The sequence below is a fragment of the Podarcis gaigeae genome (assembly GCF_964106915.1).
Source record: "Podarcis gaigeae genome assembly, chromosome: 5".
Classification (NCBI taxonomy): domain Eukaryota; kingdom Metazoa; phylum Chordata; class Lepidosauria; order Squamata; family Lacertidae; genus Podarcis; species Podarcis gaigeae.
In genome coordinates, this window is record NC_139681.1 from 89,714,933 (window position 1) to 89,787,021 (window position 72,089).

Below are 72,089 nucleotides of genomic sequence, written 5' to 3' on the forward strand. Positions count from 1 at the left end.
AAACCTCAGGCCTAGGCCTTACCCCTCAACTGTTATAGGAAAGCCAGGACATCACCATGGCGGCCATTTTGGTCGCCACAATATTGTACTGTGATCTCTCCCCCCCCCCCCCCGGAAACCGCTTTTTTCTTGGCTGTAATCTTGCATGGCACCCCAAAATTTTTGGGTGACATGCTCTTTTTTATACTAAAAAAAAGTAAAAGAGAGAGGAAGATTGCTGCAAGGAAAGCAGACAATGGAGTGCCCGGAGAATAAAATGGTCTTCAAGTCCTATTTCAAGGTGAATTGAAACTGTTAAAGAACTGAGCTTGCTGCATCAAAAACAAGCATTTTGCAACACAGCTCAGTCTACTGAAAAGTGAATGGTACTATTGGTACTATATGGTACTATTGCTCAGCTTTCTTTTGATCTAGGAAGCCTGTGGTGGGCAAGGGGTGTGTCGTCTGTATGTTGACTGGGTGGGGATCGCAGATGATGGATGTTATGCAAAAATAGTCTGGCAAAGGCTTGGTCACTCACTGATTTTAAGCAGTGAAGGCACAAACAAACAGGTAGTGTCTGAACACAGAATCACAGAACACAGATTGTACTTATTTACTTAATAGACTTTATAAGGTAAAAGTAAAGAGATCCCTGACTGTTAGGTCCAGTCGCAGACAACTCTGGGGTTGCGGCACTCATCTCGCTTTATTGGCTGAGGGAGCCGGTGTACAGCTTCGGGTCATGTGGCCAGCATGACTAAGCCACTTCTGGTGAACAGAGCAGCACACAGAAACACCGTTTACCTTCCCGCCAGAGCGGTACCTATTTAACTACTTGCACTTGATGTGCTTTCGAACTGCTAGGTGGGCAGGAGCTGGGACAGAGCAATGGGAGCTCACCCCATTGCGGGGATTCAAACCACTGACCTTCTGATCGGCAAGCCCTAGTCTCTGTGGTTATAGACTCACATAATTATAGGGTTGGAAGGATCCCAAGGGCCATCTAGTCCAATTCCCTGCATTGCAGGAATCAGAGCTATCCCGCTTCTTAGTAGAATATGTAGTATTGACCAGGGTGAGATACCAGAAGCATGGCTCAAATATAGACAGGTGGCACTGAGGTCCTATGGCATTTGGGGTCTCATTAACTATCAGCTGCAGACGCATAAGCTTCCTCCTTGCTTGGAGGCCTCGGAGAATTATTATCTGAGCTCTGCTAGAGCGGACTGTAAAAGCCTTATTTATTTGCTTTGATTTATAGGCCAACGGGGGCTATTTCTGGAGCTTGGGACAGGTGACAGCAATTGCACATTAAAAGATAGGGCTCTGTTCCTGAAGGACTCACAAACTAAACTGAATAGGGCACAGGGGAAGGAAAGGCAGAAATTAAATTTTAAATGGTTGTATATCAGAGGCAGTCTGAACCCTGCTCAGTCATTCTCATTCCCTGTTATGAAGATCTCTGGATTAGAACCCTCACTTGGCCATTGTCTGATTTCTTAAGTGAACCCCTGTAGTTCCTCACACTGTTCAGAGACATTATTATTATTATTATTTATTAAATTTGTTAGTTGCGTTATCCAAGGCAAATCAAAGCAACCTGCAACCAAAGTCAAGAGAAAGGCAAGAGAGGTCAAGGGACAAGTGATGGCAGTTTCTGCTGCTTGTTGCTTTATTATTATTATTGGATGGAAGAGAAGAGCAGGGAAGAGTGGGACTTACATCAAAGTGCCATCCATTCAGGTATCGTGCATAAATGCTTCTTTGTTTTTGAGACATTTGCACGATATCGAAATGCCTCGGGGACTGGTTTATTTTATTTTTCTCTTTTAAACCGAAATACAATTTCCCAACTGGCAGGAAGCTGCTCAAATTTAATTATTTAAGAAGAAGAATAGCATCAATTAGATACCCTGGGCCATTGTTGTTGTTTTTAAACGAACACATGCAACCAGCATTTTATTTATTTATTTTCAGCAGAGCATAGCTTCTCCTACCCCACCTCCTATGACTTGAACTGGAACCCTTCCAGGGAACAGGCGAAAAGTATAAACACCATCTCTCGATTCTTCTGCGTTTACGGCCACCTATATGGTGATTCCTTAAAATATTACATGATCCAAGATTAATTAGGGGTGACAAATTTCCCTGGAAGGATACGGCAGCATTAAGGGAAGGTAAATGAGTCAAGTTAACAACCTGATAAAGGAGCTGTTATTGCTAAGAAGATGCGGTAAGAGCTCACATTGTGTAAAATCCAGAACCAAACCATCTACAGGGGTAAGCATTAAACATGAATGTGGCTGTTCCTCATTTCCAAATGATGTAAGTCAATGGTGGGAATGAATGGTGTTTTTCGTGTGTGTTTTTCAAAAAGCAAAGTACTGTGGTACCTCGGATTAAGTACTTAATTTGTTCCGGAGGTCCGTACTTAACCTGAAACTGTTCTTAACCTGAAGCATCACTTTAGCTAATGGGGCCTCCCGCTGCCGCTGCGCTGCCGGAGCACAATTTCTGTTCTCATCCTGAAGCAAAGTTCTTAACCCAAGGTACTATTTCTGGATTAGCGGAGTCTGTAACCTGAAGCGTATGTAACCCGAGGTACCACTGTAAAAGGCTTGAACCTGCCAGAGATTGATGGACACAGATTCTATTCTTTATGAGAACAGCTGAGAAGATGTAGGTTAAATGAGTTTGAGTCATCTACTTCAGGGAACAATCTTGCAATGCCTATATTTTTATTGAAAAGAGAAGCACTTGCATGTAGTTTTTAGAAGAAAAGAACCACGTACCCATCATCATTATTATTTCCTGTCCTTCACCCTAAAGTCCCTAACCGGTTTACAACAATTAAAACACAACAATAATATTAAAACACAAAATTGCACAATATTTTAAACAGTTTAAAACAACTTAAAAATTCGGAAATAAGGTGGGTCCTAAAAATGTAACTCAAGGGTCAAAATCCAGGGCCAAGAGGCATGTTTTCAGTGCTCTTTTGAAAGAGTAAAATGAAGGAGCTAAATACACCTCTGCGGGGAGGAGAGAATTCCACAGCTTAAGAGCTATCAGAGAAAATATTATCTCATGGTCCTCCACCCCAGAGCTTTTGTGGGTGGTGGAACAACTGAGAGGGCCCTCTCTGCTGATCTTAGCACCCTTCGTCTGTAGGGAAGGAAGCAGTTTTTCAAATACAGTGGTACCTTGGGTTACGTACTTAATTCGTTCTGGAGGTCTGTTCTTAACCTGAAACTTTCTTAACCTGAAGCACCACTTTAGCTAACGGGGCCTCCCACTGCCGCTGTGCCACCGGAGCACCATTTCTGTTCTCTTCCTGAAGCAAAGTTCTTAACCCGAGGTAATATTTCTGGATTAGTGGAGTCTGTAACCTGAAGCGTCTGTAACCTGAAGCGTATGCAACCCGAGGTACCACTGTATTCAGGGCCTGAGTCTTGTAGGGCTCGAAACACTACCATGAACGCCTTGAATTGGGTCCAAAAACGAACTGGCAACCAGTGTAGCTGTTTTAAAATGGGGGTTATATGAGAGCTGACGGGAACCCAAGCCAGCCATCTGGCTGCTGCATTTTGAACCAATTGAAGTTTCCAAGCTGTCTTCAAGAGCAGCCCCAAGCAGAACACATTACAGTAGTCCAATCCTGAAGCTACCAGAGCATCAGGAACAGCCTGGGAAATTTTGCGGCTTGAGACAAGACAGAAAATGGCACACACACACCACCACTGCTGCCACCCCCACCACCAAAGCCACCTCCTCCTTCTCCCTTCCTCACAATCACAGATATCTCCCCTTACCTACCACCATAGCAATGGCAGCTCTGCTTCCATCCCCCACTTGACCCCCCCCCCAGCCAGGCACATAATGTCCCTCACCCATTTCATAGACTATAGACATTCAGCAGAAAACTGCTTCAGGGGAAACACCTATTGGGAGACACATAACAACAACCAAAGCATGACAAAAAGAGACGAGAGGAATGTTCACATGGCATTCAACAGGCATGCCATTTTTGTGCCTGTGGTGTTGAGCTGTAGAAATTTCCCGTTTATTCAGAAAAGCTTGCTCACAAGTTATACTGAGCTGGTACAAGCGGACTCTGCAGGTGTAGAAGCGCTTGAATGAAAGATAGACTCATGTGTTGATTTGTGCATCTCCAGTGCACAGACTGCACACTCGTGGAAGGTTGCATTTGAATAACTGGACAAGTGTACAGCTCAGCTGTTTGTGAGAGCCTGGGTGTTTGTAAAGGTCTCAGGGAATTCCCAAGTTCATGATGCTCAGAGGAATCCAAATGAGGACAATCTTAGCAGCATCCCCATTTGACAGAGGAAGAGGAAGACGAACATTCGGAAAGGTTAAGCAAGGTGACAAAGAAATGCTGGAAGCCAACCAGACAGGAATGCCATGATTTTTAGTGCTCTTTCTTCTGGGTTAACACTGCCACCTCTTGCTAGGCAGAAGGGAGATTTATTGCACTCCTTCCCCTAGGCTCACTGAAGGCTACAATGCAGGACAGCCATTTGCCTTGGGTGATGCCCTGGTCAACAGGTGGAAGGTACCTGCCACTAATCAAGGTTCACAGAAGAGAAACAAAGGCACTGAACGCTTAACTGGAGAGTGACCACGGAGACACCTGCTGCCGGCCATGTTGAACAGATCCAGCCAGATGTGTCATCTTAATCTTGCCTGGGCTTTAAAGCTCCCCATTGAGAGCCTCTGTTTTTCACGCTGTTAGCTGCACCAGCTTGTCTTTAAAACGCCAGCTATATTTTTTCCCTTGCCATGCACACAGCCGGTGTGTTGTTTTACTGCAGGTCAAGAAGCCAAGAGACTGTGAATGGGAGAAGCAAAATTCCGCAAGCCGAATCGGAGCAAGCTGAATAGACATTATTCTCTGTGTTTTGTTTTGTTGACTGATTTGCATATGTGGATTCATTGCATGACGTCATGGTGACATCAAGTTGTGAGGTGACTTCCATATATGAATGGGGCCATTGGAGATAGAATGCTGCAGACAAGAGCTTTCATATCCCCACAAGTGCAATGCTTTTTCAGTCAATCCTGTGCACTAGTGTCCTGTGCACTAGTGTGCACATACTGTGCATTCAGTAACTAGTCATTGGGTGATGATAGAATCATGTGATGAGAAATCAAACAACACATGTGGAGATCAGAAGTTGCCTCCATGAATGTTTTTTCAGTGCTAAGAAAAGACTTCTTCATGGTACTGTCTAACCTCAGGTCTGGGGATGAAAGTGGACCAGACAGGGGCCACAAGTCAAACTCACATTCCCCACACCTGACATCATATATTAACTATATTAATCACTTTGGGACTGGTCTCCACATACAACCTGTCTACGGCAGCCTGTCACTAGCACCACAAGTTACCAGAAGGGAGAAGAGGATGGGAAAGGAGGTGGTGAGGTCAGTGTGGTGCAAACACACTGAAGGAGCCCATCCCATGCTCCTGCTGATGCATTTGCACTACACCAAACTCACTGCCACCTCTCCCCTCAGGCTCCTGGTAAGCTGAAGAGAAACCAGTGAGAGGAGGTTAGGTAAGCACTGCTATCCTTGATTGTATGTGGAGACAGGTCTTCAGCTGTTGCCTATGTTAATGAACTTCTGGTGCTCAGCACAGAGCTCTTCAGAGTACAGTCACACCTTGGATCCCGAACGCCTTGGTACTCAGACGTTTTGGCTCCCGAATGCCACAAACCCGGAAGTAGGTGTTCCAGTTCACACACGTTCTTTGGATTTCAAACATCTGACGGGGCTTCCGCGGCTTCTGATTGGCTGCAAGAGCTTCCTGCAGCCAATCAGAAGCCACACTTTGGTTTCCAAACATTCTGGAAGTTGAACGGACTTCCAGAACAGATTCTGTTCAACTTCCAAGGTACAACTGTGATGTCTAATTTTTGTGATGCAGTTCTCCAACCAACCAGTGTTTACATAAAGATATATATTAGGGGAAAGCATACATATAAATGAATACATGAATGAAATTTTAGGGAATGTTTCTTGCAAAAATGTGTACGTTAGTCAAAACTGCATAGGAAATTGTGCTTCTTAGGAGAAATTTACACTAAAGAATCAATGGATTTTCATGAGGATTTTGTTTCTGGACAAGGAATCATAAATGGCTGCAGAAACATGGAGAACTGGATTCAGGATTAGAAAAAGGAGAATCCGAGAGAAATGTGATTGACAGATCCTCCCATCACTACCTGGTGTCATGGACTGGCTGGGTGCAGAGGAGTGGTAGAAGGTACCAGCTGAGGGATCCCAAAAGGAACCCCCAAGGGAAAAAGGCTCAGTGACCAGGGATTGGTGGAGGGACAACAATGAGTAGAAAGGAGAAGCGGGAGCAGGTGGGGAGAAGGAGGTGTCGGTAACTGAAGAGGTAACATGGATTAGTGAGTAGGAAGGCAGAACAGAGGGCAGTCCTGAACCAAAGGCAGAAAAGGAGGCTGGAGAGCAGGGGCAGTGGTGGCAAGAGGTAGAGACAAGGCAGGCTTGTGAAGAAGCCAGGATGTCTCCCTGCTCCAACTGTGACCAACGTCCCTCCCTGCTGGCCTCCCAGGTATGAAGAGGGCAGAACAAAGACAGTCTCAGATTGCCTGTGAAGGATCCTAGGAAGGAGGAGATTTAGGGTACTGTAGGAAGGCCCACATGGGCCTCATAGGGACAAGATCTATTGGGAAGAGTTGGTGTACTCACTAGGCCTGGCCTCCTGAGCCAACCTTGTTCCCTTGAATAAAGAGTTAACTCCACTCACGCCTTGTGATTTATTGCTGACCTGCTCCAGCACCTGGAAGCTGCCCCTACCCCCATGCAGGTCGTTCTGAGTTCCATGAGGGAAGAAAGGTGGAATATAAGTATACATTTTTTCCAGGCTTTTAAACATTTCAAAACATGCGCAGATGTATTGATTGTTGTTATCTCCATTGTGCACACACCATTTTAGAACTTTTTGTAGGGATGAATGAATCTGTCAATGTTGGTTTCTCTCAGTATCTCCTTTTTTATCCTATCTTAAGTTTCATTCCCTACATTTCTGCATCAGTTTGCAGACTTCTCTTTCAAGAAGCCCTTGCAAAAGCATTTCTGTGTGCATTTCCTGAAATGATACCTATTTTTGTGTGCAATTTTGCCTAAGGTACACATTTTTGCAAGCAGGCGATAGTAAAGTTGACAAATATGCTGCCTTGTGTTAGACTAGGGGTAGGCAACCTAAGGCCCATGGGCCGGATGCGGCCCAATCGCCTTCTAAATCTGGCCCATGGACGGTCCGGGAATCAACATGTTTTTACATGAGTAGAATGTGTGCTTTTATTTAAAATGCATCTCTGGGTTATTTGTGGGGCATAGGAATTTGTTCATATTTTTTTCAAAATATAGTCCAGCCCACCACATGGTCTGAGGGACGGTGGACCGGCCCATGGCTGAAAAAGGTTGCTGACCCCTGTGTTAGACCAACATTTGATCCCTCCGCCCAGCCCTTAAGGTGCCAGCTTAAGTCGGGTAAACAAAGCACTGACCTTTGGAAAGAAGGTGTGAGGCTTTGACGGAGTCCTAGAGCTCTCCCACCACCTTCCTCAAGCCAGGTAAGTGCTTGCCCATCTTTGGGAAGGTGAAGAAGGACTCTAGGACCCTGTCAGAGCCCCTCGTGCCTCCTTCCCAAAGCTGGGCAACTGCTTACCATGTTTTGAGAATGCATGCTCCTGCACCACTTGCACTGCCCTAAACCCGCATGTAAGAGAACACAGAATAATAGTTTAAGTTCAAGTCTGGGAAATCCATGTTGGTTGACTGCGCCCTCAATGTGCAAGCTGTTGCACAATGTGCAGGAGATATGGACCCTGCCCTGGCAAGCTCACAACCTGAAATGGGATTCAGGAAATGGTGAAGGGATTCAGTAGAGTTGATAGTGGAGGAAGGTGGACAATGTGCTCATTTCAGTTACGCATTCTTAATTTTTAGGCACAGCAGGGGATAGGGGCTAAGTAGTAATGCCAATGGGACGCGGGTGGCACTGTGGGTAAAATCTCAGCGCCTACGACTTGCCGATCGCATGGTCGGCGGTTCGAATCCCCGCGGCGGGGTGAGCTCCCATCTTTCGGTCCCAGCTCCTGCCCACCTAGCAGTTCGAAAGCACTCCTAAGTGCAAGCAGATAAATAGGTACCGCTTTATAGCGGGAAGGTAAACGGCGTTTCCGTGTGCTGCGCTGGTGCTGGCTCACCAGAGCAGCTTCGTCACGCTAGCCACGTGACCCGGAAGTGTCTCCGGACAGCGCTGGCCCCCGGCCTCTTAAGTGAGATGGGCGCACAACCCTAGAGTCGGACACGACTGGCCCGTACGGGCAGGGGTACCTTTACCTTTAGTAATGCCAAAGGCATCAGAGAAAAGTTGAGGGTCTTTGCAGGAAAAGGTTGCAGGGGAACTGCCCTGTGTAGTTGGTTTATAGAGTACAGTGGATCTAAGGAGCGAGTGTATTTATTTGGAGAAGCTGATGCTCATTCATTCTCTAGACAGCTCTCAGAGGCTACTGGCCAAATCCTGCACTGATTTATAGACCTGGCCTCCTGATTTACAATCTAATCTGGCAGAGCAGCCCAGCTGTAAGGGTCTAGAGGAGACTGTATGACTGCTGCCATCCACATTACATTTAATAGCCATAGTCGATTAAACCCCACAATTGTCATTTGACCTCACACAGGTCTGTTTGCAGGGGATAAAATTAGGAGTTGTCTGCTCTGGAATTTACTGAACTGAAGAAGTAACTGACCCCCATTCCCTTCTCCTTTCTGGTTATATCCTTAGCGTCTCTGGTTTAAAGGATACAATGGCAGGAGACATAAAAGTCCGAGATCTGTGCCCAAGACCTTCGAGTACTTCTGCTAGCCAGAACAGACAATGGTGGTGTAGGGGAACAAATATTCTGACCCTGGTTTAAGATGACTATAGCATCTTCAGATGCTTGGTAGAACTTGCTTTTCTTCTGATTCCTTTGATTGGCAGCTTCCCCCACCCTACATTACAAATGGTGTAGTGGTTAAGAGCGGTAGTCTTGTAATCTGGTGAACCGGGTTCGTGTCTCCGCTCCTCCACATGCAGCTGCTGGGTGACCTTGGGCTAGTCACACTTCTCTGAAGTCTCTCAGCCTCACTCACCTCACAGAGTGTTTGTTGTAGGGGAGGAAGGGAAAGGAGAATGTTAGCCGCTTTGAGACTCCTGGAGGGGAGCAGCAAGAATACTTATCGCAAAATACTGGAAGACACAAGATTTACCCACTTTGGAAGAATGGCAGATGAAGGTGATAGACTACATGGAATTGGCGGAAATGACCGGCAGGATCCGAGATCAGGGAGAAGAGTTAGTGGAAGAAGACTGGAAGAAATTTAAAGACTATTTACAGAAACATTGCAAAATTAAGGAATTTTAGAATAATATTGGATTGGAACTAAGTGGTTTCTAGCTGTAATGGGTTAAAAGAGTATGAAAAAACGGGTTTATACAAGTAAAAATTTAAGATTGTACTAATTTAAAAATAAGATTTGGGTAGCGTAAAGAGGGAAATAAATTGTTAAATTAATAATTTGATTTGGAATACAAAAAAGGGAGGTATGAGAAGGTCCGAGAAACAAGTAAATGAAAAATAATGTGATGGAAAGATTGATTGTTTTTAACAATTTGTATTTTGTATTTTGTATTTTTTCTTTTTCTTTATTTTTTGTAATGTAAAAACCTTAATAAAATTTTTATATATAAAAAAAGAGACTCCTGGAGGGGAGTGAAAGGCGGGATATCAAATCCAAACTCTTCTTCTTCTTCTTCTTTCGAGACCTCCCTCACTTCAAAAGAAGCTTGAGCTCTTGGTGTGAGAAGGTGCATTTTGAGAAACACAAGACCCTGAGCAAACCTCCTTTGAGCATGCTGAGCTAATCAAGCCAGGGATTGGGTATTCTGACACACACAGTTGGGAATTGACATGGCCTCCCTCATTATCATGCTAGGAATTGATATAGCCCCATGATGACCATCCAGTTGGCCTAAGGATGCTGGAATAGATGGACCTTTGCACTGATCAGTCAGGACTGTTCTCACATCCTTATGCTTCAGTAAACCCCTCTAGGGCTGCCTCTCCCCATATGTACCAACCTGGACCCTGGGATCATCATCTGAGGCCCTTCTTCATGTGCTTCCTCCACGAGAGGTCTGGAAGGTGGCAACACAAGAACTGGTCTTTTTGTGATGGCTCCCCGTTTGTGGAATTCTCTCCCAAGGGGGGCTTTCAGGGTTTTCCCAGTAGTGATGTATGAAAGTGAGAGCTGGACCATAAAGAAGGCAGATCGCTGAAGAATTGATGCTTTTGAATTATGGTGCTGGAGAAGACTCTTGAGAGTCCCATGGACTGCAAGAAGATCAAACCGATCCATTCTTAAGGAAATCAGCCCTGAGTGCTCACTGGAAGGACAGATCGTGAAGCTGAGGCTCCAATACTTTGGCCACCTCATGAGAAGAGAAGACTCCCTGGAAAAGACCCTGATGTTGGGAAAGATGGAGGGCACAAGGAGAAGGGGACGACAGAGGACAAGATGGTTGGATAGTGTCTTTGAAGCTACAAACATGAGTCTGACCAAACGACTAAACGACTAAACAACAACAAACATGAGTTTGACCAAACTGATGGAGGCTGTGGAAGACAGGAGTGCCTGGCGTGCTCTGGTCCATGGGATCACGAAGAGTTGGACATGACTAAATGACTAAACAACAAACAATGGCCTTTTAATCTTTCTCTGTCTCTCTCTCTTTGTGTGTGTGTGTGTGTGTGTTTGTGTGTGTGTGTGTGTGTAGGAGGTGTTGTTTTGTTATTATGTTCTGTATTTTTGTGGTTTTATACTGCAAACTACCTCGTGATCCTCAGGTGAAGGGTGGTGCATAAATTTAATAAATAATATGAAAGAAGGTTCAAATCAGGTTGGGTGAATTTATGGTGCCTACCTCTCTTTCTGCTGTTGCAGGGGGCCTGGAGGTCAATGGGAGCTTTGCCTGAGTGCCAAGAGAAGTTTCCCAGCAATGCGACAGATTCAAGCCATTAAGGAGGCATTAAGCCCTTCTCTTAGCTCTCAGGTGACAAAGACTGGAGAAAAATGTGTTTTCTCTCTCCTGGTTTCAGTTTTATTCCCCTGGATCTCCGCTACAGGAGAAGGTCACGCACACAAATGTTATGCTGGCATTCCATAGCTGCAGACTTTCTAAAGCTGGTTTCCCCTCCAGTTTAGGGGCTCTTTAAATATTCCCTTCCCTTCATGGTGGCCATTTGTAGAATCTCTGCTCCTGCATGACAAAAGTGAAGGACTCTTGAATTCCAGAGGACGTCTGAGCCCATGAAAAGGTACAGAGAGATTTAAAAAGGAGGAAAACAAAAACAAAAATGCATGTAGGGTTTTCCCTCCCAGCCAGAGCTCATCGGAGCTCAGTTCCGGCACCTCTCAGGTGGGGGCCATTGCCGTTCTAAGATAGAAGTTCATGGTGAGTTCCAGGTACCTATTTTTCTAGAAAAAAATAGCACCAGGCCTATCTGGCATGAATGTAAAGCAGGAGAAATGGTCAGTTTTGGTGTCTTAGGGCCCCTCTGTTCCTTATACAGTAGTACCTCTGGTTAAGAACTTAATTCATTCTGGAGGTCTGTTCTTAGCCTGAAACTGTTCTTAACTGAGGTACCACTTTAGCTAATGGGGCCTCCAGCTGCCAATTTCTGTTCTCATCCTGAAGCAAAGTTCTTAACCTGAGGTACTATTTCTGGGTTAGCAGAATCTGTAACCCGAGGTACCACTGTACTGGGTTGGGAGCATAAGAGAGAGAAACTTTGTGCTCACCAAATAAAACTGCCACAGTGTGGCAGCTGCGAAAAAGGGAAACTCCAAGCTAGGGATCATTAGGAAAGGAATTGAAAATAAAACTGCCAACACCATAATGCTGTTACAGAAATCTGGGGCATGAGTGTGTTTGGAATACTGTGTACAGTTCAAGTCAACTCCCAAAAAGCTACAGAGTGGAAAAGGTTCAAGAAAAAAAGTCAGCCCGAATGATGAAGGTGATAAATGGGCATTGCCCAATGAGCAGTTCCCCTATTAGGAAAAATTGCAGCATTTGTAACTTTTTAGCTTAGAGCAAAGGCACCAACTTCTAGGGATCAAGGTTAATTACCCCCCATAAAATATTTGAGGGGGACGACCACACCAAAAGTGTATGGGCATTCAAATGGTGTGTGTGCACTATGTCTTGTGATCAATTATGCGGGGCGGAGCTTACCTGCTCCCCCAAATATTTTATTTAAGTTGGTACCACCCCCATTGTTCTGCCTGGACACTGAGGACCAGTGCCGAGGGCCTTCTGGCAGTTCCCTCACTGTGAGAAGCCAAGTTACAGGGAACCAGGCAGAGCGCCTTCTCGGTAGTGGCACCTGCCCTATGGAACACCCTCCCACCAGATGTCAAAGAGAAAAATAACTACCAAACTTTTAGAAGACATCTGAAGGCAGCCCTGTTTAGGGAAGCTTTTAATGTTTAATAGGTTATTGTATTTTAGTGTTTTGTTGAAGGCCGCCCACAATGTCTGGGGAAACCCAGCCAGATGGGGGAGGTATAAATAATAAATTATTATTATTATTATTATTATTATTATTATTATTATTATTACCCCTGGTTTAGAGAAAAGGCAAGGAAGAGGTGACATCTCAGAATGTTGGAAGCTTCAACTCAGATAGCAGAAAGTATGACACACCTAGTTTTTGGAGGAGGAAAACAAGAAAAAAAATATTCTGAATTTCAGAAGCCAGAACAACAAGTGGGATTGCTGCGCAGCGAAAGCAGCGATCCCTCTTGCTGTTCTGGCTTCTGGGATAGCTGCACAGCCTGCATTCGCTCCATAAGACGCACACATATTTCCCCTTACTTTTTCGGAGGGAAAAATTGAGTCTTATAGAGCAAAAAATACGGTAGTTATATATGCTATACTTTGAAACTCACTCCCAAAGTTGAGAGTGATGGCCGCCAACTAGGATGAATTAGAAGATTAGACAGATGCATGGAGGACAAGGCAATCCATGGCTGCTAGCCATGGTGACAATGTTCTATCTCCATTGTTGGAGGGTTCATGCCCCTGATTACCAGTTTCTGGAAATCTGAGGGTGCTGTTCTGCTCAGGTCCTGCTTGCATGGTTTCCACATGCATCTGGTCGGCCATTGTGGGAACAGGATGCCGGACTAGCTAGGTGGGCATTTGCCCTGATCCAGCAGCCTCATCCTATGTTCTTATGATTGGCAGTGTTGGCAGAAAGCAAGTCTTCGTTCAGAAGGTGAGATAACTCATAGCCGAGAGTAGATCAACCCACAGCATGAAACCACCTTGCCAGAAATAAGGGTCTCTGCACGTTGCCTCAAAGAGTCTAGTGGATATCACCAGGCAAGCTACTTTGAGAAATGCTTTCCACAGCCTCGGTGCCATTACTGAGAAGGCCTTGCTCTGTGAACCAGTCATGTGGACCTTGCTCAGGTCAGACATCCTGAGTGATGCTTCCAGAAGAGATATTAATAGTCAGGGAAGTTCAAGGGGGTTATAGATGTCAACTAAGAGATTGAAAACATAAAAAAAACGAAGATCATGGCAACTGGTCCCATCACCTCCTGGCAAATAGAAGGGGAAGAAATGGAGGCAGTGAGAGATTTTACTTTCTTGGGCCCCATGATCACTACAGATGGTGACAGCAGCCACGAAATTAAAAGACGCTTGCTTCTTGGGAGAAAAGCAATGACAAACCTAGACAGCATCTTAAAAAGTAGAGACATCACCTTGCCAACAAAGGCCCGTATAGTAAAAGCTATGGTTTTCCCAATAGTGATGAATGGAAGTGAAAGCTGGACCATAAAGAAGGCTGATCGCCGAAGAATTGATGCTTTTGAATTATGGTGCTGGAGGAGACTCTTGAGAGTCCCATGGACTGCAAGAAGATCAAACCTCTCCATTCTGAAGGAAATCAGCCCTGAGTGCTCACTGGAAGGACAGATCCTGAAGTTGAGGCTCCAATACTAGAACAGAAGACTCCCTGGAAAAGACCCTGATGTTGGGAAAGATGGAGGGCACAAGGAGAAGGGGACGACAGAGGACCAGATGGTTGGACATTGTTACCACAGTGCTACCACAGTGCTACCAGCATGAGTTTGACCAAACTGCGGGAGGTAGTGGAAGACAGAAGTGCCTGGCGTGCTCTGGTCCATGGGGTCACAAAGAGTCGGACACGACTGAACGACTAAACAACAACAACAACAAAGAGATTGATAGGATCATAGAATTGTAAAGTTGGACGGGACTACGAGGTTCATATTTTCCTGCAATGCAGGAATCTTTTGCCCAACGTGAGGCTTGAACCCACGACCCTGAATTTAAGATTCTCATGCTCTACCAACTGAGCCATCCTGGGAACAAATGACAAGGCTGACATGTTTTCTTTCTCTTGAAAAGCTCTTGAAGTGTGAGGATAAATGTAGTGCCCTAGAAAGAGAGAAAACATTTTAAGATACAGCAGGGACCTTCTTAAACTTTGTGTGGTTATTGAAACTGATACAAATGCCAGATTAATTAGAAAATCAATGGTGTTGTCTGGCTGATTGATGCTAGCTCCAAGGAGAAAGAGGGAGGAAAGGGGGACCGATTGTTCTCAAGACTAGATAACCGCCCCCCCCCCCCGCTGCCGTCATTGTACTGATGGATGTCAGAGTCTGCATAAAATGAGTCTGTTTTGACAAGCTGCAATACATGCACCATGTCTTTGCTGAACTAAAAAACCAGGTCTTTTGGGTCCAGTCAAGACAGGCAAACATTATGAGCTCGAGAAGAATGTCTTTGGGGAATGGTGTTCATTTCATAAAAGACCTGGACATCTGAGCTTAGAGGTACAATTGACAACCATTTCACGTTACAGTCTTACAATGATGCGTTTAGTGACATTTAAAATGAGCTTGGACCAGACAGCCTTTCATGACGGGGCCTTTTCATTGGTGGTTTCCTGCTTGTGGAATGCACTTTCTAGTGAGGTGGGACTGTCTCCATTGTTATTAATTTTTCCGGAGGAATTGAAACATTCCTGTTTACCCAGGTGTTTTCTGGCTGAAGAATACTGTTCTTGACAACCCAACAGACTGACAGACAGACAGATGATAGACATGTTATAAGAATTTTAAGGTCATATATAAAAAAATAAATGTTCATAACTATATATATAAACCACATGTCTGAAACCCCATAAAAAAGGTCCTGAACAAATTGACCTCAAATATTTCTCTGCAAGGTCAAGGTGGGAAACCTCCCCATTGTCTCTTTCCTCACAAATCCTGTCCTCACAAATCCTGTCTTAAGGACACATTCAAGATATGAACAGGGTCTGAGCCTGTGACCTAGATTCAGGAATTAAGTAGTTATAATAACAAAAGAGTGGCCAAAACCCAGATAATGCAATCAGGTAACTTGCCAGACAGGAGATAAACAACGCACTCAGATTTCTGTTGTAGACCACCTTTTCTGTGATGTAGGAATGATGTATCTGGGGGTGGTCTTGGGCTACACCCCTTCTGTGATGTATGTATGATGTTTCTGGGGGTGGTCTTGGACTTCAGGGTGGGCAATTTAAAAATATCTATATAAGAGCTTGCAAGCATGGCTCAGGGTCCTCCTCTCTTCTGTTAGTGGGGGAGCACCCTGTTGCAACAATTAATAAAGATCAGGCTTACTAGCTTCTTTGCTTCTCAATATTCTCTGGCTGGTCTCTGTTATTTTCTCCTACCGATAGGGAACCTACAAAAGGACTCTATATGGGCTCTTGGGAAAAGGAGCAGGTTGTTTTTTTTACTTATATCAGATAGATAGATAGATAGATAGATAGATAGATAGATCTTCCACACTCACAATGACTGGCATTTGGCTAGTTGTGTGTGTGTGTGTGTGTGTGTATGTATGTGTGTGTACAGCATATATATAAGTGCCATACTTTTGCTTTGTGATTTGCATGGGTCCATGTCATGGGGGGGGGGGCATATACAGGCAGCTTTCCTACCAAGCAATGGTTCTGTTCTCAATTTTTCTTGGCACCAACCATTTGCGAGCATCGACCTTCTCAGCGGGCCTCCAATAACATACAGTTGAAAACTGCAGACAAAAGGAATAATTCCCACACGGCATCGGTTCAATAAACGCTTTATAATTCCATAGCCAGCAACATTCAACACACCTACATGTTCCTGAATAATTAACCACCCTACAATTCTGCAGGAACCTGATCCTCTGAGATAGCCTTACCGATGTCCCTCGAATTCCCATCCCCCAGCCTTTCATTTTGATTTCTCTACAGAGCTACGGACACCATAACCCTTTTTCGGTGAGTGTTTATGAATTGCTGGTAACTGAACTGTCCCCTTCCTCCCCCCCCGGTCCCCCCCCCCCCCGATTTCCTTCTCCACACCCTTCTTACTCATGACAAACGATTGTGTCAGCAGAGGAACAATGCAGGTGACTAACCTCATAAAATGCAGTAAATGATTAATAAAAACTTCAAATAACAAAGGCTCCGTGGCAGCAGCTGCGGGTTGCCTGTCAGAACTGATTGCTCTATGTGGTTGGTCTGCCTTAAGGATGGCACCAGGGGCTCCTGGCGGGGAGAGGAGAGGAAAAGAAATTCCAAAAGAGGAATCAACAAATGAAACTGATCTGTAAAAAAATGTTACTTGGAAAAAGAGAGAGAGACACTGCACATACTTTGTAAACCAAGAAAATCTTTAATAAAAATACATTAAAAAAGAAGGAAAAACAAACAAACAAAGCAATTCATATCTCTCTCTCTCTCTCTCTCTCTCTCTCTCTCTCTCTCTCCCTCTCCCTCTCCCTCTCCCTCTCCCTCTCCCTCTGAAATATTACTAGGTAATAAAACTTCATTGTCATAAATGAGGTTTGCTCATTCCCTGCCAACCATCTTTACCTTCTGCAAAAGTGGTTCTTAGACTTCCTTTCCTCTCTTCGTATAGAAGACTTTGCATATTTTACATGACTCCCCTGGGACTCCAGTTCATTGCAGAATATTGCAGAGTGCGCTCTAGAATGCACGAGAGACACTGCGCCGGCATATTAGGCATCAAGGACCGGCGGCTGCAACAATTTTTCGCAACCTGTTCAGGAGGCCCACTTGCTTTTCCGTTTTTCTCCTGGCTGTTAGTCAAGCTTCCGTGGACGCCAAGCATGGCAAGTCCTCCTTGACCTCTTTTGAGAGCTCCGTTTAGGCCCCCACCCCAAAATGTACTTCTGCAAATGATGTTCCGTTGAGCATGCTGATACCTTCATCCTGGATAGCTCAGCTGGTTAGAGCGTGGGGCTGATAATGCCAAGGTTGCAGGTTCAATCCCTGTATGGGACAGCTGCATATTCCTGCATTGCAGGGGGTGGACTCGATGATCCTTGGGGTCCCTTTCGACTCTACAATTCTATTATTCCTCTTGTGCGTGGGTGATGCAATTCTGGCTGCATAGGCAACTGGCACACACAGCACGAACATTTGAGATAGAGGGAATGATGTCACCCTTCATGAGGACTAGCTGAATTAGAGGGCTGCAGAGAGTCTTGTGGCATCTTAAAGACTAAAAATGGACCATGGTGTGTGCTTCTGAGAGGTGTTACTGCAAAACTTCCCAAGGATTTTCATGCAATTGACTGGAGCAGTTGAGAAGACCAATTAATTGGGAGGGGGAAGTGAGAAGGGGCTCACAAATCCCCGCCTGAGGGGTGCATGAAAAACTCCCCCCCACACACACAACACAGTACATATTGCAGACTTGGTGGCAAACATTCTTAGCCACTACGCCAGCTTTTACTGCTTCCAACCTCATGTTCATAAAAACAAAATTTTGCAATTATGCGAGGTCTTCAGGGTAAGACTGGGATTTGCTGTTAATGACCCACTGTCTATCTACCCCGTACTTTGTCTGTAGGTAGTGGCAAGGTGGGGAGAGGAAGATATTCTGAGAAAGTGAATTAAAGTTCTTTCCACGGGGGTTCATAAAACCTACAGTAATGCAGAGCTTCCGTATTAGAAGTTAAAAACGGCAAACTCAGAAGCATCCCCAAGAAGACATTCACTGGCTGGAATTTTCTCTGTGCGGGCCATTAAAGGAGAAAGCCAGTATGGAGAAATGAAGTCAAGGCTGTAGTTTGATTCTAAGAGGTGTGTGTGTTAGCATTTGTATTGTATTTGTTAGAAAATGTATTTTACAAAGAATGAATTGTACTGAGGGAAAAAGAAAACCTATGTAATGGAACAGCTGCAAAATCTTGTGTCTCCAATTAAGGTCACAGAAACGCCCGATCATTCCCTTCTTAATTGGTTAACTCCCTTATTTAATTATTTTAATTGTGAGCATATGTGTGTGTGTGTGTCTTAGATAGGAGGGGAGGACTAAGAGTTGAAGGTTGGCTGGTTGTTTCGCTTAGTGTGGAATCCTCAAGCAGATGCTTGTCCGGAGAAGTTTGTGGGGGCAGACAAGCAATGGACTGATATGCACTGCCACGAAGGAGTTTTGGAAGCCAGAAGCACGAAGACCCTCTCTTGGGGTCAAGAGAGAGAAACACATCGCATTGGACTTGATATCCATGAATACTACTGATTGTTAATAGCTGCCATTCTGCAAGAGTCCTCTTCAAAGTCTTGTGTGTGGAGTCTACTTCATCACTAGCGCTTCGAGGGTGAAACTGCTGCACCACTCTGTATGACTCAGAAAAATAGCTAATGGGGGTGTGTGGCACCAAATAATGGGGTGAACTGAAGTTATTTCCTCCTCTCGAGTCAAAGTGCAATGTCAGTACCCTCAGCTTGTCAATACCAAGGCCCCCACATCATGCCACTCTGAAGGCGAATGTTGTAAAATTCAGGATGAATTCTTCACATACTGCATAGTTAAACTATGGAATTCAGGGAGAGACAGAATCTTGAATGGCTTTAAAGAGGGTTGGGCAAATTCTTTGAGAAAAAGACTGTCCATTGCAACTAGTTCATGGTGCCGATATGACCTCTGGCGATCATGAGTGGGAAATCTGCTAGTGCAGTCATGAACATGAACATGAAATTTATTACGGTCAGAGACCAGCTTGTGAAACACAAATGGAACAACAATCCCAATAACAAAACAAACATTTAAAACAATATACAACAATGGATTTTAAAAGTGATAGGCATATGAACACACAAAAACTTTAAGATGGACTACCTTAGAGAAATGACCAAGAGTCGCCCGTGGATCCAAGTTTGGGAATTCTCTTAACAAACTAGATTGAATCAGGGGATGGTCTGTGCCTACAGATCTGTGCGCAGAATCTGGTGACAATCCGGGTCATCTTGTGGACTTTGCCTAACAGAAGAAGATCGAATTTTTGTTTTACCGGGAGGTCAGCAAGCCTCACCAGCAGGGGGTCAATGGTTTCTCTACGTGCCTCATCGTAAAAGGGACATCTAAAAAATATGTGTTCAGGGCTTTCCCCAATGGGCAGGCACAAATTCTCTGGTCATATGGGACTTTAAAAAAAACAAAAACTTCTTTTTATTCATTTTCTATAACCAAACAACAGCAAAGAAAGAAAAAGAAAAATAGCCAACACATTCCAAAAAAAGAAAGAAAAAAAAGAAAAGAAAACATCAACCAAATCAAAACACCTAAACCAACCAAAAAACAAACATTAATTAACAATAAATAACGTTTGACTTCCCTCCATCTCGGTTTTGGGTTATGTGAATATTAAATCCATTCTGCAGTTTTTCATTTTTTAGCGTAAACACATCGCAAGGGTTATATTAAACCTACTGTGATTTTTATATCTCTAGAATTTGTTTCCATATATGTTATGAATTTAGACCAATTGTCGATAAACCTTGAACCTTTTTGCTGTCTAATGTTCTGCGTCATTTTTGCCAGATCCATATACTCAAATAATTTAATTTGCCAATCTTTAACGGTCGGGGTATTTGGGGTTTTCCAATTTTGTGCTAACAGAATCCTGGCAGCTACAGTTGCATATTGAAACATTATATAATCTTCTTTCTTAATCTCCTCTCCGATCATTCCCAGAAGGAAGGCTTCAGGCTTTTTTACAAAGGTGTATTTAAGTATTTTCTTTAGTTCATTGTAGATGGAATCCCAATTTTTTTTAACTTCTGCACATTTCTACCACATGTGGTAGAAGCTTCCCTCTTTAGATTTACACTTCCAACACCTTTTGTCGCCAGTCTTATACATTTTTTGCAATTTCACAGAGGTGATGTACCAACGATACATCATCTTTTCCATATTTTCTCTGAGGGCAGTACAGGCTGTTAAATTTCATTCCTTTAGTCCACAACTTCGTCCATTTTTCAAAATCCAAATTATATCCAATGTCTATTGCCCATTTTACCATAACCTCCTTAACTTCTTCGTCCTTGGTGTCCCACTCTAATAGCTGATTATACATTTTAGATAGCACATATGGGACTTTTTTAAAGGATCCTTCCAAGACTGGTGAGGGCAGAGCCGAGCTTCTGGCAAGTGCAGTCATATCTTGCTTGCGGGTTTTCTTTAGGCATCAGGTAGGTCAGTGCAAGAGCAAGATACTGGACAAGGCAGGTCTTTGGATCTGGATCTTCTTTTTTGGAGCCTGGATCATCTTCCTGAAGTCAGGATCTTCTTAGATTCTTATGTAGACCAGTTTGGGCTTGCTAGAAATACTGCAGCATAGAGTGATACTGTCCAGAACCCCCAATGTTCCATTCAGTCCCCAGCCTCCCCCCCTGTGTTCCCATGGCCGCTGAGCATGCTCAGTCAATAGTGGGACATTTTTGCCACTTGGGGTTCTTTAAACTGAGCTGATACCTTCCCTCTTGTGGGTGTATGTGTGATACTATTTTGACTTCCTAAACAACAACATTCACATCCTGAATGCAGGAAACAGAGAAGTGATAGATAGCAGTTAAGCTAATTCTCAAGCTCCAGAAAACATATAGCATACTTTTTTTGTACTATAGTATACATTCTATGTCCTAAATTCTACATTATCCCTTTTCAGTGTTATGCCCTGAACCTGGGGCAGGGGAGAGACAGAAGACAGCAATTTAAAATAAGTGAATAAATTGCTCATGAGCTTCTAACTGGTGTGATTTTAAAATGATGGCCGCATAAAAGAAGATTATTTCCTTTGCTCCACCCCACCCCAAGCAAACAACTCTCTGCCTGGAGATCATTTTATTCCTTATTATTTTAATTATAGCTCTTTTGTAGTATAGAAATTATTGTAAGAGAGTGGAGGTAATTTTTCCCCAAGCAGAGGCTAGGACTTGCTCATGATTGCCCCGATTAAACATCCAAAGACTTCTCACGCATAGGCAGGGACCTGCTGGTGCTTCAGAGAGCCGCCATCTTTTCCTTCCTGGTAGGTGACCTTAACCAGTAGCAGACAGCCTGGCTTGGCATTCCTGATCTCCTGACCTCTGGCCAGTCACATCACTGCTGCTTACCAGGAGGGAGAGGAGGTGGTGAGGTTGGCATAATGCAGATGCCCCAGTAGAAGGGGCTACTGCCAGCACATTTGCATTCCAGTGGTATAGTTCGCAGGGGTCAGCAAACTTTTTCAGCAGGGGGCCGGTCCACTCTCCCTCAGACTTTCCGGGGGGGGGGGGGCGCAGACTATATTTTGAAGAAAAAAAATGAACAAATTCCTATGCCCTACAAATAACCCAGGGATGCATTTTGAATAAAAGCACACATTCTACTCATGTAAAAACATGCTGATTCCCGGACCTTCCATGGGCCGGATTTAGAAGGCAATTGGGCTGGATTTATAAGGCAATTGGGCCGGATCCAGCCCCCAGGCTTTAGTTTGCCTATAGTGCCTTAGCTTGAAATAGTAGTTTGGGGTCAGGGAGGGCATCAAAGACTGTTCCTGCAGCAAGGTCCCTGCAGGGCCCCTGTCTTTAGTCCTAGAGCCACCCATTGAGCAGGAAAAGGGAGATTTTTACCCACTACTTGCTCCAAAGCTAAGCGTTGAGGAACAATGAAAGCAACAGGTGCTTCAGTTGCAAGAGAATGATGTGCAAGTTCTGTTATGCACAATGGAACTTCAAGGAAAACCCAAGATAAGTCACGCTGAACAAGGATATCAGAACACTCTTCACCTTTGCTGAAGAGATTGGTGCGTAGGTTGGCAAACTTGTTGGAACAATTTCGCAACACCTGGGCAGGCCCTTCTTACTGATTGTGGACTTGTGAGCTCTGGCCCTTACACCTAGACCAGACATATTCCTGCCAACCCTTCACCTTGCAAGAACTCCTGGCCCAGAACTGGCTCTTTCGTGCTGCTGAGCTGGTGCTGTTAATCAGCTTTGATAAAGTGTGGCTTCCTTACATATGAGTAAGTGCACCTGCTGCCATCTTTTGGGCAGGAGCCTCTGCCACCAAGGAAACAACAGCAACATGAACAACTGGAAGTCAGATGAGGTTTTTCAGCTTTTTTTTTTTAATTAACCAAAAAATCTTACGATGTGGGCAGCCATATGCCCAGGTTTTCCTGGACATTTTAGCAGCTTTTCAGAAATTCCGCCATGATACAGGAATACTGGACATATGGCAGCCCTACGTTGTAATGGTGTTATCAAAACAATAAGAACTGGTCCCCCTTTTTCCTGAGTGCCATGTCATTTCAGATTATAAACCTGAGGGCAGGAACAGTTCTATAAACTGTTCTGGAAGCCTTTTTGGTGAAATTGTGGGATATAAATACTTTAAATAAATCCATGTTGATTTTTTAAATGAAATAGTTGATTAAATGAATAAAATACTTATGAATACACTTTCATCACAAACCAGAGCAGGATTCAGGAAACAGATTCACCATCTCCAAGGCTGAATGTGTGTTTGTGTGTGTGTGTATAACACCAGATTTATGCAAGTTGCAGAACTGAGTTTTTCTTGGCACAGAATTTGAATTAGGCTGACGCAGAATTTTTAATTCTAATAAATAATACAATTTAACATATTTATTTGCTTGCTTGGCAAAGGCTGCCACCAGGCCTGGCTAAAAGGCAGGTGATTAATCCGCGGGGAACGTGTAATTGGCTAACAGCTCCTAACACGAACAGTTGCTTCACCAGTCCTTAATCAGCTTGATGACAAATGGGTACACTTGTTAGAGGCCAAAGCATGACCACCACCTAATTTTCTGCTGTGAATAACGAGGCCTCTTGCAAGACGGCAAGGCTTGCGGTCCCAGCGCCCGTGTATATCATGAGCTCACACGCCAGAACAAAATGGGCTGTCAAGCTGATTTTCTCCTTCATCGGTACTTGTTTAAATTTCCCCTTTTATAATTTGCAACATTATCAGGGGCAAATTACCAGTATTGATAACCCATTAGGAAATGAAATAAAAAGACAGCCTTATTGACATCTCAATGAAGACCTGCTCGATCCGCTTTCGGTTCTTGCTGATTAGGCTCAGAGCATCCATTAAGGGCCAAACCCTGGAAGCGACGTGGGCTTTCAAAATGTTGTTCTAATCAGCAGGTGTTGCAATCTTTTTACTACATTGTGCCACCACTGGGCTTCACTGGAGTGAGGCGTCTGAGCTCTGTTGATGAGGCAAGTCTGTTTCGGAGAGGTGGAACTCCTACGGTATGTCATCGTCACATTGCAAAAATGATCGGTGGCGAGAAAAGCCATGCTGAGCAAGACCAATGTCCCATGGAGCTTAATAGTTCCTCTTGCTGACCGCCGTCAGCCAGAGTTCCATGTTTTGCAAGCAGAGAATGATGCTTCAGGAAACTAATCTTCCCAAGCCTGCCTGAGCCCAGAACTCAAAACATCTAAATATGGGCATCATTCCATTCGCATGACTGTCTTCGCCTTTGACTCCAAAGCAGTAAAACTGCCAGCACATTTGCAAAGCTAAGCAGGGTCCGGTATGGTTTCAGATTGAATGGGGGACTGCGTGTTGAGATTCTTGCATTGCAAGAGGTTGGACTAGATGACCCTTGGAGTCCCTTCCAACTCTACAGTTCTCTGATTCTATTATATGAAGAGCCTTGTTAGGGCAAACCCAAGGACTAGATGTGGTTCATCAGATGCTTCTAGGAATGATCCAAGCCAGGCATGGGGATCCTGAGCTTCCTCATTTCCCACCCAGGCTGCTTTGACAAGTGGATTGGGTTGACCGCCTGTCAATCACCTAGTGTTCTTGTTGTTGTTGCTGTTGTTATAATGAGTTATTGGCACTTTTTTACAGTAATAACTTTCATAACTTTCATAATATTTATTATTATTATTATTATTATTATTATTATTATTAGCCACCCATCTGGCTGGGTTTCCCCAGCGACTCTGGGCAGCTCCCAACAGAATATTAAAAGCATGATAAAACATCAAACATTAAAAACTTCCCCAAACAGGGTTGCAGTCAGATGTCTTCTAAAAGTCAGATAGTTATTTATTTTGTTGACATCTGATGGGAGGGCATTCCACAGGGTGGGTGCCACTACCAAGAAGGCCCTCTGCCTTGTTCCCTGTAACCTCACTTCTCGCAGTGACTTAACAACAATAAAAAAGCATCAATTAAAAGCCACAAAGAACAAAACAGAGAAAAATCTAAAACTCATCCATATTTTTAAATGTCAGTTCTGAAACACCCCATCCCTTGACCGAGGCCACAGATAATTAAAAGCCAAAGGACTGGAAGAAAAGAAATGTTTTTGCCTGGCACCCAAAGATAAGTAATGATGGTGTAGACTGAGCTCCTCCCTGGTGAGAGCATTTTTGTATTTTTGTGCTATGAACCACCCTGAGATCTTTGGATGAAGCATGGTATACAAATTTATTAAACACATAAATAAAGCAGGGGGCCACCACTGAAAAGGCTCACCCTTGTGTTGCCGCCCTCGGAACCACTATGATGTCAGGTGACCTGACTTCAAAGGAAAGAAAGGTTTGCTTGGAACTTCTGAGAACAGCCAATCAGCAAACCTCCATTGTAGCAGGGCAGGGCTCCTCTCAAGACCTCCCATCCCAGTGCGTGCTGAAGGCAATCCCAGTGTGCGCCACATTTCGAAGGCCCCCAAAGACTGCCCCTGCTTGCCAAGGAACAACTGGAAGCATTCTTTAAGGACCCTGATTGTGCCTTTGTCTTTACCCTTTCCACGCATGCTACCACACAAAGTGGCAGGCATGGGGCAGCTGCACAAGGCTTGGGGAAAGCAACCTTGTAGGTCAACGTGGACTCCTGCCAAGCCCAAACAGACCTCCTTACTGCTGCTATAGTCCCCCACTACAACAGAAGGGGCGCAGCCAATGTAGTGCCTTCCAGGTGTTTTTTGACTCCCAGCTTCTACCAGCCTGGCCAATGGTGAGCAGGAATGGAAGCTGTAGCCCTGCAGCCTCTGGGCAACTTTCCTATCCCTGGTGCAGGCCTCCTGGCAAACAGCAGGGAAGCTTTTTGTCATTTGGAGGAGACTGCCGCCACCTTCTCCTCCTCTGATATACATGGGCAGCAAGGCTAGAACCCACGTACCTACGGGACCACCTCTCCTGGTGTGCCCCGTGGAGGACATGAAGGTCCACAAATGACAACACATTGGAGGTCCCAAGTCGCAAGGTGGTTATATTGGTTGCAACTAGGGCCATGGCCTTTTCAGTACTTGCCCCAACTTAGTGGAACGCTCTGTCACAAGAGACTAGGGCCCTGCGGCATCTTTCCGCAGGGCCTGCAAGACAGCTGTTCTGCCTGGCCTTTGGTTTGGACTCAGTCTGACCCTTATGTTTCCCTCCCCTTATGGTTTTGATGAGGCTGCATTTTAAATTGCATTTTAACCTGTATTTTAAATTGGTTCCCCCCCCATTATGTTTTTACTGTAATTGTTAGCCACCCTGAGCCCAGCTCTGGACGGGGAGGGTGGAGTACAGTGGTACCTCGGGTTACAGATGCTTCAGGTTACAGACGCTTCAGGTTACAGACTCTTCTAACCCAAAAATAGTACCTTGGGTTAAGAATTTTGCTTCAGGATGAGAATAGAAATTGGCAGCGGGAGGCCCCATTAGCTAAAGTGGTACCTCAGGTTAAGAACAGTTTCAGGTTAAGAATGGACCTCCAGAACGAATTAAGTTCTTAACCCGAGGTACCACTGTCTAAATAAAATGTAGTAGTAGTAGTAGTACAATTTTGTGGTAGGCTTGTCACTTTGTCACTTTGAAAATATGTCCTAGTCTACCCTAACATCATCTTCCTAGAAAAGATGATAAAACAATTTTTTACCATTGGAGATATTCTTTCCCGAGAGAAGTAAAGTAGGTGAGGGATCTTCCCAAAGAAGGAGGGATTGTAGTGGAGATGGAAAGAAGGAGAGAGAGAGAGAGAGAGAGAGAGAGAGAGAGAGAGAGAAAGAGAAAGAGAGGGAGGGAGGGAGAGGGAGAAGAAACTCCTGTAATTCAGATCTACTTTTTAGGAATGCAGTGGGACTTGGCAGAAAACACCATCTGTCAGTGGCAGAAAGTGTAAATTTTAATCTTATTAGGAATTCTCAGCTTAGGTGAGGCAATAAAAGCCTCAGCCGTTGCCAGTCTGCTGTGTCTATCTGTATACAAAGGAGGGGATTGATTTTTGCTAAGTACATGACTCCCAGAGCATGTGGCGCTGCTTGCACTATTAAAATAAAACCAGGCAAATCGGCAACAGCCAACAGGAACCCTCACTGCACTTATGTGTCTCTGGAGAGCCGCAAAATGCTGTCTCAGAGATCTTTCTTCTTCCACCTTGCAATGGAAACAAAGTACCCGACAATAAGATTAACACACTCCTTTTTAAAAACAAAAACAACAAAAAGCCTAGCTTCTTAGCAAGCGTTTTCGATGCCCATCACCTAATATCAATTAGTCACTGCTAAGGTTGCCAGCTGCCAGGAATGCTACCTGCTTGTTCAGTATTTGAGCCTCAGGTGTGGCATCAGGTATTTTGTTGGCTAAACAACATTGTTGGAGACAAGAGGAGTTGTTAAAAAAAATATCATTTCCTATTAGCCTAGGGTGGCCATTTGACATCCTATTTGTTTGGACTCATTCCAGAAGAAGTCCAGGGTGGCAAACAATTTAAAAAGAAAAACAAATTAAAGTATTCCAAAAGGAATTACAGTTTTTTTAAAAATGTAAAAACAGTTACGGTTAAAAACGTTATTCCATCCAGTGATCCCTGAAGAAGTAATGTCTGGGGTGAGGACCAGTTTTAGAAACTGTGATATGAAAGCTAGGAGCTAAAGGGCACCTTTAAACCTAGATTGTGGGCGCTACAACGGAATGTCTAGGTGCTTTTTTTTGTAAGAATAATACAAAGCTGAAAACGAATGGACTGCAGCTAAAATCTTATATTCATTTTTCATATGGTCTAGTCCTCATCTGAAGACTGCAAAAAACAAAGCCATACTTCCCCTGCCTGCTCCCCTGATACAGTGGTACCTCTGATTATGAAATTAATTCGTTCTGGAGGTCCGTTCTTAACCTGAAACTGTTATTGACCTGAGGTACTACTTTAGCTAATGGAGCCTCCTGCTGCCACTGCACCGCCGCTGCACTATTTCTGTTCTCATCGTGAGGTAAAGTTCTTAACCTGAGGTACTACTTCCCAGTTAAAGGTAAAGGGACCTCTGACCGTTAGGTCCAGTTGGGGACGACTCTGCGGTTGCAGCGTTCATCTTGCTTTACTGGCTGAGGGAGCCGGCGTACAGCTTCCGGGTCATGTGGCCAGCATGACTAAGCTGCTTCTGGCCAACCACAGCAGCGCACAGAAACGCTGTTTACCTTCCCGCCGGAGTGGTACCTATTTATCTACTTGCACTTTGATGTGCTTTCGAACTGCTAGGTTGGCAGGAGCAGGGACCGAGCAACGGGAGCTCACTCCGCCACGGGGATTTGAACTGCCGACCTTCTGATTGGCAAGCCCTAGGCTATGTGTTTAGACCACAACGCCACCCGCGTCCCACTTCCCGGTTAGTGGAGTGTATATCTCGAAGTGTTTGTAACCCAAGGTGTTTGTAACCCGAGGTACCACTGTATTCTTATGAAGGTCCCTTCTCCAGTTCTCAGAGAGTAGCTGGAAGTGGGAGGGCAGGAAAAGGTCCTCCTTTTCTCCCAGCAGTGGCAGTTTTGATCTGAAATCTTAGGCGCAGTACTACTCCCAGAGCTCAGAAACTTCTCGCACGAAAGAAATTCCCTGTCACAAAAGGCGCCCAGAACAAGGGGAGTTTCGAACACTGGTAAGGAGTTATATTTCTATATGCATTTATTTCGTTTCTGCTCCGCCCCTCCTCCCAAATGAGCACAGGGTGTCATAGAGCATAATAAAAATACAATCACTGTAACAAATGAAAACACTGAAAACAACTGTACAAAAACAATTGTCAGCTTAAAAACTGTTAAATATCACAACAGGCATGGAATATGGTAGGAGTGGGGAACCTCAGGCCAGGGGGCGAAATGTGGCCCTCTGGGCCTTTCTATCTGGCCCTTGGAACTCTCCCCAGGCCGCAACCCCTCACTGGCGCTGCCTTGGCCTTTGGGTGTTTTTGCCTGACTGGAAAGTGTCCTTGCACTCGGACTCTTGCTTGGCTGAATGGAGGATAGAGAGGGGTCGGCGACTGTGTCTGTAGAGGACATCTAAAGGCAGCCCCGTTTAGGGAAGTTTTAATGTTTGATGCTTTATCGTGTTTTTAATATTCTGTTGGGAGCTGCCCAGAGTGGCTGGGGAAACCCAGCCAGATGGGCAGGGTATAATTTATTATTATTATTATTATTATTATTATTATTATTATTATTATTGAAACTAGCCTTGTACATGGAATGTCTGGGGCATTCTTGGTAAATAAAATAGTGACTGGAATCCTGTTCCTCAGAGTGTTTGTGATGGAATGAATGAAAGCCGAACCAACATTGGCCTGGACAAACCAGTGGTCAGACTCATCATCTGCGTCATATGTTCAACCAATTCCACTGTCTGCCACCATTGCAATCATACCATTCATCTAAATGTCCAATCCAAATCTCATCATCATCTAAATGTGTGTGTGTTTTAATACTGTGTGTGCAATGAATTTCAGTACTTGGTCAAATTTTGATCTCATGACTTGCAACGAGCAAAATGTTGCTGGCTCCGGCGATGCAAAATGGCCACAGATGAGGCCAATTGCCCTTTGCTGCTATGAAACAGCCTGACCTCTATCACACCTGGCACTCACTCTTTCCTGTGATTCATTTGTGTTATTCCTACAGGCTTTTCATATTATTATAAAACAGACCTGGTTAATTTATAACCGTGTGCTTTGGCAGTGATATGACCCCTAGACATATTTTCTTGCAAAGTTCAGTTGGAGTTGATAAGAACAAAGAAGGACTTGTCACGCCCTGCACTATTCACTCCTAGGCTGTTACAGGCAGAATTAACAGGAACAGATTGTATTGAATTTCCAAGGACTAATTATATCTCCTATTTTTTGTGTCCTCCTTTGCTGTGGTGTCTCGAGGTTGTTGGGTTGCTGTTGTTTTTAGTAACAAATAAAAAACTTTAATCAAACAGGAAGCGTGGTTCCAATACCACATGGCCCAAACTGTTTATTTCCTCATGTAATTAATTTTCCCTGCATAATTTATTTCTTGGATTTCTTACTTGCCCTTCACCGTAAAGTCAGAAGCTAAGTTATGACAATATAAAAATACAAGATTAAAATCAGTTAAAATAATTTACAAGCAGAACAGGCCTATGCTTCCAAAATTATGTTGGCAATTAAGAAACTGCCTTTCCATAACAGAATAATAGAACTATAGAGCTGGAAGGGACCCTGAGGGTCATCTAGTCCAACCCCCTGCGATGCAAGGATCACAACTTGAACAGACATACTTCATTGATCTCTGGTTTTATTTTTTTGGCATTCTATTTTACAGTACAGATTTATTTATGAGTGTTGTAAACCACTTTAATTTATTGTTAATAATAATAACAATATAAATATTTTTATAAACAAATATATCAGGTTTCATAAGAACATTAGGTGATGGATCAGGCCAATGACCCATCTCGTCCAGGCTCCTGTTCTCACAGTGGCTGACCACTGAAGACACACATCTGTGGGAAGCCTGCAAACTGGACATGAGTGCAATAGCACTCTGTTAAAGTCGAGGGTACAGATACAGTGGTACCTCTGATTACGAACTTAATTCGTTCCGGAGGGCCGTTCTTAACCTGAAACCACTCTTAACCTGAGGTACCACTTTAGCTAATGGAGCCTAGCTTTGTCACTGCGCCACCGCCGTGTGATTTCTGTTCTCATCCTGAGGTAAAGTTCTTAACCCAAGGTACTACTTCCGGGTTAGCAGAGTCTGTAACCTGAAGTGTTTGTAACCCAAGGTACCACTTCTTCAATAACTACATACAATCATACCTCTTGCTGCATTCGGTTCAGGTTACATCTTTTCAGGTTGCATCCCGCAGTGACCCAGAAGTACCAGAAAGGGTTACTTCTGGGTTTTGCCACTCGCGGATGCGCAGACGTGCAAAATGACGTCATGCGCATGTGCAGAAGCAGTGAATCGCAACCCATGTTTACGCAGATGTGCAGACGTGGGTTGCGTTCCTTTCAGGCTGTGAATAGGGCTCCAGAATGGATCCTGTTCACAACCAGAGGTACCACTGTACCCTTCAACTGTCATGATTAAATCATGGCATACCATTTTGTGGTACTGTCAGGGATTGGACTGAGGAGCAATAGTGGGAGCCACGCACCACTTTTTTCTTAACCTTCCCAAGGGCAGGAGGACAGAATTGATTTAGAACAGTGGTTTGCAGAGGGGCATAGGCCAGAGGGGGAAAGCTGGGAGATACTGGGTGAGGAACAGCTAGAAGAGGAAACACCAGGAGAGAGACAGCTTGCAGATTCAGTGTCCTTGGACAACATTTCTGACCCACCTTCGCCCAAGACTAGATGGAATTGGAAAGTGATAGAACAGTAAGCGCAAGTACAACAAGCTCAGATTACCCGATGTAGGAGCAGTGGCGTAGCGTGGGGGGTGCAGGGGGGGGGGCCCGGCCGCACCGGGCGCAACATCTGGGGTTAGGGTTAGGGGGCGCAAATCCATGGGTTAGGGGGCACAAATTACTTGCCTTGCCCTGGGTGCTGACAACCCATGCTACGCCACTGTGTAGGAGTGATGTAGATTAATGGGGATGGAGGAGGTAAACCTTTACTGGGAGTAACACCATTTTTTAGAGAGATATGCATTCCTTTGTCTCTTGCTGTGATTATTAAAGAGCTTATCTGGTAAGAACGCTCCTTCCGTTTGATCTGTTTATTTACTGCCACCTGGAGAGGGATCCGATTTCCCCAAAGCCTGACAGAGACTGTGCTCTCACGTTCAGGGTGTGATCTTGCATGGGATTGCAGTGTCTAAAGCCATGCATTTTGGGGGTGCTGTGATCTCACACAGTTCACATGACTCATGCAGGAGAACATCCTGGAAGATGTGCATCCCGGTTTTCTGCGGTAACTTGTTGGAGGGTATTATTATCTTATTATATTTACACCCTACCTTTCCTCCAGGAAAGATGGCATACATGGTTCTGCCCCTCTCCGTCTCATTCTCCTAACAACCTTTTGTGGTGGGTTAGGCTGAAAGAAGAGACAGCTTCATGGCTGAGAACCTTGATCTCCTAGCTTCTAGTCCAGTGTTCTAACCAGTATACCATACTGGCTCATGTCACAAAAGCTATACAATGAAAATGCCACATGCACCTCTGCAAGGAGGGAATTCCACAGCTTAGCGCTTAGCGACTGCCACAGAGAAAGTCGTCTCTTGGACCACCACATCATCTCCCCAAACTTCAGAGGGTGGTGGAACTTCCAAGAGCTTAACACTCAAGAAGGTCTGCAGGGAAGGAGATTTGTCTTTTAGATATTTGAGGTGTAAGTCACTTAGGTTTTTGAGCACTCAGTTGATGGGTGACAACGTGCCTACTAGGCTTTTGTTAAAACAGACGAATGTTTCCAGAAGGGGATTTGGGGCATTTGTTAAAAAATAAATGGTTTCAAACATCACAGTCAATTTGCAAGCAGTACAGATTTATGCTCTTTTGGGGGGCTTCCTCAAATTTCCCCAGACATTTTTTTTTCCTGAGGAAAAACACTCAAATTCACTTTGAATTTTGCCTTAGGCAGGACACTGAGGGCAAGCCTGATATCAAACTCTTCATTAGATACCAATTTCTGGGATGCTGAACCAGACAGTTGCCTTTGTGCCTTGGAGCCCAGAGCTGGTCTGCTCCTAAGAGTTGTTGACAACCCATTCCATTTGCGACAGTAATGAGCAAAGAAGTTGAAACTCATCTCAGCAGGGGGTTCCACAGACAGTCAGCTGGCCTTGGGGTCATCTGAAGTGCAATGTCAGTACCGCTTGCATATACTAGTAGCCAGCCATGCTTTTTTCCCATTCTTTCCTAATACCCCAGGCTTCGATTGCTACTCAGTGGTAGGAATGGCAAAGACAGCTCTGCAACCCTGACCTTGTAGGCCGACCGCAATGACTCAGTGGCACGCTGCTGCTAAAGAGATTTCTTTTCCTTGGGAAATCATGAGCCACTGAATAATTTCCATTCCTATTATTATTCTAAGGCCTACGGCAAGATGACTGTGGTTACAAGTGGAGCAAGGATTGCATGCCACTCCCTTGAATGTTGAACTCTCTTCTGTGCTTGGAGTTAACAGTCTGAAAAAGAAAAATGTACAGAGCCAAATATAGCCCAGAAATTCTCCTACCCATCACAAGAATCTGTCTAAGGTATTAAATCTTCGCTGGTTTCATAAGCGATAAAGTGAAACGAAAACATTCCAGGCATATTCTCTCTTTAAGAGAGAGAGAACACGTCCTGTTGGGAACAGCAACAGAAAGAAGAGCAAGAGGAAAGTTTAGGGGAAATGGGTTGGTTTTTCCACACCTATCAGGGTGGTGTAAAAATATGAGCCATAAGATTTCCAGAGTAGACAAGATTCAGAAATAGCATCTGGAATGTTTTTCTCAACTGAGCTTCAGGTGGTTCAGACTTTGGGTTTTGATATACACAAGATACCAGAAATTTGGATGCCTTTCTTGGAGTTTGTCTGAAGAAACACGGATGACGGCATTTGTAGTCCGACAACATTTGAAGAGTCACCTGTTACCAGTCTCTAGTGTAAACACAACAGAGTCATTGATGCTGCGAGAGAGGGTTCATCCCCGCTTCCATTTGTTGCATAATTCCTAGTCATGGGTTCTTTTTTTGTCCCACAAATGTCAGTTGGGTTTTCTGCATATTGACTTTTGGCAGCAGGACAACCCCCCCCCCCCAAATCTCTTGAATCCATGACTAGAAATCACGGGGCAAGTGTGGATGAGGCCAAGATAGGAAAGCTGGGCTTTTTCCTACAATTCACAGAAGCAAACCAAGATTGCTCCCAGTTGTATATTCTGTGAAGAAGAGTTTTGATTTGATATCCCACTTCATCACTACCCGAAGGAGTCTCAAAGCGACTAACATTCTCCTTTCCCTTCAACAAACACTCTGTGAGGTGAGTGGGGCTGAGAGACTTCAGAGAAGTGTGACTGGCCCAAGGTCACCCAGCAGCTGCATGTGGAGGAGAGGGGAAGTGAACCCGGTTCACCAGATTACAAGTCTACCACTCTTAACCACTACACCACACTGGCTCCCACTGTGGGGAGCCACTACTGGTTCTACCTCCCTGTGGGTATTTTTCTAGATAGCCTATGTTTCTGGCAACTGGAAGGCCATAGGTACTCCCTCCCTGTCACATCTTCTGTTTATTCATCTCTATTTGGCTTCTTTTCTACAGAATTCTGTTCTGCCTAGAATTCACAATGTTCATAATTTGAAAACTCATCTTTTCACCCATGTGGCGCTGTGGTCTAAACCACAGAGCCTAGGGTTTGCTGATCAGAAGGTCGGTGGTTCAAATCCCCGCAATGGGGTGAGCTCCCGTTGCTCGGTCCCTGCTCCTGCCAACCTAGCAGTTCGAAAGCATGTCAAAGTGCAAGTAGATAAATAGGTACCACTCTGGCTGGAAGGTAAATGGCGTTTCCATGCGCTGGTCTGGTTCAACAGAAGCAGCTTAGTCATGCTGGCCACATGACCCTGAAGCTGTCTGCAGACAAACGCTGGCTCCCTCGGCCTATAGAGCAAGATGAGTGCGCAACCCCAGAGTCGTCTGCGACTGGACCTAACGGTCAGGGGTACCTTTACTTTTTTTCTATCTTGGTTAAAATTCCTTCCTTTTTCCTGCTTTTCCAGACTGCAATACCACAGGCATAATAATAATAATAATAATAATAATAATAATAATAATGGCACAGCACTGAAATGTAGGCGCTATTTAGATCAATAATAATCTACATTATCATAGTTGTCATCTTTTAGCACTGAAGCCATATTCCCTGCCTGCAATGTCTGGCTGTTACTATAATGCTGTCCATTCTTTCCCACAATGGCTCTGCCCACAAGTGTAGACTCTGCAAAAAACTAAAATAAAAATAAAAATGGCAACATATGGTGAGTCCTTCTAGAGTTCCCTTGCTGGTTTTGTGATGTTTAGAAATAGTCATTGGCAGTGGTTTTTCAAGAGAGTACTTGATGGTTGCTTTCTTCTTCTTTTCAGACAGTGTCAGTAGTCTGTAAACTCTCCTTCCAACAGACTAGATATTAATTTTGGCACTTAAAATTGGACAGACTGGAGAAACGGGTCTATTCACAAATCACAACCTCTATGATTTATGAATGGTAGCTTGTTCGTAGTAGTTTCATAGGCAAAGTGTCTGCTTCCCATGACCACTGAGATACCTCAAAACCTGTTCTGGTAGAGGCTTTTAAAACCAATTACTGTTAATACGTTCAGTGGCCGAATCAACATTTTTAGTGACCTGAATAAGAGTTGTCAATTCCTGGCTAGCTTAGGAACTTCTAACTCACCTGCCCTTCACCCCAGCAGGTGACTGTGTAAACAACAGCAGGGACATCTTCTCTGTCTATTGGGAGTCATAGTTCCATAGAGAACATGAGTCTATGAAATAACCCTAATTAATCTTCAAAGGGCGTGTGGTTTAAACATCTGGGAAATCCTTGTTGGGGAAGAAGGCAAGGACTGTTAGCTCCAATTAACAATCCTGGAAGAATGACTATGACCAGTGCTATTTTTCTAGAAAGAGAGGTGCCATAACTCACCATGAACGCCTCTTTTGTTCTCTTAGAATGACAATGGTCCCCACCTGAGAGGTGCTGGAACTGAATTCCGGTGAGTTCCAGCTGAAAAAAGTCCTGACTATAATTTATATAATAATATAATCATAATTTATTATTTATACCCTGCCCATCTGCCTGAGTTTCCCCAGCCCCTCCGGGCGGCTTCCAACCGAATGTGAAAAACAATACATTAAAAACTTCCCTAAACAGGGCTGCCTTCAGTTGTCTTTTAAAAGTAAAATAGTTGTTTATTTCCTTGACATCTGCTGGGAGGGTGTTCCACAGGGTGGGCGCCACTACTGAGAAGGCCCTCTGCCTGGTTTCCTGTATCCTCACTTCTCGCAGTGAGGGAACCGCCAGAAGGCCCTCAATGCTGGAACTCAGTGTCCAGGCTGGATGATGGGGGTGGAGACGCTCCTTCAGGTATACAGGACCAAGGGCTTTCAAGGTCAGCACCAACACTTTGAATTGTGCTCGGAAACATACTGGGAGCCAATGAAGATCTTTCAGGACCAGTGTTATATGGTATCCACAGCCACTCCCAATCACCAGTCTAGCTGCTGCATTCTGGATTAGTTGTAGTTTCCGAGTCACCTTCAAAGGTAGCCCCACATAGAGCGCATTGCAGTAGTCCAAGCAGGAGATAACTTAGGCATAACCACTACATTTTTGAATGCAAGAAATTCTGGTATAGCTGAGATTAGGAGCCTAGGATAAAAGTCATAGAATGTACTTGCTTCTTCATTCCCTTTATGTCAAAACCTGCTTCCTATAAAACATCTCAACACAACTTAACAATAAAAAAACAACAGCAGTAAAAACACAGATGAAACAATTTCTTCTATAAAAACAGTGGAAAATCTAATACAGACTGGATTTCTTCCATTATAAAAGGATGGTCTTCAACAGCAACCAAAATTACAATAAGGATGGCACCTGCCTGATATGCAACAGGAAGGAGTTCCTAAGGGTAGATGCTGCCACATTAAAAGCCTGATTCCTACGTCATACAAAATAGACCTCCCAATTGGATGGTATCTTTAGAAGGCCCCCTACTGGAGAGAGTCAGTGCCAGCATTGCCATATGCCCTCTTTTTCCAGGACATGTCCTCGTTTTCATGGGTAGAGTTGTCATAGCAATCCATAGTTAGAACTTAGCAAATGTGCCCTCTTTTTTCCTCTTCAAGATATGCCAACCCCAGGGCCAGATTCAGGTTTGATGAGGTCCTCAGCTACTGAAGGTAATGGGCCTTTTATATGTCCAGCTGTCCTTTGTCAGCAACAAATTGTCACTGTTTTTTGTGTTGAATATATGCTATTTGGTAATTTATGGACCTAACATATCTAAAGCCATTTGCACACAACAAAATATGTATTTTATCAAAGTAATTGATATAGAAATGAGCAAACCAGTGATATTTTAGAGCAGGCTAGCAGGCGGGGGCCATTACTTACATCATAGGAGCCTACACAGCACAAAACACTGTTGCTGTATGTAGGTTTTATTGCATTTGTTTTTTTTATTTTATATTTTGGAAATGTACATCTAGGTTTTTTCCCTTTAATTTTTTTGGGGGCCGCTAAGAGAGTGGGGCCCTAAGCTATAGCTATAACTAGTAAATTGGCAGCCCATGCAATTCTTTCAGCAACAGCTGATGGTGATAGTTTGCGCCAATGTGTGTAATGACCCCTGCACTGTTCACTAGCTCCAGTTTCCAGGCCAACATCACAGCAGCTCCCATCCAGAAGACAACTTCTGCATTGCCAAACCATAGCAGGATAGAAACTGCACTGCAACTTGCCCATTCGGACAATGTAAGTCAGTTCATTGTTCTTTATCTATTTTGGGGTGTAGGTGAACGAATTCTTCTTGTGCATTGCTGCTAATGGGATCTTCCTTCCTGGAGCAATTAGCAGTATGAGTATGCATATGAGATATAGTTTTCATTTAGGCTACCGTATTTTTCGCTCTATAACACGCACCTGACCATAACACGCACATTGTTTTTAGAGGAGGAAAACAAGGGAAAAAACATTCTGAATGAAACAGTGGATGTATCATTTTTGGGCTTCATGCTGTGGCCACAGACATGTGATCTGATGGTGAATTTGGGGTGACCCAATGCAAAGATCCTGAGAATCCCTGTGGATCCATGCTCTGTAACCACGTTTTTGCACCATTGCAGCCCCAGGCAACAGTGGGTGCGTGATTTTTTTGGTGCAGGCTGTAGCCATGGACATGCTATGTGATCTGATGTTGAATTTGGGGTGACCCAATGCAAAGATCCTGAGAATCCCTGTGGATCTATGCTTTTTAACCACGTTTTTGCACCATTGCAGCCCCAGGCAACAGTGGGTGCGTGATTTTGGGGGGGCAGGCTGTAGCCATGGACATGCTATGTGATCTGATGGTGAATTTGGGGTGACCCAATGCAAGGATCCTGAGAATCCCTGTGGATCCATGCTTTTTAACCACATTTTTGCACCATTGCAGCCCCAGGCAACAGTGGGTGCGTGATTTTTTTGGTGCAGGCTGTAGCCATGGCAGGGGCGCCGACTTATAAAAAATATTGGGGGGGCCCATACTGGGGTCCTGCCCCGGGAAGTTTTATAAGATCCGCTCCCGGCCCGTTGCTGCTGCTGCCCCCCGCCTTGTGGCCCCCTCGCCAGCTGAGGGAGGGAGAGAGACCGAGAAGGAGAGAGGTGCGTGGTGGGCAAGGCAAGTGCCCGCCGCGCCTCGCCTCCCACCGCCCCTCGTGCCGGCCGCCCCCTCCCCTCCCTTCCCCGCGCGCGCGCGCTCGCTCGCCCTCCTCACCCCAGCTCTTGGCCGTTCGCCCCAGGACCTCGCCGCTGTTGGGGTTGTAGATGAACCTCCGCCACTCGGCCATAGACTGGCTGAAGGGCTTCTCCTCCTCCTTGGCCATAGCGCGCGCGAGAGAGAGACAGAGAGAGGCTGGAAAGAGAGAGGCAGCTCGGCGGTTCGCGGGCGGCGGTTTTTCCTCTGCCGAAACAACAGCGGCTCCTCAGAACCGCTAAGTAACTCTCCCTCAGGCGTCCGGCGGGAGAGCAGAAGAGAGGAAAAGGAAAGAGGGGCTGGGCCAGTCGCACGCACCGAGCAAAACTACTCGCGCCGCCTCTTTTACTACCGTAATAATTATTTGTTTTAACTCATTACTGAATGTATTTTAAAAGGTAACTATCATCAAACAAGGAAAATAAAAAATACCAACATAATTTTGTGATTTTACAAAGCATAATATAACTACCGTATTTTTCGCTCTATAACACGCACCTGACCATAACACGCACATCATTTTTAGAGGAGGAAAACAAGGGAAAAAAACATTCTGAATGAAACAGTGGATGTATCATTTTTGTGCTTCATGCTGTGGCCACAGACATGTGATCTGATGGTGAATTTGGGGTGACCCAATGCAAAAATCCTGAGGATCCATGTGGATCCATGTTTTGTAACCACGTTTTTGCACCATTGCAGCCCCAGGCAACAGTGGGTGCGTGATTTTGGGGGGGCAGGCTGTAGCCATGGACATGCTATGTGCTCTGATGGTGAATTTGGGCTGACCCAATGCAAAGATTCTGAGGATCCATGTGGATCCATGCTTTTTAACCACATTTTTGCACCATTGCAGCCCCAGGCAACAGTGGGTGTGTGATTTTGGGGGGGCAGGCTGTAGCCATGGACATGCTATGTGATCTGATGGTGAATTTGGGGTGACCCAATGCAAAGATCCGGAGGATCTATGCTTTGTAACCACATTTTAAGTGGGGAGGGAAGGAAAAACACAGAAGGGACAAGGAGCAGGAGAGGGGTGTGCAGAGAAGCAGCTGGCTAAGAATGCAGGAGAGGGGTAGGGAGGAAAGGAAGGCAAAAGTTTTCCCCCACCCAAGCCAGCCAGCCATCTCTCTCTCTCTCTCTCTCTCTCTCTCTCTCTCTCTCTCTCCCTCCCTCCCTCCCTCGCTCCCTCCCCCCCTCTCTCTCCCTCTCCCCCAGCAGCACCGGAGCTTGCCTGGAGGGGAGGGGCTTTCCCTGCTCTTTGTTCCGTTTCAGCAAACACAGCAAGGAAACAGAGGAGGGTGGGCAGTAAGACCCTGAGGCAGAATGCAGGAAAGCAGCCGCTTCCTCTTTTCAAGTTTCGCTTCTCCGTGCAGCGTGCAGCCCCGCGATTTGATTTTTGCTTGATTTTTCGGCTCCAGGGACCACACATTTGCTCTATAACACGCACAGACATTTCCCCTTCCTTTTTAGGAGAAAAAATCTGCGTGTTATAGAGCGAAATTTACGGTATTTTATTTCCTTGCATGACATGGTTCCTATCCTGATCTCTCCCCACCCCACAACTGCTCTTTGCAAAGTGAGAACAAAATATAATGAATGCACACACACACACACACACATATATATACACACATTTAACATTTCGTCTAGTTTGGTCCTTTGGCAATTGGCTGCTGTTTTTGATGGAATGTTGCATGACAAAAGAAAAGGTATTTTAAAAAAGACTGTCAAAATTTAAAGTTTATTTACTGCCTCTCTGCAATTTCTGGTTTTTCAATGTGTCAGTACTCAGGTCTGGTCAAAACTATAATTTTGCTCTAGTACACACACACACACACACACACACACAAACACTGAATACACGTATCCCCCCCTTAACAATGGCCTGTGTAGATAACTTTTTGTTCGCATACTTTCTTGATTATTTCATTGCATAAATGCGCCCTCTCTTCCAGCCTCCTCCCTCTGCTTTGTTGATTCAGGGAACATGGACTTAACCTTGACTTTGGGGTCAATGCTTTCTGCAAAGTGTACAGTCAGCAGAGAATACGGGAGAAAATCAATGTGGAACATATTACCGAATATGATGCTCAGACGTTACTGCTTGGAAGTCATGCCTGGAGATGGAAGCAACAGAGGATATTTTAAAAGGAGAGCATGTCAAAGGAGCTCTTTCATTTGGTGTACTTGCTTCTTATTCTTCATCAGTTTTTGACCGCAGCCTCTCCTCTCTCTTTTGTGAAGAGGTTTCTTTTATGTTTCAGCCTTCAACTCGCTGGGAGGCTAAGTGGAGTCATGGCTGTCTCCCTCAGCTTCACTGGGGCTGGGTAGCTGGCAATGGAATTAATAGGCTAGTTTGTTATTTTGAGCATGTATAAACCAGTTGCTCAACAACTTCTCCAAGTGGTGTACAAGTCCTATTCTTTACAAAGCATGAATAAAATAAAAAAGAATTATTATTAATATTGATTTGTATGCTGCCCTTCATCCCTAAACCTCAGGGTGGTTCACAACTTAAAATAAGCAAACCAATTAAAAACAAATATACATAAAGCCATAATTAGAAATAAAGATAAAATCAAGATACAGCCTTACCCACTTTGGAAGAATGCCTGGACTTCGTTGAGATGGCAAATTTAACATGTTTAATTAGAGAAAAACCATGACTGACATTTATTAAGAACTGGAAATTTGTTATGTACTTTTTGCGTGGAAGAGAAAATGAACTTGTAATAGCTGGATTTGAAGATTGAAAAAACAGTGGTTTATAGTAGATAGAATGGCTGGGTCCTAAGGAGTGAATACTATATTTAGCTGCAGGACAGAGAGCCAGAAGTCCTCTTATTCTTCTTTATTTTTCTCTAATCTTTTCTCTCTCTTTCTCTTCTCTTGCTTTCGCTCTCCTTTTCTTGTCTTTTTCTCCTTTCTGCCTTTCTTCTTATTTAGATTAAATAGCAGTTTAACACCCGTATATTATAAAAATATACTTTTGTAATGGGTATGGGTTTTGGGGGGTAAATCTCTGAATAAGTATCAATAATTTTGTAAACTGAGGGAGAGAGAGAGAGATAGATAGATAAATAAATAAATAAATAAATAAATAAATAAATAAATAAATAAATAAATATCAATTAAACCATCTAAGACAAATCTAAGGTCCCATCTGCACCATACATTTGTGGCCATGCGGAAAGACCTTTAGAACATCATAACGCTCTTGGGTACCACATGGATAACCCCAAGACTAGCTAGTTCAGCTGCACAATGCTAGGCTACTGAGTCCTTTGTCTGTTTCAGCAAGTGCAGGTGATATAATAGTGCAGAGGATAGAAAATGCACTATTAAGTGGGGCTGAGATCGTCTTACCCACCCCACCCCACCCTGCAAAACAAGTCGGTTTGCATGCAGATTTTGCATTCTGTACAGAATATCCCTGGCCAAACCTGACTTCCAGCTTTTCCACGGAGCTATCAGAAGCCTGAATACTCCCATTTCGCTCTGTATGCAAAATCTGTCCACACAGTCCGAGTTCTGAATACTCCCTGTCCTACTTTCCACATACACCCTACAAATGACCAACAATGCTATGCTAAAAATACACCTCAATTTCAAACGAGCTGCAGGATACTGTCTGAACAAGCTACAGTTGCTATAGGTTGTCAGCTTGATCTGCCTGAACATGGGCAAAAGTTTTCCCCTGGGCATGCCAGTACAGTGTGGGAAAACCACATGTAACCTTTGCAGGCATCATTCCACGAATGTGCTGTGCATGCATTTGTGCCTGTTTTGCCATGTGTACATGCAGCGGCCAACGACTATAAGGCACAGAGACCTTCTTGTTTACTGACGAAGGTCACAGAAATTATGTACTCCATTCTCCCCAAAGAAGGGCTCTGTGGATGAGCAACATAGACTAGAACACGGTTTCCCAAACTTTGGTCTCCAGCTGTTTTTATAATAATAATAATAATAATTTATTATTTATACCCCACCCATCTGGCTGAGTTTCCCCAGCCACTCTGGGCGGCTCCCAATCAAGTGTTAAAAACAATACAGCATTAAGTATTAAAAACTTCCCTGAACAGGGCTGCCTTTAGATGTCTTTTGAAGATAGGATAGCTGCTTATTTCCTTCACATCTGAAGGCAGGGTGTTCCACAGGGTGGGCACCACTACCAAGATGGCCCTCTGTCTGGTTCCCTGTAACCTCACTTCTTGCAATGAGGGAACCACCAGAAGGCCCTCGGCGCTGGACCTCAGTGTCTGGGCTGAACGATGGGGGAGAAGACGCTCCTTCAGGTATACAGGACCGAGGTCGTCTAGGGCTTTAAAGGTCAACACCAGCACTTTGAATTGTGCTCGGAAACGTACTACGGACTACGACTCCCATCATTCCTAGCTAGCAGGGCCAGTGGTCAGGGATGAATCCTACAAGGCAATGCTGTTTAAACAACATTTGATTCGGCTCAGTTGGTTAGAGCATGGTGCTGATAATGCCAAGGCTACAAGTTCGATCCCCGTATGGGACAGCTGCATATTCCTTCATTGCAGGGGGGTTGGACTAGATGATCCTTAGGGTCCCTTCCAACTCTAAAATTCTAAGATTCCAAGATTCAAGATGCTTTGCTCCCGGAGGAAGTTCAGTTGTAGCAAAGGACACAGAAAGGATGGCAAAGAGCCCGCACAGTGCAATTGCCCTGTCGAACAGCAGCAAACGTTCATTCAGATCTGTAACTCAGGCCTTCCTGCTTTCCCTGTGTAATTAGGTTGTTTCCATGGTAATGATCTAATTATGGTCTTCTTGGCTTTGTGTAATCACATTTGCTGTGTTTTGGCATTTGATGATTCCGCTCCCCCCCCCCCCCAACACCTTTCCTTATTTCTGAACCAAAGCACTTGGCAACTCCATTCCCTTTCTCTTAAGCTGAATAATGACTTTTCGAGAAGAAAACCTTGCTGACTTTTTCTTCTTCTTTTGCTTCTGCTAAAAAAAAGGAAGAAAAAGAAGGATAAGGAGTGCGAAGAGGCAGGGAAGCACCATGTTTCCTTCGCCCTGCTAAAAGAGTTTTCAGCAATTGTTCCATGGACTGGAACTGGCACACGCAGCTTGCGAACCGCCAAGCCAAGCTCAGCCCATTCTCTCTGCATGGTGGTTTTGCTAGGGGCCAGGCTTGCCTGAGATGCTTTGCTGCCTGAGGTGAAAAACAAACATGTATAGAAGTCCCCCATCCATCCCTGCACTAGGACTACCTGTTGGGCATTAGATCTCTCAGATAGGCTGTGTTGCTGATTTTCCTACCCTGGGGATGGGAAACCCTTCACTTCTGGGCAACCACCAGAGGTTCAGGCACCAGAGTTAATGTAGTAAATTTTACTACTACTACTACTACTACTACTAATGATAATAATTTTATTATTTGTACCGTACCCATCTGCCTGGGTTGCCCCAGCCACTCGGGGCAGCTTCCAACAAAAACATAATAAAACATTAAACATTTAAAACTTTCCTATACAGGGCTGCCTTTAGATGTCTTCTAAAGGTTGTATAGTTACTCATCTCATTGGCATCTGATGGGAGGGCATTACACAGGGCGGGCACCACTACCGAGAAGGCCCTCTGCCTGGCTCCCTGTAACCTCACCTCTCACTAAGAGGGAACCACCAGAAGGCCCTCAGAGCTGGACCTCAGTGTCTGGGCTGAACGATGGGGGTGAAGATGCTCCTTCAGGTAGGCACCCACTCCATCCAGGCAACCAAAAGGCGATATTATGGTTCAAGGGCAAATTCCAGCCAGGCAAAAACATTTATGATGTGGAGCACGGCCTGTGAGGGGTATGGCTTGGAAGAGGAGAGTGGCCTTGAGCAAATTCTGAGGGACAGGTAGCGATGGGGGGGAGGGCTACAATTGGACCCTGGGCCTCAGATTCACTGCCATATTCCTTGTGCCAGATCTCATGAGTCTTCACACTTCCTTGAGCTGGTCAATCCAGTGGCATAGCACCCCTCCCCCTGCATTGAAATCTACTTGGACTCCCAAGAGACTGCGATCCACTCACAGCAGGGGGTTACAGGGTTACAGGGTCCTGAGTTGAGGGAGATTCTGCTTCTCTCCTTCCAGTCACCCTCCACTTGTTTGATCACCTGCCTCCTTCCTCTCCCTGCCTGCCTGCCTGCATGCATCCTACAGCAGCTCAGGGGTGCAGGGCTGTCAAAACGAAGGGAGAAGGGGGAAGGCCACCAGCAAAGCGGCGCAACTCCACCCCTTCCCCGACGGATCGGCGTAGGTGGAAATCAGGGGCAGGCGGCATGCTGAATGTCACCCCCCTCGGTAATGACACCCGGGGCGGCCTGCCCCCACCGCTCCCACCTTGCTTCACCTCTGGGTCAACCATTCTGATTGTTCAAAGAAAAGAAGACATGTGTTCTATCTAACCTTGACAGTAGGAAACCTGTAAGGAGGGAGGAGATGAAAAACCAGCTACCTTTTACCCTGCTAAGCCATGTAGAGTCAGAGTTGTCTTCTGTCAAGGCACCCTAGAAGCGACAGAGATGTTTGTGGGAAGCTATTTGATAAGAGTTACTATGGCAATAGGAAATCTCCAGGGAGGGGGAAATCAATTAAGTGATAAAATGGCAACAAGCCAAGAACAAAAAGCCAAATTCCTCTTTTGGGCTACACAGGAAGTTCTGAGCCCAGAAAAACAAAGGCTGATACTTTCCCCCGTCCCAGACAGAAATGTTATCTCTCAAACAACACAGGCTGCCAGGGATTTAACTTGGGGTCTTCTGCATTCAAGACAGGTCATAGAATCATAGAATCATAGAATCATAGAGTTGGAAGAGACCACAAGGGCCATCGAGTCCAACCCCCTGCCAAGCAGGAAACACCATCAGAGCACTCCTGACATATGGTTGTCAAGCCTCTGCTTAAAGACCTCCAAAGAAGGAGACTCCACCACACTCCTTGGCAGCAAATTCCACAGGTGTTCTACCACTGAGAAATGGTCCTTCCCCATTGGGAAAGAGTACTGCTCTTCCAACTTCCTCATTCAGCTTCATGTATGTACTTCTCAAGGAAGAGAAAAAGAGCAACCTTCTCCACTCCATGACTAAGGTGGCAGTGAGAGAGGGCACCTAGAGATTTCGTGGATGCCAGGGAAAGACTTCAAGAGTGCCATTGAAAGCAAGTTGGAAAGAATCATCTGCTGCTGTTCATCTTCAGCATCTGATAATCGCAGGGATATTGCCTCTAAATCTGGAAATTGCATCTATTGTCATGGCTACTGATTGATACATCCTCCATGAAATGAAGGCTGCTTGGATCTCAGCCTGTCACTCATTGTTGCAGCAAGATAATTGCACCATAAAAGGGTCCACTTGAACAACAGTGAACCAGTTATCAGGTAGCTTTGGAACTACAGCCAAAATTAAGATGACTGTGATTGTGTACAATCCATATTTCCAACAACAGCGTTAGGCATACTCAGATGCTTCAGCCAAGCTGGTTCCAGCAAGAAACGTCAGAGAAGGCACATGGCACAGGTCTCCCATTTACACTGTGTGCTGCTAAGTGGCAGAGGCTGAGGCAAGGGCTTGCGCAAAGATCGCTTTCAATTTGGAGGTGCACAAATTAAAACTAACACAAGGCAGCATTAGCTTGTGGGCTGAAGATGCCCCTTGTTCATCAGATAACATTAACAGGACAATCGATACAGCCAGATAAGTCTATGCCTTCAGGAATCCAGGAAAACAAAAGGCTACATCAATGTGGTCTACACAGTTTTCTCTGACAACTCATAAAGGCCTCATGCGATGGAAACCTATGAATGTCCATTGGTCACGATCCAAAACTGTGTGCATGTATTAGGGGGAGTATAACTTGAGAGGTTAATGTGCATAACAACCACCCATTGTGCATATTGACCAAGGAGAATGTGCACCCAATCCAGGAGCGTCTCCACCTCCATCGTTCTGCCCGGACACAGAGGTCCAGCACCGAGGGCCTTTTGGCGGTTCCCTCGCTGCAAGATGCCAAGTTACAGGGAACCAGGCAGAGGGCCTTCTCGGTAATGGCACCCGCCCTGTGGAACGCCCTCCCACCAGATGTCAAAGAGAAAAATAACTACCAAACTTTTAGAAGACATCCCTGTTTAGGGAAGCTTTTAACGTTTAATAGGTTATTGTATTTTAGTGTTTTGTTGGAAGCCACCCAGAGTGGCTGGGGAAACCCAGCCAGATGGGCCAGATATAAATAATAAATTGTTGTTGTTGTTGTTGTTGTTGTTGTTGTTGTTGTTGTTGTTGTCATAAAGAGGAAATTGTGAACATTTCCCGGTCAGTATGCAGTATCACTAACAGCTCATGAAGAATGTGCATGTAATGACTGAATTCTGTACATTCTCGGGCCATTAAGCATAATCAACAGGTCTTGAGGAATGTGCATATATCAACTAAATGTTGTATATTCTCAGTCAATCATTATGCATAATCCCCAGCAGGCCTCAGGGAATTTACACGCTGCCACACTCCAGGCAAATAGGCACATTCTCCAGGCAGTATGCAAAATCTCCAAGAAACTTGTCTTTCTTCCACTACATTTTGTTCAGAAGTCTGCAGTCTGCACCCCCACCTCCACATGTGCTGTTTCTAGCCCACTGCCAAATCTTACATGGACCACAGTGTACCTTTCCCACTGACCAGCAGGTCCAAAGAAAGAAAATTGGGGGTCTGGATAAAAATCACCTTTTCCTGTAGTCCAGACCCCTGACTTTTCACCTTTCTTAGCGATTTACACACCCCTGACTATTGATGTGTCATCATTCTCCAAGTATTTGGATCCTTACATATCCAAATGGAACAATCTGTACATATATGCAGGCTGAAGGGGAATCTAAAGTTTTGCAGAAGTACATATAAAAAAATCCTTGTAGAAAAAAAATATAAGGGAGGCGGAGAGACCCCGAAACAGCCTGATGAGGGCTAAGCCTGATCAGTGGTCATGCGGGCTGACTAATGGAGAGCACGGACAGTGCTTTTTTCCTAGAAAAATAGGTGTCGGTACTCACCATGGAGTTGTTATAGTACGTGCCACACTTTCTAACAACAAAAAAGAGGGGTGCTGCTACTGCGTACCCTTGAGTACCCCCAGGGAGAAAAATAACACTGGGCATGTGGGAGTACAGAAGACAATGGGGAAGGTCAAAGCGGCGAGACTTTTATCTGCACAAAGATGGAAAGATTCATCATTACCTATGATGGAGGAACGGTTTTTAAATTTACAGTGGTACCTTGGTTCTCAGACATCTTGATACTCAAAAAACCTGGAACCCAACACTGCAAACCTGGAAGCTAGTGTTTTACCATTAGATGGTAAAATTCCTGTTAAATTGCTGTTTTAGGTTGTTTTTTTAAAAAAAGGTCTGGAATGGATTAATCCATTTTGCAAAACTTTCTATGAGAAAGCACGCCTTGGTTTTAGAACACTTTGGTTTTGGAACAGAGAACCAAGGCACCACTGTACTGGACTTAGCTGAGATGGCAAAGTTGACATATCTAATCAGAGAAAAAACATTGTCGGTATTACTAAGGATTGGAAACTCCTTATAGGCTTTTTGCATAAAAAAAGAAAATGAACTTAAGATATCTGGGTTTGAGGACTGCAGAAAATATTGGTTTATAGAAAGCGGAGTTGTTGAATGGTATCGTGGAGTGGATGTTTTGAATACTCTTGACAGACAAAGAATCTGTTCTCTTTTTTCCTTTTTTCTTCCTTTGTCTTCTTTTCTTTTTTCTTTTCCTTCCTTTGGTTTGTGGTTTTATCTCTGATGTAAAAAAATGGATATTTGATACTAACCTTTGTACATTTTCTTTCAGGCCTTAATAAAAAAATTATTGGAAGAAAAAGAAAGCAGTGAGGAAGGTGAATGGAGTATTCTAGGAGAGGGTACGGCTGGATGGAAAGTTGAAACGAAGTACTCCGCACCGGAACATTCTGCCTTCAGGTGCCCCGTGCAGCTGCCCTTTTCCTGAGGCAGCATATGTCGAAGAATCTCTGGGGAAATGGACTTCATACTAGAAGTAGCCCAAACATGAATAAGAATCCACAGACTTCTGTGGCCGTGAGGGTCATCATGTCTCCTGTATGACAGGTCTGGAAAAGACTGTCACCAGAAACGAACTGTTGGGAAATCCTTTAGTGTGTCTGTGTGCTTAAAGTGCTCAGGCAACGAATATCATTATCACTAATGCCTTACCATCAGCCCGAGACTGGAAGTGAGATCAATTTCATAATAAATCAATCCCAATTTCCAATGTGCAACAGCTTTATCTGCCGGGGCTGACTTGCCAAGGACAGTGAGATGCCAAGGTCAAATCGAAAAAGACAGATCACATTTTCAGCTTTCTCTTAAAACATTTCTTTAGCTATCCTGAGGCACAGGCCCCAGCGGACACTTCACAGTTTATTTACCCAGTCTGTAGACGTTCTCCTGAGGGAGGTTTTTATCTGTCAGTGGGTCTGCCACAGTAGGAAGAGCCTATTTAGTACTCTGCATGCATGGACTGAAGCAATTGTTTAACTTGGGTCAAGAGTTTGCCCTGTGCAATCCGGCCTTTCCCAACCTGGTGCCCTTGGAATGTTATTGGGCTCCTGCTTCCATCAACCGAGGCCACACAACCACTTCTCAGGAATGCTGGGAATTGTAGTCTGAAACATCTGGAGCAGCATGGCCCAACATGGGGTCCGGACGCCACATGTGGTCCTTCCCAAAACCTAGTGCCTTACTTGTCTGGCTTTAGGAAGGTAGCATGAAGGCTGGGGCCACCCCCTCAAATTTTGGCCTTGCAGTCCCCAACTGAACTATTCCACATGTGACAACACATTTTGTGGCTCACAGGTTCTGTGTTGAAGTACTCTTGTAGCCCACTTGGAATGAAAAGTTGGACTGATTTGGAGGAACCAGTGTGTTGAGGAAGCCTGATCTAGTATAGAAATAAAGAACATACCCTCCAACATTTCTCTGATGAAAGTAGGGACGTCCTACAGTGGTACCTCGGGTTACATACGCTTCAGGTTACATAAGCTTCAGGTTACAGACTCTGCTAACCCAGAAATAGTACCTCGGGTTAAGAACTTTGCTTCAGGATGAGAACAGAAATCGTGTGGCGGTGGTGCAGCCGCAGGGAGGCCCCATTAGCTAAAGTGGTGCTTCAGGTTAAGAATAGTTTCAGGTTAAGAATGGACCTCCGGAACGAATTAAGTATTTAACCCAAGGTACCACTGTATTCCATAATGACAATTTTGCTATTTAGACCCCACACATCTTACTGTTTTCGGAGAGCCAGTGTGGTGTAGTGGTTAAGAGCAGTAGACTCATAATCTGGTGAACCGGGTTCGCTTCCCTGCGCCTCCACATGCAGCTGCTGGGATGACTATTAGTATACTAATACTAATAGTACTAATAATAATTCATTTTATATCCCATCCTTACTCCTGAAGGAGTGCAGGGTAGCAAACACGTCAATAATAAAACATTTTGCAAAAACTTTTAAAAACAGTCTAACAACAGTCCAAAAAACAGTTATCTTGGCTGTGATTCCTGCAGGCCTTTTCCCACCCACCTAGGAGGGAAGGGCCTGACTGACTCCAGCTACAAAAGCTGAGGCTGTAGAAGAGGACAGAGACCATCTTGGCTGCTGTTGATGCAGACCCAGGTCATGTAGCCTGAGTTTCCCACCATTGGCAGGATTGCAAGCAAAGGTAGTAGGTACCGTCTGTGTTTATGATATGTGTGTGAGTGTATTCTCCTCTTGCTAATTATTCTGTATGAAATGTGCATTTTATATTTGACTTCCCTTAATAATGTTTTCTTTTGAAATATTTAATGTGACTTTTTTTGTTAAGTTTGCTATGTTAAATGCGCATTCTGTAGCTGACCTACATCCTTTGTAACATTTCATTTTGAAATCTTTAAGATAACATTTTAGTTTCCTGTTAATTAGCTGGCTTTGAATATATATGTTATATTTGACTTTCTTCTGTCATGTTTTTCTTCTGGATTGCTTTATGGTTTAATGCAGGTTGCAAATAGCTTTGAGATTTCCCCCATCCTAAAAATATAAAGCCTGTGATTTCCCCCCCCCCCAAAAAAAATAATGTTTCGGGGTACTCTCATTTTCCTACTTATATTGAAATACTGCCCCTCAATGAAGCCAAACTCAGATTCACAAAATTTTTAAGGGGTATATGTATCCCTGTGTACCCCCAGAAAAAAACCCCACTGTTATAAAGCGGTATAGAAATGAAAAGAAAATGAATAATATGGAACTACAAACTTCTGATGCTTGTAGACTGTCAACCCAGGTCAACCCAGGTAGGACACTGAATCCTCCCGGACAGGAAGAAGTATCAAAGACTTCCTGTTCTGGTTGAGCCTCACAGTCTTCCTCAGCTCTATGTAATCTTAGAAGATGAGCAATTAAATAGGCCTGAGATGGTATGTTTGGTTTTGTTGGCATCATCAGAGATTTACAACCTCTTCTGGACAATGACAGTTCTCTTTCTCAAGCTCTAGGAGGAAGACCTTTCATTGCCTACAGACAGCCACCCAATCTTAAATGACACCTCACCCACAATAATACAGCAACCAGACTTAACATGGACACTGGGACCAGAGCCTGCAATAAACCCAGATGCCAACTTTGCTTCCACATACACCCAGACAACACCATCACTGGACCCAACAACATCAAACATACCATCTCAGGCCTATTTAATTGCTCATTTCCTCAGCTCTGGTATCCTTCATTATTTGTTGGTCCTGTCTCCTGGTTTGACCTCCAGCTCTTTCTTCTGCTTCATTGCTCCTGGGTACCAGCTGGATTCCCAGCTCAGCTCATACTGTTACCCAGGGCCCATCTCAGCTACACAAGGCAACCTAAGAAATAAAGATAAAGGCATTCTCTTCATCAAAGAACCTCTTCCGAGAGCTCATAACCTGATCCACCTGCAGGGATTGGTCCTGACTCATGGAAATGCTTGGTAGATGAATGCCGAATACAAAAACAAAAGAGTATGAAATCATCTCCTGCTGCTTTGGAAAGTTCTGCCTGTCAGTTAGAATTCTTGCCACCAGTTTGGTGCCTTTAAAAATAAAACAGAGTCGCTAACAATATCTCCTCCAGTTGCTTTTGATGTATTTAAAAGGTGGGAAAAGACACATTAAAAAAACACAACTGCTCTGGTAAATAACAAGGAAAAGGTCCACAGGCTTTATTTTTGCTATAAAAAGGGTAGACAGGAGAGGCAAAGTAACCTCTTTGCATTGATTTTTGGTGGTGGTGAAGGAAAATGAACTGCAGGAGGGGGAGAAATTATCCTTAATGGATGTCTGGTTTGTTTGCTTGCTAGGAAAGACAAAACCCTTGGATAGTAGCAATCATTTCTTTGGACTTGATGAGACAGCATGTCTGAGAGAGCTAGTGTGGTTTAGTGGTTAGAGTGTTGGACTTGGACCCGGGAGACCAGGGTTCCATTGTCCACTCTGCCATGAAGCTCCCTCTTTGGGTGATCTTGGGCTACTCAAAATTATAAATAATTTTATAAGTTGTGTGTCCTTGTTTCTCAGTATGATCCTTTTGTATGTTTTGTGGTATTTTATACATTGTGATTTTGATGTGATTTTTATTGGTTATAGATTAGTCATTCTCTACGTATGAGTAATTAGTAATACTTTATTGTGATAAGTGAAAAGTGTTTAATTATTATTCCTTATGTTTAATTTTACTGTTTACTATTAGATTTTAATGAATTATTTAATATTGCTTTATTTTGTATAAACTGATTATTTTAAAGCTATTGTGACTTTTTGTATTGGATCAGATTGTTACTATTAATGTTTGGTGTTTTATTATGTTTTTATATGTGTTGGAAGCTGCCCAGAGTGGCTGGGGCAATCTAACCAGATGGGTGGAGTATTATTATTATTATTATTATTATTATTATTATTATTATTATTAAACTGAATTCAGCTCTCTAAGTTTCTGTCTTACCCTCAAGACTCACCACAAACCTCTTGCTCTCCTGGATGGAAGATAGAGAGGGGGTGAGGGTAGAAACCACCCTACTGTATAAAAGGCATAAAGGTGAAATTTAAACTTGTGGATCTGCCCACTTTGCTTCTGGCTTCAGTCATCGCTGTGTGTGGCCCCCAGGATGTTGCCCAGAAAGGAATATGTCCCTAGAATTTGGTTACAATAGCTGATGCAGCCCAGATGAGCAGAAGGGAGGTATGAACAGATCAGTCTAGTTGAGAAGAACTAAGGGTCATCTAAGTCCAACTCCCTGCAAGGCAGGAATCTCTTGATCAACGTGGCGCTCAAACCCATGATCCTGAGATCAAGATAGTCTCATGCTCTACTGACTGAGCCATCCCAGTGGTCCTCCTGTACTTCTTTCCACACCCCACAAAAAAGAAAGTAAAATTTGTATTTACATTGTGGTCAATCTCTGCGCCCACCTCACCAAGAACCCATCATTCTGGCAGGAGCTCCACCCTCTCTCCCTTGCACCACCTGCGTCAAAAGACTTAGTGTGATGAACAGGTGAGTCTGCCCCATAAAGAGTCCTCTGTATGTGGATATAGGAAGTTCTTGAGGTCCTAGACAGGACTTCATCACACTTACCTTGGTTGTACCCATAACATTGGTGGGCTTTACCGTTCTTTACTTACCAGACAATATCAATAGACCAATCCACTGCCTTGACAATTATATGGTTTGCTGTGTCCAGTGCAGACTTGGCTTAGAGGTAAGCCCCTCTCTTGCATTAGGCTTCGTCTTAGCATAACCGCTTGGATCTGGGCCACCACCATCCATCATTGGGTTGTTGACACCCTCCCACCAATGTGTCCTTAGTTGTACTGTAAGCACCAGCATTGCCTTGGATGCTGTGTGCGTTTTTTGCATTCAAGATTCCCCATCTCCCTTGCCATTAGTTCACAACAGTGGAAGTTATTTGCATAAAACACATCGTTAGACATGGGTGGGATGACAGATCTGCCTTCTCATGCGTTCAGCAAACAGACTGTTGTTTCTGGTAACTGCATTGTAAGCCGCATGAGAATGTGGGCTGGGAGCACAAAACTCTCCAGGGGGGCTGGTTCTGGAGGAGCCGGCTTCCTTTTGAAATGAAGAGATGACTCATTTTGCTGTTTGAATGGGAGGCAGTGCATCTCTCTTCATAGGGACCTGTTCTCTTTTGATGGAAATCCAGGATCAAATCGGGGAGCTTGCTGCAGCCTCCACCAGCTCCCCAAACCCCTTTCTGAGCTGCGTGCGTGTTAAAGGTCACAGAGGCTTATCCAAAATCGTATTCGAAAACACAACAGGTTGGCTCAGAGCACATGTCTGCCTGTTCCGTTTGTAACATGTCCAACGGCTTCATTTCTGCTTGTGTTTGCAGGCGTGTGTTATTTCAATGTCTCCTTATCACTTCTATCAATCACTGCAGCCGGGGTCTGGAAAACAAGGCTGGCCCAGTGATGAGAAACAGGCAGGTTTTGATTGGACTCTCATGCAGCATTCCGGAGAATTGGCCTCAGAAAGGAGACTGTTTAACCCCTTCTTTTCCTCCAAAGATGCATCAGGAACATGACCGTTTCCCTCCAAAGGGAGTCATAGTTCATGGGGAAGAAAGGCACCATTTGCTTTGAGTTTGTGCACATAGAAGAAGAGGAGTTTGGACTTGATACCCCACCTTTGGACATGATATCCCACCTTTGGACTTGATATCCCACCTTTCACTACCCTAAGGAGTCTCAAAGCGGCTAACAATCTCCTTTCCCTTCCTCCCCCAAAACAAACACTCTGTGAGGTGAGTGAGGCTGAGAGACTTCAGAGAAGTGTGACTGGCCCAAGGTCACCCAGCAGCTGCATGTGGAGGAGTGGGGAAGCGAACCCAGTTCACCAGATTACGAGTCCACCACTCTTAACCACTACACCACGCTGGCTCTCTAGAACAGGGTCTTGAGAATACACATGCTGAGAATAGGGTCAGTAGTGCATTAGTGGGGGGTTTCCCCCCTTGATTTCCCCTGGGATGCTTCCCTAGTGCGACTACATTATTGATGTCTGGAGGGGCTACAGCACAACAAAAGTAGTACCCAAAATAGAACATTTGTGGTAGGAAAAGCTGTGGAATTTCAATAGGTTATGTACTAATGGGAAATGGAGCAGTATGACTACCTCCAGACCTTTGCAGGTGCAAATACTATTGAAAGTGGGATCGTGTATGACCAACCTGATAGAATCATGAGCACAAGTGATCAGAAATGCACAATCGAAAAGGACACCTGGAGGAGCTTCATTGGGGCATAATTTAGAAGGAATAAAATGTTCCGTTTGTTGCTGCTGCTATTAAACAGCTGGGAGTCAGGATCCCTGCTGATCAGCTGCAAATCATTCTGAGATTTGCCAGTGGATCTTGATCCAGCGTTTGCAGTACAGAGCAGTCCCTCTCTCTGTGTACCAAGTGGATTATGTGATTTGCAGGCAGAAGAGATTAGAAAAAAAGAAGTATGGAACAGTATAACTCCAGTTAGCAGCGCAATCATTATAAAATTGAAGGCCAGGCTGCCTTCCGGTCGTGAGGAGGTTTTCCATCTCTACTTATGACCGGTAATCTTCCAGAAATGAAGGGAAGAAGCCAGACTCTGTCAACATTTCCTTTAGAGGCTGAAAGAATTAGCGTTCCCTAATGGAAATGCAACAGTTCACGGCGTTATATGTGAACATTGAAGAATGCCTGACATTCTGAATAGGGAGAGAATGATTAAATGGAGCCAAGCACAGCTTGGAAAAGAAATCTCTCGCATTCCTCAGGGTAGGCAATGTAGTGCCCACAGGCTGAAACCAGGCACTTCTGGGGTACAGGCCCTTCCTTGAATGCTGGACACGTTTGTGCTAATGTGTTGTCATTTTCATGTGAGAACACACACACACACACACACACACACAAATATTTGTATAATTTTTAATTGCGTTTTTTATAACACCTAATCGGGTTAAAGCCTCAGCGCCTAGGACTTGCCGATCGAAAGGTCGGCGGTTCGAATCCCTGCGGCGGGGTGCGCTCCCGCTGCTCGGTCCCAGCGCCTGCCAACCTAGCAGTTCGAAAGCACCTCCGGGTGCAAGTAGATAAATAGGGACCGCTTACCAGCGGGAAGGTAAACGGCGTTTACCTTCCCGCTGGTAAGAGCAGCGATGTCACTCTGGCCACGTGACCTGGAAGTGTCTCCGGACAGCGCTGGCCCCTGGCCTCTTAAGTGAGATGGGCGCACAACCCCAGAGTCTGTCAAGACTGGCCCGTACGGGCAGGGGTACCTTTACCTTTACCTTAATCACCAAATCATCATCATAACTGACATAACCAAGTTAAAAGAAATACCATACACATACGCTCCAACGTTTCTCCAATGAAAATAGGGACATCCTATTCCATCATAATAATAATGATAGTGATATTAATAATAACACTTTATTATTTATATGCTAGACATTAAACATTTAAAAATCCTCCCTATATGGGCTGCCTCCAAATGTCTTCTAAAGGTTTTATACTTATTTTTCTCCTTGGCTCAGAGGTCGCATAACTCCATACCCTCCAACATTTCTCTGGTGAAAATAGGGACATCCTAAGGAAAAGCGGGATATTCCGGGATCAAATAAGAAACTGGAACAGCTTCTGTAAATCTGGGACTGTCCCTGGAAAATAGGGACACTTGGAGGGTCTGCATATACAGTTGCAATCGAAATTATTCAATCCCCATTGGAAATCGAGTTTAGAGCTTTACAGACTTCCAGCTGTTTGCAATGAGCAAATCAAACAAAAGCAATTGAAATAGCTCAACACAATGGATGCTGGTTTTCCTAAATTCAGCTGAAAGTGCAACTTATACTGGCTTCAGTGTGATTTTGTGCTCCTTTGTTCCCATCTGCATCTGACAGTGTTTCTGGAGAACTGTCCACTAAGTTCAGGCCATTCACAAAACCCAGTCTCTTCTCATGAAGTCCACCTTCAAGCCCTGCAGTCCCTCACAATACCTTCCGCATTCTTAAAAGCTGTTGCTAATCTCCAGTTCCCTGAAGAACATTGTTGCTGCTGTCTTTACTAGGACTGGTAAAATCTAGATAATGAACCAAATTGGGCTAATTTGGGTTGACCTGGAATTCAGTCTAATTGTCTTGAGGCGCTACAGGATCATCCCAGTTCAGGTCTACTTGGAATGGTCCAGGGGTCAAAACGAGGCAGTCTGGCAGCGAGGAAAACAAGAGGGTGGCAGAGGCAGGCAAGCAGTCTCTGTGTGTCTTCTTCTCACCTTGCTTCCAACCACATGTTTAATCAGGGTTTGAAACTGGGATTAAACATATGAACCCCCAATTGGGTGTGGTCAACTTTGGATTGCCCAGGTCAGGTGGGGGCCACTCTGAAGTGCTGCATCAGGCCCTGCATTGGATCGGGAGACTCGTGTTCAGCCCTAGTATTTAACCACTTCTCCAACCGCGTCAGTTCTTGTAGGATGACACCGTTTTTTTGATCTCCCGTCAGTCACCTGCATCTCCACTTGGTGGTTTTGTATAAATAGAAAACTAATGCAATTTTCTACCATGCAAGCAAAGTCGTAGCGTCTCCCTCTCCCAGCGCTTCGCATCTGAACGCTGCCAGTCCTCTCCCTGCTTTTTAATATATGCCAAATGTAAAAGGATCTCCAGCCATCTCAGTAGAAGTCAAATTGAAAGGGAACAGAATGGAAGCAGGAACAAAGGAGGTGGGAATAAAATCCTCCATTCTTTTGATTCCTCTCCTTTTTGTTGTTGCATGAGAGATAAAAAGGTCTGGGGAAGGATTTGTCTGCCTCAAATAATAACCTTTTCAGCCGACTTGCATCACCTTTCAAGGATGAATTTTTTGCTTAAAAACGTAGCCCACCTCCAAAGTGTGCTTTCCTCCTTAGAAGCATTCTTCTTCTTTTTGTGCTGGCCATAATACGGTTTCAAATCACTTGACTGATCATCTAACAAAAGGTTCCATGAAAGAGTTTAAACCTCCCTTGGACTGATAGGAAGGGCCATAGCTTCGTGGTTGAGCATCTGCTCTGCATATATGTAGGTAGGTCTCACATCAAGTCACCGGCGTTACCATGTAGGGTTGAGAATATCCGCAGTCAGAAACCTTGGAAGCTTGCTGCCAACCTGAGTTGGCAATACGGAGCCTGATAGACCAATGGTTTGGCTTACTTTAAGGCAACTTCCCATGTACCTACGAGTCACCCTTTCTTTTTTGAGACATATCCTGAGCAGGGCTGTCTTTGCGCTGTGGTGCAAAGATCCCTCCGGCGCACCCCCCGGCAACTCCAAAACAAGGCAGGGGGCAGTGGAAAATGTCCTCTGCCTCCCCTACCGCCCCGATCCCTGGCATGGTGGTGGTGATCAAGCAGGAAAACGTGCTGGCGGACATGCTCTCCGGCATCAGGGTGCCCGAGAAGGCAGCCCGAGAAGGCTGCACGCCACCTTTCACCAGTAAGCAGGAGGAGGACAACAACTGGGAGCAGGGCTGTCTTTAGCAGATGCAGAGGCTTGGGAGGGAAGCTGCGTGCGGCTTCCATCCTAAGCCTCTGTGGGGATTGCTCTCCTCCTGCGGAGGCTTGGGAAGGAAGCTGCACGCCTTCCAGCCATATAGTTGCGTGGCTATTCCCTCCCCCCCCCCACAGGTGGAATGAATAACGACACCAGACACAAATATTTAGGTTAATGGGCGAAAATGGCCACAACTTTATTGATTACAGGTAAGAGAGGTATTGGCTATAGGCATTGGCCCCTAACCGACTATCCGGTCTAACCGGGAAGGGTTAAACACCAACAGGGGGAGCTACCCGAGATGCATATCCCTAGGCGCTCCCCGAGAGGTTACCGCTCAGGGGCGCGCTTTAGGCCCTAGCCTCCGTAGGTTTCGGACGAGGCGTCGACCCTCGGAGTCCTTTAACGAACTACCCTTCAAGCATTGGGGGAGGTGATGGCGCTCCTCCCCCCCCGATCTCATTTGCATGACAATACCCCCGGCCAATGCCTACCGCCACCCGAGCCGAATTAAGCCATTAAGCCGGCTCGCCGCCAATACCCTCAGACCTGTAACCAATCCCTAATTCCCTGAAAAATATCCGCCAACCAGATATCATTGCCAGCATCAGATAAATGCACGCCATCCCAGCGATAGAGCGTATCCCTGCTATATTGAATTTCAGGGTGCTTTATGACCTGGCCGCCCAACGCGGCCACCCTACGTGCAACAGTACGCTCCACAATCCTCCTGGCTTTATCCACCGCCGCGGGTTTCTCTGCATCCCGCCAAACTCGCCTTTCCGGCTGGCGCGCAGGGGTGTGAAACAAGAGAATCCCTTCCCGCGAGGCTGACGTCAGCCCCGCGGGAGGAGTGTGGGCGGGGTTGAGAGCCCGCAACCCCACCTCCTCCTGAGTCTCGGTAGTGGCATTGGCAGGGTGCAGCTGGTGGGCATACAGGGAAAGGGGAGGCTGCTGGCAAAGCCGCACAGTTCCCCCACTCGCTAGGGCGCCCCTGAGAGGCTGGCGCCCTGGCATAAAGAACTAAGACCAATGGGAAAGACGGCTCTGATCCTGAGGTGAGTAGAATAAGGGTGAATCCCTTGGAGCTGACGTCCATTTTGCGAGAAGTGAGGTTACAGGGAACCAGGCAGAGGGCCTTCTCGGTAGTGGCGCCTGCCCTGTGGAACGCCCTCCCATCAGATGTCAAGGAAATAAACAAATACCTGACCTTTAGAAGACATCTGAAGGCAGCCCTGTTTAGGGAAGTTTTTCATGTTTGATGTTTTAATATTCTGTTGGGAGCTGCCCAGAGTGGCTGGGGAAACCCAGCCAGATGGGTGGGGTATAATTATAATTATAATTATTATTATTATTATTATTATTAGTTATTATTATTATTATTATTATTATTATTATTATTATTATTATTATTCCAGCCAGTAAAATGGAAATGAGATGTGTCAGCACCATTTTGGATATTTGTGATCCTCAGGTGAAGAGTAGCATATAAATGTAATTATAATAATAATAATAATAATAATAATAATAATAATAATAATACCACAGTATAACAGAGGGTGCCCATCTAGTGGAATGAATTTCAATATGTCTAGCCCACCTTTCTGTGCCAAGGCCTACTCAGTGCAGTGTGTAAAATAAGACGAGAATAAAATGAACATTCAATCAAAAACGTATTAACAAGAGCAAACAACCGTAAAGCAGTGTCATTGATAAAACAGCACATAAAAACCACAGTTCAAAGCAGGAGAGGATAAACATTCTCAGCTTCAGGACCACATTCCATTCTGCACAACCTTCCAGGGGCCGGATGCCAGTGCTGGAGATGGGGCAGAGACAAACGTGGAATGATTCACAAAGGCCGCCTAATGTATTCATGATTGTCAGGACTGCCGCTAGGTCCCAGCTCACAGAGGACCAACACCCAGTGGATGTTATATACAAAAGTCTTTATTAAAGTTTAGTTTCCATTTCCAAGCTCTGGGCGTGCAGACCCACGTCTCGACGCTAGACCGGCTAAGTCCCCTCTGACTCACTGCTCCACCCACACCAGTTTAAGATTCTAGCCCGGCTCCACCTCTTGCGCTGCTCTTTCCTTCGCTGGGTCCTTCTGCCCTCTGGGGTTCCCTCCTTCCTGGACTCCTCTGACGCTGAGCCTCCTGAGTCTTGCCCCTCCCTCCGGCGGGCTTTAGGACCTGGCTCCCTTCCCGGGCTCCCCGCTGTGCATTTGAACTTGGCGCGCGCGCCCAGCTGGTGACTTTCCTTCTGACCGTTTCCCCGCTTCCTGATGTGGGCGTTGCCAAACCTGACTCCTCTCCTCCCTCTGGTGGTGAGGACACTGGTCCCGACTCCTGGGACTCCCCCTCCCCACTGCGCTCTGGTGGAGACGCTGGTCCTGATCTCCAACTGCTGCTCAGGGACTCCCTGCTGGCCCCTTCCTCCTGGGGCTTCCCCCCTGGAGCCCCCCTCGCTCTGGCCACCGGCGCTCCCTTCTGTGAGTCCTCTGATTCGCTAGAGAGGCTTGTGGAATAACTCTGGCCACTGTCACTGCCTGCGCCCCCCTCGTACTCCTCCTCCTCACTCTCCATTTGCTCCCCCTCCTGTGTCTCTCCTTCTGAACCCCTGACAATGATCAAGATGCAATTTTGAACCAGAGCTATCTCAGCAACTGACTGGTTCAGTCTTACCCAGTACATAATAACATTTGCCCAAACATTTAAATATTACAAGTATGGATGGGGAAAAGGGATGGGTGGATCTGACTGTGTTCACCCCTCTCGTTTTCAAGTTCTCCATATTTCCACATCAGTCTGCAATTTTTAAAAAGTTCTCTTGAAAATTCATCAGCAAATTTCTCCTAATTTATACAAGTCGCTGTTCAACTTTGCCTGGTATACACATTTTTTTTGCAAGGCAATTTCCCTTAAGATAATGCATTTTATATGTTGTTCTCACTAATATATGTATTTGTTTTACACACTTTAGGTGAGTACGTGCATTACTTAGCTGGAGAACTGCGCTGTAAAATTCAGGGAATCAGTGACTTTTGGTAGATGGCTGCGTTTTGGTGTGCGCATTGCTTTGGAAAGCGCAAATAGTTTTATCTTTAAATGTGAACAGAATTGAATTCCAGTCTCATCCTTTCGGCGCATGGAAGTCCCACCCACAACATGCCTGGGTGTGTCTATCCCATACACATTGGCCCTGACCTTCCTGTGTTGTGTGGCAAAAGTCTGCAGGGGCTTCTACTCACATTCATTAGAATGTAAGTAAAGCCCTCCACATGACTGAAGACCCTGCTTTATTGGGTGGAGCTTACAGTCATGGGAACTTTTGCGGTGCAGATTGCGCATGTACCCTTGCTCGGACCCAGAGTTTGAATACAGTGGTACCTCTAGATGCGAATGGGATCCGTTCTGGAGCCCCGTTCGCATCTAGAAACAAACGTAACCCGTGTCCACGCGTCTGCGCGTGCGCGGGTCATGTTTTGGGGCTTCTGCGCATGCGCGTGATGTCATTTTGAGCGTCTGTGCATGCGCAAGTGGTGAAATCCGGAAGTAACGCGCTCCATTACTTCCGGGTTGCCACGGAGCGCAACTTGAATGCTCTCATCCTGAAGCACATTCAACCCGTGGTATGACTGTATTTATGAACAAGCTTATATGTTGTGAACTGCCCTGTGATTTTCAGATGAAGGGTAGTACAGTGGTACCTCAAGTTACATACGCTTCAGGTTACAGACTCCGCTAACCCAGAAATAGTGCTTCAGGTTAAGAACTTTGCTTCAGAATGAGAACAGAAATCGTGCTCCGGCAGTGCGGCGGCAGCAGGAGGCCCCATTAGCTAAAGTGGTGCTTCAGGTTAAGAACAGTTTCAGGTTAAGAACGGACCTCCAGAACGAATTAAGTACTTAACCCAAGGTACCACTGTATGCAAATTTAATAAATAACAATCATGCTCTGTATTGGCTCTCTAAGCACCCCACTAATATACAACCCCTAGCATAGAATAGTCCATTCAACACATTATTGGGGACTAGCATTGTGATGGCATTGACCAGTTGCTCCCTGATGTACATATATAAGAGGAAGTTCCTGTTGTTTTCCTTTATCCCTCACACACATCTTTGTAGAAAGCCTGATAGTATCTAAAAAAGGAATAATGGCTCATGATTATGATAATGAAGATGATGACAAATGCCCCAGTATTCTTCCACAGAGCTCAAGGTGGTAGACACGGCTCTCCTCCTCACAACAACCCTGCAAGGTAGGTTAGTTTGACAAACAATGACTGGCTCAGTAAGCTTCATTGGCTGCATGAGGACCTGAACCGGCCTCCCCAGTCCTAGTCCCAAACCCTAACCACTGCACCCCACTGCCTCAGTGTGCCTAGAAGTTGAAAAGCATATTCTTTGGCAAACCCACAATATATTGTTGGTTTCCCAACGACACTGCAATCAACTTACAAATTTACAGGTTTGCCCAAGAGTTAACGGCACAGGTTACACCTTCCCAGAATCGATTTGCATAATATGTTGGAAGGGAGTGACTCATAGGTGCCAAACTGCATCTGCCAAAAGGATGCAAGAGCAGCTCTCTGGGCTTGTTATTATATGCTGATATGGAGGATGCCACGTATTTCAGAGCAGGAGCCAGCTGATGTCACATAAAGTGTGGGAGCAATGTGTCAAAAAATGCGCAGAGAGCAGGGGAAGCAGACGGCATTTAAATCTAATAGGGGATTTGAAGTGATTGAACTGCGGGAAAGGGCTTTAAAGTGCCTTCCACATGACTAGGGGGATTAAAGAATGAACCCTTCGCTTTTCTGATAGCACAAGAAAAGATGAATGAGGTTGTCATTGTTCTAGGGTTGTCATTGTTCAGTGCCCTTAGAAGGGATTTTCAAGCTGATAGGAAAATGAAGTTGTTTTTCTGGAGGCAGAAATTTGTCTACTGGGCTGTGTTAGAACAGAAAGGAAAGGGGGACTCGTCAAACCCTTCCACCATTTCTTGTAGCCTGCCCAGTGCCTGGCATCCCTCTGATTTTGTAGACACACGGCTCACCCAAAGAGGGGAAGGGCTGTAGCGGTTGAGAATTCCATTACACCTTAAGAAACAGACGTGTGGAATTGTTGTGTGTCACATGTCTGTTTACATTCCAGCACAGTATGCTAGGAACTTCCGTTTGTGTATAGCTTTTGCTTTTGCTGTTCTCTCTGAGATGACATGAGAGAGAGATGACATGTTTCTTTGTCCGGATTTATTATTAATAAATCTGTAGTTGTAGTATGACTTCACAAGCCTCAAGCCTATTCTGTGTGCACAGTTCTATCTGCTGATAGCGTGCCCTGGCTTCTGAAACCCAGGTCGCTGATTTACGTCAGAGCAGAGGTCGATGGAAGCCCAGCTGGGGCTTGCCAACTGGCCTCATGGCCCTCTGCATGCCAACGGTAGCTCAGTGGTAGAGCCCCTGCCCTGAATGCGGAAGGTCCCACGTCTGATCCCTGATATTTCCAGTTAGGCTGGGAGAGACTCCTTGTCTGAAATCCTAAAGACAACCCTGAGTTGCATGCCAAGGCCCCGTGACCAAGTTGCCTGGACGTCGTGTGCAACAGTGCCGCATCTGGGCATCACAGAAGACAGTGTCACTTCCAGATGTAATGCCCAGATGAACATTGAGGTGGCGCAGCCCCCACTAACAAATATTGGGGGGCGGCTCAAGGGGGTTCAGCCCCTAGGAGTCGGCACCCCTGCTCAGTATAAGGCCCAATGGAACCCTGGCCCCAGAATCAAGGTCCATAGCACTCAAGTTGAAAATCCCACGAGCTCCTCTCCCCCTCTCTGGTAGTAGAAATGCTGTCACAACCAATTAAATAACTAACAGTTGACTACCCTTTCTCAACACTTCAAATCAACTCCCTGAGGTGGACATCTCACTCTTCCTAATAATGGTGCCAACACCACTGAGAGCCTTTGGGGAACAGTACGCAGATATGGTGGCTAGTGTTTGGTTTGGTGGACCATAAGATGGACTGTCCTATCTCCAAAACAAGGTTAAGTATCTCAAAGTTCATCATATGCCCTATTATGGAATCATAGTATTTTAGGGAATAACAGGGACCTCAGAGGTAATCTAGTGTTCTATTCCAGTTGGAGCTACAAAAGATCTTGAAGAGGGCATATTCCAGGCTGGTAAATGCCTCTACCTGAAAGATGTATTTCCCAATGATTTTGTTGCTTGTAAGGCGGCCGTTATTTAACACATGGTTGAACTATAGAGATGTTGTCTTATTTTCTTAATGTGGCGGCTTTTGTTGAAACATTTTAGGCCAGAGTTCTTAAGCAAAGATTTACAACTTGGAAGCCCGTGCTTTGCTTAGAATAATCCATTCTAATTTTAATATACATTTCCTCCCAAGATTTATTTCCTTGTCATGGGAAAGATTAAATGGCTGAAAATAAGAACTTAAGACAAATGTGCCAAGCGATGGCAAAATCAGGGGCTATTGATTCCCAATTATGGGAGGCTATGCACACGAGTAGGAAAGGAATGTGGCCCATCAGTTCTTGTTTGAGCCAGGAAATCAAAACGTCCCCCCACCTCAATCCCTAAATATACAACTGTTTCCTACTTGCTGCACTGGCAATGAAGGGTCTCCCACCAGAAGCAATAGGAATCACGGTCATGGTTCTGAAAAAATGGGAATAGTGAGAAGTTTATTTGGTTTGCATTCCAACATAAACCTACCAAATCTGAACTTCCCAAAGCAAGATTTGGATTTAAATATAGTTGTCCTACAAAATTCACATTTCTATGCATTTTAGGTTGTATGTATCTTCCCACTGCAATTGTAACCACATTGGGTTTCATTGGCCATTGGCCATTTATGCATTCACTTAGTTTAATGGCACTATGGTCTCTGCTCCCAAGTGGCTTGACAACACTTAATCTCTTGCAACAAGTCATTGGCACCATCAACTTTGAATGCCCATCAACTTTGTGGGGCCCGGCCTGCTCAAATATTTTATTCTGAGAGCCAAAGTCCCTATGGCCCCTAGGAGTTGACTCCTATGCCTACAAAGGAGTGGTTGTAAGTAAGGAGGCAGGCAGGTGCCGGCTGAAGGCAGACTGAAGTCGGTGGGGCAGGGCCCACTTTGCCCAAAATGAACTAGCTTCCACTGATCAGGGTTATTTAAGAAATAGCGTGTTAGAGACTATCCAATAAATAAATGAGACCCACACACAAAATCCAGAGGAGGGTCATTTTGGAAGCACCCCAAAATAAGTGTGTACACAGCCAGATCGTCCCTGACAATACCACTTTGCTTTGATTTGGTGGGAGTTTTTGTTTTAAGCCAAAGGAAACCAGAAGATCTGGGGGAGGGAGAAACAACCCCCCCTGATTGATCATAAGTTTCCATCAAATGTCAAAGCTGGCCTTTTCTGACCTCCCATTCTTTCAGAGTGACTTTGATTGACGCTGTCTTGTCTACAGCCCACATGGTCCATCTGTCCACCTAGGTGTCAATATTTGAGATTTGACCTGCTACACACTCTGTTTGTCTAATTTGAGGAAGGGAAATTAAACTGGAGCATTGGAGGGTTCCCACTAAACACACACACACACACACACACACACACACACACACGTATCAAAGAGACCCTTCAGGGTGGTATTCAAACAGAATTGATCTCCTTCCCCACCATGAATAAATTGTTTCTTTTTTTCAGGTATACATGCAAGGGATTTCTCCCTATCTCAGAGAACCCCTAATCTGCAACCCCCCTAATGGCTATACTTAAGAGTCTTCCCATGCTACATTTTGTACCTGGACCCAGGGATTCCTTAGCACTGAAGAACATACCATGGCGAGGTTTGTTCTGATGCCGTATTAAGTGTTAACTGGATATCACCATGTACCAGATATTGTTGTTGGATCTTTAAAGGGCATCGGTCCCTTTATACAACTATAAGTTTTGGGCATCACATGGCAGGACAAAGTCCCAAATGAAGATGTGTTCTCTCAAGCCCACATTTCCAGCTTTTTCATGCTCCTTTCTCAGCGATCTCTGTGTTGGCTTGGTCATGTCTGCAGAATGGAAGATGGCAGGATCCCCAAGGATGGGCTCTACAGTGAGCTGGCAGATCAACTCTGTGTCACAAAGATGTCTGCAAACATGACATGAAGGCTTGCAGATGACCACAGCGCCTGAAGACAACCAGTCAGGTTGTGAAGAGAAATGACAACTGGGAGGAGCACAGAGAGAAGAAGCGCCAGGGTGAACAACCAGTCACCTTCATCTGCCACAGATGCAAGGAAACATGCCTCTTCCATATTGGTCCCTACAGCCACAGCAGGCACTGTAACCCTCCAGTGATTTGACTTCAGCCCCAAAGACGGACTCTTCCATTGTCTCCCAAGACAGATGGGTAACAATGATAGAATAGAATCATAGTACAGTGGTACCTCGGGTTAAGTACTTAATTTGTTCTGGAGGTCTGTTCTTAACCTGAAACTGTTCTTAACCTGAAGCACCGCTTTAGCTAATGGGGCCTCCTGCTGCTGCCGCGCCGCTGGAGCACGATTTGTGTTCTCATCCTGAAGCAAAGTTCTTAACCCGAGGTACTATTTCTGGGTTAGCGGAGTCTGTAACCTGAAGTGTATGTAACCAGAGTTACCACTGTACCATAGAACCATAGAATTGTAGGTGATTCTAAGTGTCATCTAGTTCAACCCTCTGCAATGCAGGAATCTCAGCTAAAGCATCCATGACAGATGGCCATCCAAGCATTGCTTAAAAACCTCCAAGGAAGGAGAGTCCACAACGTCCCAAGGGAGACCATTCCACTGTCAAACAGCTCTTACTCTCAGAAAGTTCCTCTTGATGTTTAGTCAGAATCCTCTTTCATATAACTCGAAGCCATTGGTTCAAGTCCTACTCTTTGGTGCAGGAGAAAACAAGCTTGCTCCCTCTTCTATGTGACAGCCCTTGAGATATTTGAAGATGGCTATCATATCTCCTCTCTTGCCTCCTCTTTTCCATGCTAAACATACTCAGCTCCTTCAACCGTTCCTCATAAGGCTGGGCTTCCAGATCCCTGATCATCTTAGTTATAGGATATGAGTAAAGGATATGAAATTGCCCTTCTTTCCACATTTTCATGTCCTATCCAGAGGCACTTGTTTAGTGTTGCTACACACACCCCAAGACTTCTGAATGATCATTCTGGGTCCTAAGCCTGGTGCATCCCCAGCACAAATTATGCCTTGTGTTGAGAAAGTGATTCATCTGTTTTGAATCCTTGCCGCAATAGCTGCCGATGTAAATACCATCTTCCACAAATACAGCTTACACCTGGATCGGGCTGAGAAAACAAATGTAGAGATTTATTGTCAAAAAGTGGGGAAACATCAGAGGGCTTGGGAGGTTCCTTTTGGCAGGATAAATGGGGCGGAGTGAGAAAAGCTTATTGTAAACAAAGCACCGATCTAATTCTTGTATCCAAAGCCTCACCTTCCAGGTAACAAGGTCCGTAATATAGTCGTTGCTTCAGGGGAGTGTGGGAGAGATAAGCTGTGGGGAGACTCTGCTGTTTAGTGCTTACTGGCACATAGCAAAATGTGTCTTGGCCTGTCAGGGCCGTTACTATTCAATAAAAATTAGAAATGACAAAGAGAATCAGGGAGAGAAAGAGAGACAACTGGGGGGAAATATGGCTTGATGCCTAGAAAACCTCAATAAGTTGCAAGAAGAAAATAATGGTTAATTAGACCACTATATCATGCATCCCTACATCCTTCATGCACTCAGAATTTCAATGAGAAGAATTGCAGCAAAATGCTGAAGATGTCGTGATCCAGCCTCTGCCACCCCCTCAGCCTCTGAGTGGCTCCTCCTCTGAGCGGCGCCATTTTCCTGTCAGAAAGAAGAACAAGTAATTCATAATTCAAGTATCCTGAAAGAAATAGGCTGAGGGGAAGTTCTGGAGCATCTCTGAGTCAGGTTCTGGGCTCATTTGCCCAGAAGCACCTCCCATTTAAATTCCCTGCAACATTAAGTGAGGACTGGAGCTCTGACAGCCCTCAAACTCTGCTTGGGGAATATAAGGACTTGGCCGAGCATTGACAAATGTGTCCTCTTCTTTGCTCTTCAAAATATGGCAACCCTACGGGGTCCCTTCCAATCTACAATTCTTCGTTTCCATGATTCTATAACCCTGCAGCCACCACATGGTAGCAACTGGCCTGTTCAGTGCCTCTTCACTGAACCAGCCTGGGTAGATGTGGAGATGTGGTTAGGATTGCACCCTTGATTTTCTTCTGCATCCATTTTTGGATTCCTCAAACCACCCAACAACACCTGTTTGCAGTTCGATAAATTAATTGAAAAGCTTTGGCTTGCCAAATAGGATCACCCCCCCCCCATTCTTTTTTTTAAAAAAAAGTGTATTTAAACTTTTCAGATGAATGTTGACATTTATTTAAAAACGTAAGCTGGCAGCTAGCAGACGGTTCACTGCTTACATTAGCTGAGCCATAACCCTCATTACTTCCCCCCTCCTTCTCTTTTGACAAGAATGCTAACAGAAATGACAGCTTGGCTGGATTTAAAAGGTACGATCTCCCTGCCCCCTTCATGCAAGCCTGTTTAGCACAAAGTTCAATTAAAGATAATGGGTGAGAGAGCAGAAGATACTGTGTTGATGGATGGTTGGTCTGAGCAGAGCAGTAGGCCAAGAGTGAGAGAGAGCACATGAAACAAAAAGAAACAATTTAAAAGCCAGCTCACATTAACAATAAGATTGATCATCCATCAATCCTAATTTTAAATCCATACATTAATTTAAGCAGTCCATACGTCCATAGAGATATCCAAATGAGATTGATGATAAAATAAGATAATCGTTTGAATATTTTTAAGATTTTTGGGCCAGTGAGTGTTCATCCTTCAAACATTGAAGTATCTGTCTCTTTGCAGCCACAAACGTTCATGGGATTCACTCCCATTGTTCATCTGTTAGTCCCCACACTACACGGATATTGTTTTTGAGTGTGTGAACATCTCCATATATCAAAGATTTTTTCCAATGGAAAGTTGATGCAAGCAACACTCGCTGACCAGAAAGAAGACACGGCAGGGCACTCCCATATGATACTCCTAAAAGAGGCATTATAAGTGTCACATTGCCGGCACTGTGGAGTTCAGATTTTGTTGAATGAATCTCAGATTTAAATCTAACATTTTTTTGAAGCTGGCCAAGGGATAGACTAGTAACTGTCCACACTGGCACTCCACTTAAATGAAGAGAACTTTTGGCCGGCCATGGATAGTTTCCCAACTTTTGCAAGAAAGAAGGAAAATTCCACTTATATTGTTCTCCACAAATGAAAGTTGAAGTTCAGATGACGACCTAACCCCACCCGACCCATATGAAAGAGGAGTATGGGGCCATGGGGTTTAATCCCACCACTAGCTCTGAGGATGCCATCTGACCAAAATCTGAGGAGTCCTCTCCAAAGGAAGAGGTCTGTGGCCCCATGGAATGCCCCATTCCAACTGATAACTTGGATTAACCCACAGTATTCCAGAGGCAGCCTCAAAGAACTCCATCTCAGGAATGCCTTCGGAATCATGCACACATTGATCATGTTTGAGTCATTTTAATCATCATCATCATTTGCAGCTGGTTAACAGGCAAGGAAACCGTTAACTGTTGCTAAAGTAATAATTTATATGAAGTGAAACATCTTCTCCCCACCCTTGCGAAAAGGAGGAATGAAGATTGTAAATAATGAAACTTTGAAAGGAATCTCTGAACCTTGCAACAGATAATCATATTTTAATTTTGACTTATGGCTCATCCGTTACAGAGAAGGGATAGAAAAAATGTTTTCTTTTTATCATGCGGAAATCAGATTAATTGGGTGAATTAAAAGTCATTGCCAGCAGACCTTGACAAGCATTGCTAATAAATATCTATGACTGTTGGCTTCAATAAAACCTTTGATTCTGTTGCTTTTATTATTATTGCTGCTGCATTTGATTTATCTTTCTTACAAATATTCTTGAAGCCATGTGTCGTTCTCCTGGGATGTAAAGGTCTTCAACCTTGGTTCCCCAGCCTCTGTTGGACTACAACTCCCATTGGCCCCAGCCAGCCTAGCCAATGGTCACTTAATGGCTTGGACCCCAAAGCTTGGACCCCCCAAATATTGCCCAATTAGTTCTTTGTGCTCTAATGGACTCTGGGGCTGTGCTTCTCAAAAACTGCATGCGCCAAGCTGTTTTTGAGCCCCAGGGACTTCTGAAAGGCATTTTTTTTGGGGGGGGGGATTTCGAAGATAGGAAGTCAACACTCCCATTGGACATGCCCAAGTCTTGTGACCACCATTGAATCATCCCTTGGGATGCAGGCTTGTAAAGAGTTCAAACATTTGCAGTCATCTCAGATTTATTTTTAAATATTTATACCCCACTTTTCCAGGTTGGATTGGAAACATGAATATTATGCATATGTGCACTTTCTATTTGCAGCCACTATCAGAGATGGGTTTCCGTCCAGACATCCTGGGAGCTGTAGTTTGATAAACGATTGTGAAAGTTGTTAGGAGGCCCCTATTCGCCTCACAGAGCTACAATTCCCAGAGTTCCCCGGGAAGAGGAATTGATTGTGAAACCACACTGGGAATTGTAGGTTTGTGAGGGGACTAGGGGCTTCCTAACAATTCTTAGCGCCCTTAATAGACAACAGTTCCCAAGATTCTTTGTGAAGAAGAGTTTGGATTTGATATCTTGCTTTATCACTACCTGAAGGAGTCTCAAAGCAGCTAACATTCTCCTTTCCCTTCCTCCCCCACAACAAACACTCTGTGAGGTGAGTGGGGCTGAGAGACTTCAAAGAAGTGTGACTAGCCCAAGGTCACCCAGCAGCTGCATGTGGAGGAGCAGGGAAGCGAACCTGGTTCACCAGATTACGAGCCTACCGCTCTTAACCACTATACCACACTGGCTCTCTGTGAGAAGCCATGGGCGATACTGCTGGGGGAGGAAGGTGAATGCAGTCCTCTAGATGCAGTCCTATAGAAACATGGCCCTTGGAATATTCCCTCTCCCTAGGCTGTAGTATTGCTTCTCCCCAGGTGTTGCTTTGGGTCCTGGGTGTTTATTTTTAGCCCTGGTCCCACCCATCACTGGCATCAGACCCTCCAAGTGTCCCAATTTTCAGGGACAGAAGCCATCCTAGTTTCTGGTTTGATCGTGGACCATCCCACTTTCCCTTTGGATGTCCCTATCTTCACAGGGAAGAATTGATGCTTTTGAATTATGGTGCTGGAGGAGACTCTTGAGAGTCCCATGGACTGCAAGTAGATCAAACCTATCCATTCTGAAGGAAATCAGCCCTGAGTGCTCACTGGAAGGACAGATTCTGAAGCTGAGGCTCCAATACTTTGGCCACCTCATGAGAAGAGAAGACTCCCTGGAAAGCACCCTGATGCTGGGAAAGATTGAGGGCACAAGGGGAAGGGGACGACAGAGGACAAGATGGTTGGACAGTGTTCTTGAAGCTACCAGCATGAGTTTGAACAAACTGAGGGAGGCAGTGGAAGACAGGAGTGCCTGGTGTGCTCTGGTCCATGGGGTCACGAAGAGTCGGACACGACTAAATGACTAAACAACAACAAATCTTCATAGGAGAAATGTTGGAGGGGATGGAATAGGATGCCCCTATTTCTAGCAGAGAAATGTTGGAGGGTGTGTCCCCCTCAAATGGATAGAGAGGACATTTCATAGAGGTCTGGCAACATCACGCACACGAAAGCTCATACCAAGAACTAACTTAGTTGGTCTTTAAGGTTCTACTGGAAGGAATTTTTTTGTTTTGACTATGGCAGACCAACACGGCTACCTATCTGTAACTATCACTTGACCTGTTCTCACAATTTGCTGCAAGGAGGTTTCCTGAGCCAATACTGCTGGGATTCTTCCTTCTGCCAGGACAGGATGGTGGCTCAGCGGCTAGTCTGGTTATCGCTCAGGTTACCAGATCAAGACGTGTTGTACATTTGAGTCCTGCCAAGAAGAGAGAGAGAGAGAGAGAGAGAGAGAGAGAGAGAGAATCACCTACCTCCCTCAGTTAAGTCTTCTTTTGCAGGTTAATCTCTTCTCCACAGGTACATAAGTGCTGCTACGTCAGGGTTGAAGGGCCGGAAAGGAATTTTCCTGCATTGGCAGGTTTTGCCTTTCCTGTAGCAAAACGTCACAGCTTTGGCAGTTTCAGGCCTTGG

The 72,089-nt window shown here is 44.9% G+C and overlaps 1 long non-coding RNA gene across 1 annotated transcript; it reads left to right on the forward strand.

Annotated features, from left to right (window-relative positions):
• The first annotated feature begins 25,325 nt into the window (after positions 1-25,325).
• Positions 25,326-40,633, forward strand: LOC310845132. Its single transcript, XR_014564497.1, has 3 exons — positions 25,326-25,461; positions 32,759-32,924; positions 40,153-40,633. It is a non-coding gene; the product is annotated as an uncharacterized lncRNA (long non-coding RNA).
• Positions 40,634-72,089: the final 31,456 nt, after the last annotated feature.